Here is a 60,948-nt window from a genome sequence, read left to right on the forward strand (position 1 = left end):
TTCTTGGATGCGAACTGGTTACTCCACCGGACAGAAACAGATAGACAGGTACAAGCTGCTCTTGGATTGAGCTAGCCACTTGACCAAACGGAAACATATTGACAGGTACAAGCTGCTCTTGGATTGAGCTGGGCACTCGACCGATAACATAAGCAAATTGATAGGTACAAGCTGTTCTTGGACTTGAACTAGCCACTTGACCAAACAGAAACATATTCACTGGGGATTGGTTTTTATTTGACCAAATATAGATTGAGATTGACTTGACGTCGATTTGATTTGAAAGGTAGAAATTGAGACTGATGTTGACATTGGAAATGCGATATGCATGGATGATATAACAGTTTCATTAAACGCATGGGTACGCAATATGCATGATTATGCATGTATGAATGCTTGTAATGCATGACTGTTGGCAGTTTGTAGGCACGACTTTACGGGGAAGACAAGACATTAGAGTATTGGGCACGTAGTGGCTCGTGCTACATTACACATTCTTGGAAATCCTCTTTGGAGATGACGTCGTTGGGAGACGTTTCGGAACCATGGCTGAGGGCAGGTAGCTATGCATCTTGCTGGGGATAGAATCTTGGAAGACCCGACTGGGGAAAACGCCGTTGTGCTGGGCATTTCAGCGCTGGGTATGTTGTAGACATTGCATCTGTGGTCAATGCTTTTGCATGTTATATTCTCATTTTCATTCGTTCATTTTTTGCATCCCATTTTTGCCTGGATCGCCCTTTCGGGTTTTCGATCCACCGGGGCAATAAATTCTTTTCAATGCCCCATTTTTGCCTGAACTGCCCTTTCGGGTTGTCAATCCAGCGGGGTGCTCATTTTTGCCTAAGCCGCCCTTTCGGGTTTTCAACTTAGCGAGCTCATTTATTTTCATGCATTTTTATTCTGTTTTTTCATTCTTGCCATTGACCACAGACTATCCCGGAGGAGAACCTGCTTGTAACATATATTGAAATAGACATCAACATACTCTCGCTCATGCATGTTTCATTTGAATGTACCCTGTTGCTCAGGTTTGCTTTTCAAAATAGACAAAAAGTTTTCAATTTTCAAAATGTTTGTTTCAAGCATTGTCATTATCAAAATAGAAAGAAAATGTTTTGTATATAGCTTTGAAAGTGGAAGAAGAAAAAAAAATAGAGTTTTCAAACAAAAGCAAAGGCTCAAATTGATGTATAAGAGTGGTGGTCAGCCAAAGGCATGACTCCACGGATTCACAAAGCTTGGAAAATGGTAATTTTATTGGTTGGTGGTACATTGAACACAGTAATCATTACATTTCCTGGAAACTTTGAATTCGCAAGTGTAGGAGCTTTTGATGAAGATGGTCATTAACAGCTGCAGATGCCCCAAGGGGACGGTGGTTAGCCAGATATAGTTACTTGCCTTTTGCTTCAATCTCATTTTTGCATGAACCGCCCTTCCGGGTTTTCGATTCATCGAGACGCTCATTTTTGCCTGAGTTGCGAACAATCTCAGCGAGCTTTTTCATATTTGTTTTTTGTCCCTTATTTTTGCCTGGACCGCCCTTTCGGGTTTTCGATCCACCGGGAAGCGCATTTTTGCCTAGGCCGCCCTTTCGGGTTTTCGACCTACCACGCTGTTCTTTTCACATTTCTAGGCAAAGTATTTCTTGACTATATCGGCATTCACTGGATTTGGAAGTTCCACACCATCCATGTGTGTAAGGATTAAAGCACCACCGGAGAAGGCCTTCTTGACAACATAAGGACCTTCATAGTTAGGCGTCCACTTGCCCCTTGGGTCGGGTTGCTGGCTTATCCTCCTTTTCAATACAAGTTCCCCTACCTTGAATTCTCGAGGATGGACTTTCTTGTCAAAGGCAGTCTTCATTCTTGCTTGATATGACTGTCCACGAGCCATGGCATCCATACGTTTTTCCTCAATCAAATTCAACTGATCATACCGGCTTTGGCACCATTCAGCCTCTGATAACTTTGCTTCCATGATCACACGGAGAGACGGGATCTCCACTTCCAAAGGAAGAACTGCTTCCATACCATATACAAGAGAGAAAGGGGTTGCCCCGGTTGAACTGCGCACAGTAGTGCGGTAGCCATGCAGAGCATAGGGTAACATCTCATGCCAGTCCTTGTAAGTGGTTACCATCTTCTGGACAATCCTCTTGATATTCTTGTTGGCGGCCTCAACTGCACCATTCATCTGAGGTCTATAGGGAGAAGAGTTATGATGCTCAATTTTGAATTCTTCACAAAGAGCTTGCACCACATTGTTGTTCAGGTTGGTACCATTGTCAGTAATAATCTTGCTGGGAACACCATATCGACAGATGATGTTGTTCTTGATGAACTTAGCTACCACTTGCTTGGTCACATTGGTATAAGATGCTGCTTCAACCCACTTGGTGAAGTAGTCAATTGCCACTAAGATGAAACGATGACCATTTGAAGCCTTCGGTTCAATTCTTCCAATCATGTCAATGCCCCACATTGAGAACGGCCATGGGGATGACATAACATTGAGAGCATGCGGAGGCACATGAATCTTATCAGCATAGATTTGACATTTGTGGCATTTCCTGGCGTATTGGTAGCAATCATGCTCCATGGCCATCCAGTAGTAACCTGCCCGTAGCAACTTTCTTGACATAGTATGCCCTGTAGCATGGGTCCCGAAGGTACCGTCATGTACATCATGCATTAACTGCTCCGCCTCATGTTCATCAACACATCTTAACAATACCATGTCATAGTTCCTCTTGTACAGAATATCTCCATCTAACAGGAATCTACCGGCCAATCTTCTCAAGGTCTTCTTGTCTTGTTTGGGAGCACCCGGCGGATACTCACGGCTCAGCAAGAACTGTTTGATGTCGTAGTACCAGGGTCTATAGTCAACCACATTTTCGCCAGCCTGATCGATCACATCCCCAATAGCAAACACATGGGAAGGTCTTTCAAGGCGTTGCACTCTGATTATCGGCACATCATTCCAATGGTTTACTCGAAACATGGAGGATAGAGTAGCAAGAGCATCAGCCATTTGGTTCTCATCACGAGGAATATGGTGCAGCTCAACCTTTGTAAAATATGTCAGCAAACGTCTCGCATAATCACGATAAGGAATCAAATTAGCATGGTGGGTCTCCCATTCACCCTTTATCTGATTGATGACGAGCGCAGAATCTCCATAGATGTCGAGGTGTTTGATTCTCATGTCAATTGCTTCCTCGATCCCAAAGATACATGCTTCATACTCAGCCATATTGTTGGTACATTCGAACAAAATTCGGGCGGTAAAAGGAATGTGATGCCCCTGCGGGGATACAATGACTGCCCCAATTCCCTTACCATAAGCATTGACAGCACCATCAAAGACTAAACCCCACTTGCTATTGGGATCTGGACCTTCATTAACCAACGGTTCTTCGCAGTCTTTGGATTTCAAATACATGATCTCTTCATCAGGGAAGTCGAATTCCATTGGTTGGTAATCGTCAAGAGGTTGGTAAGCAAGATGATCGGCAAGAATGCTACCTTTGATTGCCTTTTGAGTTTTGAACACAATATCATATTCAGACAAAAGCATCTGCCAGCGTGCAATCTTTCCAGTAACGGCAGCTTTCTCAAAGATATACTTGATCGGATCCATTCTGGATATCAACCAAGTCGTATGATTCACCAAATAATGACGCAGGCGTTTGGCAGCCCAAGCTAGAGCACAACAAGTCTTTTCAAGCATTGTATACCGAGTTTCACAATCGGTGAACTTCTTGCTTAGATAGTAGATAGCATGCTCTTTCTTTCCGGTTTCATCTTGTTGACCAAGTACACATCCCATGGATTCATCAAATACTGCCAAATACATGATCAACGGCCTTCCTTCCACGGGTGGGACAAGGATAGGTGGTTCCAGCAGGTAATTCTTGATGCTATCAAAAGCTTCCTGGCATTCATCATTCCATACAACAGGCTGATTCTTTCTGAGTAGCTTGAAGATTGGCCCGCAAGTTGCGGTCATGTGAGATATGAATCGAGAGATGTAATTCAAACGTCCGAGGAAGCCTCTGACTTGCTTCTCCGTCTGTGGAGCCGGCATTTCTCGGATGGCCCGGACTTTATCAGGATCGACTTCAATGCCCTTTTGGCTGACAATGAAGCCTAATAACTTCCCGGATCTGACACCAAATGTACATTTGTTGGGATTCAAACGCAGCTTATATTTTCTCAACCTTTCAAACATCTTTGTTAAATATTCAACATGCTGCTCCTCATCTGCTGACTTCACAATCATGTCATCCACATATACCTCAACTTCCTTGTGAATCATGTCATGAAACAGAGTGGTCATTCCCCTTTGATAGGTAGCACCAGCATTGATTAGGCCGAATGGCATCACCTTGTAGCAGAAAGTACCCCATGGAGTGATAAAAGATGTCTTTTCTCTATCTTCAGGAGACATCTTGATCTGATTGTAACCGGAGAAACCGTCAATGAAGGAGAACACCTTAGACTGAGCAGTATTATCAACAAGCACATCAATATGAGGTAATGGAAAGTTGTCTTTTGGACTGGCTTTGTTCAAGTCCCTGAAGTCAACACACATCCGGACTTTACCATCCTTCTTTGGCACAGGCACAATATTGGCAACCCATTCAGGGTACTCAACTGTCATGAGGAAACCCGCATCAATTTGCTTTTGAACCTCGCTCTTAATCTTGAGAGCCATATCAGGACGAGTCCTTCTCAATTTCTGTCTGACGGGAGGACATTCGGGCTTGGTAGGGATCCGATGCTCCACGATCATAGGGTCTAGACCTGGCATATCTTCATAGGACCATGCAAAAATATCCGGATATTCCCGGAGGAGTTGGATGACCTTCTGTTTAACCCCTTCCTCTAGAGTAGCACCAATCTTGATTTCTTGCTTGTTTTCCTCGGTACCTATGTTGATAAGCTCAATCTCTTCCTGGTGAGGCTGAATGGCTTTCTCTTCTTGCTCAAGTAACCGAGTAATCTCATATGGTATATCATCACCTTCCTCATCCTCGGCTTCATACACAGGGAAATCAAAATTTGGAGGAACCGTAGGATTACTGTGTTCAACGGGTTTATTATGGTTCAACCTGCATATAATGATTGGATGGTTTTAGAAAGAGTTTTTTTTTTTCATGCAGATTTTTGAAATTAATAAGAAAATACAGACGTTTTGGTTTTTTCTGGCATTACCATTGTTTCCAAGGGAAAAAGCACTAAAAAAGTAGTCGTGGAAGAAACGACAAAATTTTATTAATCAACGGCAATGCCGAAACAAACATGCCCTTACAGAAAATATCACTCTCGCTTTGGGCAGAGCGAGAGGATTGTTATTTTGAAAACAAAGCATTTAAGCAACAAGACACATTACTCAGAAACATGCATGATTGAAGGAATGTCAATGGCATCCCAATTTGTCGTAATGCCTCCTGGTGTAACAAATGCAGGCCTGAGACCAGATCCAGTGGCTTCTTCAGAGATAGCATTGACAAACCCTGCACTGTGGAAGACTCCCGAGGAAACCCTTGATGACGGGGAGAACCCGAGACCTTCTTTACGCTTGTTCTCACAGAGCTGTATCACCTTGCCCCAGCCGGCAGTCTGACCTTCTTGGATGGCTCTCTGAGCATCCTTCAAAGAAGCCATAGCAGCCCCAGCTTCCTTAGACTCTGCACCTTCAATGGTCAAACCTTGGAAAGCAGTCCCTTCAGCAGACCCTGCTTCAATACAAGAAAAAGAAGACAATTGGCTGACTAAGTATGCTTCTTCACCATGGATTGTAACGAGTTTTCCATTCTTCACAAATTTCAACTTCTGATGTAAGGTGGAAGTAACCGCACCTGCATCGTGTATCCACGGTCTTCCCAGCAGGCAACTGTAGGATGCATTAATGTCCATCACTTGGAAAGTAACCAAGAAATTCTCAGGGCCAATGGTTATCGGCAAGTCTATCTCCCCCAGCACATTCTTTCGAGATCCGTCAAAAGCTTTAACCAAGAAAGTACTTCTCCTCAACGGGGTCCCACGGTAGCTCAACTGATCTAGAGTTGTCTTGGGCATTACATTGAGAGAGGAACCGGTATCCACCAACACATTTGATATCATGTCTGATTTACAATTCACCGAGATGTGTAAAGCCAGATTGTGACTCTTTCCCACTTCCGGCAACTCTTCTTCACTAAACCAGAGGTTGTTGTAAGCAGTAATATTTCCCACTATGCCACCGAAACGATCTACCGTAACTTCGTGGTCAACATAAGCTTGCTCCAGCACTTTCAACAAGGTATTCCTGTGAGCCTCGGAGCTCAAGAGTAATGACAAGACAGATATCTTCGAAGGAGTCTGCAGCAATTGATCAACGATCTTGTAGTCGCTCCTCTTTATTATCCTCAGAATCTCATCTAAATTTGAATCCTCTATAGATTTGCCAGGCTGGTTCACATCTGTAGCAATGGGTGAGACAACGGTTGGAGTTGCTTCTTCAACTGGTGGAATGGTCGGGGTAGCTACCTTCTTCTGAAATAACGGCGGACGAACTTTCCCGCTTCTTAGCGCTGCAGAAGTCCCTTCGGCAATATTGCTTACTGTGGCAAAGGAGGCTAGAGGCACCTCTACTCCATTTTCTATCATAGTAGCATTGTATTTGTATGGAACAGCCTTATCCGAAACATAAGGAATTGGTCCTGGCAACCTTATCACCAAAGGCTCAGCATTCTTCTTCAAAGGTACACTCTTGACAGGCGGATCGTGAAAAACTGGCACAATCACGCAAACATCACTGACAGTCAGAAGATTATCATTCATCAAGCTTTGAATGTCGTCTTGAACAGCATGGCAACCCAAAGGATCACGGAGACATCCCAGACACTTGGCATGATCATGATTGAACAGAGAAGCTTTGCACAGCTTGATGTGTAGAGGTACCAGAGGAGTTGCGACGTTGCGGACATCAAGTCTCGGAGCTTCTTCACACACTTCGATCATATTCACAGCGGCATGATTTGGAAGAGGATTGTCGAGGACGTGTGGGACATTATTCTCAAAAGTCAGCTTCCCTTGATCAATGAGCTTCTTCACGATATACTTCAAAGCATAACACCCCTCGACATCATGACCTAAGGCACCTTGATGAAAGTCACATTTGAGATCAGACCTGAACCTTGGAGGCAACGGATCAGGTGGGGGCTTACCCTGTCTAGTTGTACAATGCCCTCTCTGGAGTAGAGTTGGAAGAAGCTCTGCATACAACATTGGTATAGGAGGAAAAGTAGGTCTAGCTTGCTGATTTTGTTGTTGTTGTTGAACCGGCAACTGTTGTTTCATCTGTTGGGCAATTGCATTGACGGGCACTTGAGGCTGGCCCGGGGGCAAAGGGTACTGATGATAAAACGGTGGGAAGAACGGATGCTGAGAATATGGCATATATGGGTATGACGGAGGCATTTGAGCTGCATTGATAGGAGCAACAGTAGCCATTGATTGACCGGCTCCAGCTGACACCATCCCCACTTCCGTTTCTTTCTTCTTGTGGTGTCCATTACCATATCTCTTCGACGCATTTACAGAGGATTCAGCTTTCTCAAACACAATGATTCCATCCCTGACGGCTTCCTCAAGACGGGTTCCCATGGCGACCATCTCCGAAAAGTTGTTCGGGGCAGCGATGATCATCCTCTCAACATAATCTTTCTTCAACGTCTTTAAGAACGTCTGGGTCATTTCTTCCTCATCTAAAGCAGGAGTGATACGGGCAGCTGCCCCTCTCCACCTTTGCGCATATTCACGGAAACTTTCCTCCTTCTTCTGAGATAGGGACCTGAGAAACTCCCTATTTGGCCTCAGTCGAGTGTTAAACCCATAATGGCTCTTGAAAGCGGTGGCTAACTCATCAAAGGTATGGATGTCATTCTTACTCAAACTAGTATACCACTCTGCGGCGTCCTCCATCAGACTATCCTGAAAACAGTGGATCATAAGGGAATCATTGTCTTTGTAATTGCCCATCTTCCGGACGTATTTGATGATGTGATTTTGAGGACAAGTTAGCCCGTTGTACCGGTCGAAGTCCGGAATCTTGAACTTTTTAGGGACATCCACTTTTGACACTAAGCAAAGGTCTTGAGTTTTGACAGAGTCTGCATTCCCTCGATTGGCCTGGATCTCGTGACGGAGTTCTTTAGCAAGTTCCTCCATCATCTCTTCCATAGTCTTGGTTACGGGGATGCTTCTGTGCTGTGTGTTGATGTTAATACCTTGAGGCAGAGTGTGTACCAGAGGCTCAGTGACAGCTGCTGTTGTTTGTGGCAAAGTAGCAATGATGGAGGCGGCATTTGTTGCAGGGATCAGAACATTGTTAGCAGTGCCCGAGGTGCTTGCTGTAGCAACGGGAGTGAAGAACGGTGGAAGCCCATACGGAAACCCCACTGGCATAGTAAAGCGGTTGTCTGCAGAAGTGGTAGGGAGCACGCTTGTAGTTACTGGTGCAGCTGTGGTTGTAGGGATAGCTGTAGCTGATTGCTCTTGAGCAGCTAGTAGAGCAGTCATGACGTCATTAGCTTTAGCCAATTCCTCCTTTAGAGAGGCTAACTCGGTGCGAAGCTGAGCGTTCTCTTCTTCCATAGCCCTTTTCTTTCTTCTGTATTCTCTGGTTCGATCAATTCTATCTGGTTCGTAAACTCTCTGAGCACGAGCCACTTTTCACACTGCGGCAGAGGAACCAGGAGATAGTAAGCACTTGGAAGCCTTTGTGACCAATGCATGATGCATATGATGCATGATATGCAAATGCGAATGCAAAAGACTTATTTTTTCATCGAAGGATTTTAAAACAAATTAGAAATCTTGCAAATAATCAAAACTACATAGTATCTTTAACAGGAAGACTTTGAAATTTCAACAAGATAAACACATGAAGCTCTCAAGCATAGGAAGTAGTCGGAGGATCATCGGACTCGGAATCTGAATCACAGTATCTGTCAAAGAAATCTCGTCGTCCTCGAGCTCTCTTGGAATCCCTCATAAGCAGCTCGTCTTTCTCTTCCAATTCCCTCCGGGCCTTAGCTAGCTCTTTCTTCAACATTAGATTCTCGTGAGTCTTCTGCTCATCTCTACCATCCAAAGTCATGATTAGATTCTCGGCTTGATTGTACCGAGCTTTCCACACTTGCTTCTCACGACTCTCCATGGCTAGATGCTCCTGATACATATCCTGAGTCGCGGGAAGTAGAGGCAGAGGCATAGACGGAGTGGATGAAGACACGTATCTCATAGCTGGATAAGGCATACCAATCTCCTCAGCTCGATCTATCACCCACTGAGTATAAGCCTCATGAGCGACACCGGATCTCGCACCTAGATGCTTCACACTCTTCCTTCGAACCTTGGACCAAGCATCCATGAAAGCTTTCCTTTGTCCGGTAGGAGCATTCGCATAGAAGAAGAACTCTGGAGATGTAGCAAGATTGATGGGCTTCGACTTCATAGGAAAACCAAACTGTCTCATAGCAAGCTCGGGATTGTAGTTGATTCCTCCACGAGTACCAAGAAGAGGTACATTGAGAAAGTCTCCACAACCCATAATGATTTCCTTCACTTGAGCGGCAGGAGTGAGCCAGACGACCTCATTAGGAGTGAGGGCCATAATCCGCTGAGAGTAGGACCAGTTCTCCGAGTTGTCATGGAAGGAACTCGGAAGGTGCGAAATAAACCACCTATACAAAAGAGATGTGCAGCAAAGAATATACCCACGGCCCTTGAGAGTCCTGTCATGAATGGCGTGGTAGGTATCCGCTAGCAAAGTAGGAACCGGGTTCTTGGAATGAAAGATCTCGATAGCATTCATGTCCACGAAGTCGTCGAGGTTCGGGAAGAGAATGAGCCCGTAGATAAGCAAAGCAAGAATAGCCTCGAGTGTATCCTGACGAGTAGTACCGAGATTAGCCTGATCAAGAAGATACTTCGAAGTGAACCCCCGGATGTGAGACTTGGTAATAAGATGGTTGGAGACGTCGGAAGTCTTGAGGTAGAGATCCTTTGCAATAACCAGAGGAGTAAGAGAAGTCCCAGGACCGGTGAAAGGCGTCTTCTCGGCTATAGGTAAACCCACTAGATTGGAGTAAGCCTCGAGAGTAGGAACCAACTGGAAGTCCGGGAAAGTGAAGCAACGGAAGCTCGGATCATAAAACTGCACTAGAGTGTGCACTAGCTTCTCGTCCACATCGGTTCGGAGTAAAGTAAGCAATCCCCCATATCGGAGTCGGAACCCTGTTTGACTCTTGACCTTGAGTGCCAACTCTCTCAAACTAACCAAATCCACTTCCTTGAACTTGTAGCACTTAGTCTTCTTCATACCTGTGATTGTTTACAAAAATTCTCATTTGTTTAAACCCTTCGATGAATGCATGAAAAATGTTTATGCATGAATGCATGTATGCATGATTGTTTTGTTTAGTTACAAAGAACAGGGTGGGTTGAGATTCAAAGTAACAGATGGACACGGCGTCCGGTGAACTAAGGCTTTGGATAGTAGTAACCAAGGTTCTAACACAGTTCCCAAACTGCAACCTCTCTCACATATATCATGGTAGTACAGGACGACACCCGTTCCATGATTATTTGTGAGAAGGTCTAGTTTGAGTGTAGTATCGCGTGACGACTAAAGTTTGAGACAACACTCAATTTAGCCACCGCACTACGTCCTAAAAAGGCTAGGATGGGTTTGGTAACTACGGTTCATAGCTTCGTCGAACAATTGAAAGTGAAGTGCCTAAGCATGACAACACACGCCGACAATATCACCTTCAAAATGCCTCAGCTATGTGAGATTGATCGCATAATCCAATACACGAGGCAACCCCCGGATCGAATTGTCGATTATATCTCTACCTAAACATAAGTTCACTCAGCCCGGGTATAGGACTTTTGATATTCTCACCCCACACGTCAAATGAAAGTAAACAAGTATTCACATATGTAAGCAATAAAACAAAGCGTAAATAAACTAAGGAAAACTAGGCGCGACCCGCTAAAAAGATTCCCCAGTGAAGTCGCCATTTCTGTTATCATGGTTTTTGGGTGCCAAGCCATTAATTGGACTTGAACCTTTTGACCGTTGATATTCTCTATTTTTCTTGGGAAGGGCAAAATTGAGAAAAACCCTTAGATTCTAAGTTCGGGGGTCGGTTTTACTACGGGAAGGTGTTAGGCACCCGGAGTAACTATAGTCCTCTATAGGAGCCGTTTTCCTAAATCTATATTCACGCTTATTTCTACTTACTTTTAAAAATGGGAGGTTTATTTAGTTAAGAATGGGGGAGAGAAGTTGTAAGACTTGATTTTTACTTCGGCTTGGATGAGTTTTGACTCATTGCCTACGTACCCTTTTAAGGGATCAAAACCGCTCGTAGTTCTTGCTAAAAAAAAACTTGTTTTTGTTTTAATTGTTTGATTTTAGGTTTTGAAAATGGTTTTGAAGAAGGAGATTGGGAGGCTTCATGAGCGTTAGATTTAGCAAAAAAAAGTGAGGTTTGGTTAGTGATTAGAAAGAAAGTCTAAATGGTTAAGATGAATTGAATTTTCCTTAAGAAAAAAAGAAAGGGAAAAAATGAAGTGTTGACTTCATATTTATTATGAAAATTCTTGAAGTGAAGTTCAATTGTTTTTTTTGAAAAAAGATGGATTTTCTCTAAGTGTTTAAAACCTAAACGCTTATTTAACCATACAATCCTATGCATACATCTAAGGTGAGTGTGTGCGTGTCGGTGCGTCATAGTGTCCATAGTCCATATTACAACATTTCCTAAATACATTCTATGGCCTCTTTGCCAAGCTACAAACCAATGGTAAAATATTACATCACCAAATGAATTACAATTTGTAAAAGAGAAAACTAAACTAAAGAAGACAATAGTGAGGATAATGAAGTGCTATGAAGTGATCAACATGAAAGGAAATGTTAGTAGAAAATGGTAAAAGAAGAATACGGCATAAAGTGATAGAAGAAAGTATGGCATAAGACGATAGAGTGACGATGAAAATAAGCCGGAAACATGTGATGAATAATGCGTATGATGCAAGAATAAAACCTAACACACCAAAACAGTGACATACGCATAGCAAACAGTAGCAGAATTCATATGAAATAGTATGCAAATCAAACATGACGAATACAAACATTATGCATACGAGGTAACGGGTAAAAATGCGAGAAAAGTGACTCAAAATAGTAAAAACCCTTGACAAAACAACACTAAAATTTTTATCAACTTTTCCAAGTAAAATACCACTGAAAATTATCAAGAAAAATAGTAAAATGACGTAGTAAATTTCTTGGAATTTATTGATAAAAATTAACATGAACAGAGGTGCAAACAGCAGGCAAGTATGGTGCAAGTAGCAAAAAAGCAAAAAAAAACGTGAAAGAAAACTAAACCCAAACTCAAGCCCAATCCTCAAAAGATCCGGATGCACAGGGGACGTACGATTGATCCAGGGTTCTGAAACCCTAGATCAAACGGCCAGGAACAAAGGGACTGGACCGGTCTTGGACCGGTCCGGTTCACTAGCTTATAAAAACAAGAGAGCACCGGTTTTTTTTTCATTTTACAAATCCTTTCTCTCTCTTCATACAAGAACCTCCTCTCTTCTCTCATCAGTCTTCCTCACCGGAGTTGATGAAGCCACGGCGGAAACCTAGGTGGTTCGCCGGAAGCTTCATCTTCTCCGGTGAACCAGCGCCCAGAATCCAACCAAACTTGCATCAAATCCTTCGCCTCCTTCTTCTAAACATGAATCCATAATCCGTTTTCGCATTTGAATCGTGAATCAACGCAGATCTGATGTTTTCTTTTACGGTTTCAGAAAGTTGAGTTTTCGTTTTTTGATAAAATTCCATGGATTTGGCACAGATCTTCGTTGATTCACTTGGATTGATATTTTCCGAAAGAGATGAAGTGAACAAAGGCTTTCAACGATGTGGATCTAGAACTTTGACGCGACGTGAAACTGTTTTGAGGTTTTTTTTTATCCTTTTCGAATTGAAACGTTTTGATTCGTACAGATTCACATCACGTTGGTCTCGCCACTGTTCTTGATGAGGAAAAACTGAGAGGACACGTTCTTGTTTACGATGTAGATCTTATTGATTTCAGTTTCGGTTTCAAAGGTGTTTTTGGTTTTCGAATTTTCTTAAACCAAAACGTTTTTTTTTATCACTAAGTTCTACATCGTTTTCCAGTGATTGAACTTCTTTATGATCTTTATGAGAAAAACGAAGTGTTTGAAGTTATACCTGAGGTTTTAATGGAGATTCTGGTTAATCCTCTTCAGAAAACCGTGATCTGCTTGCTGCGTTTTTGATGATTTTGTTATTGAGCTACTGAAAATAAATCAGTATTTTTGCACGTGAATCTTCATCTTCTTCACCGGTTTAAACCTAGCTTCTTCCCTCTTCTTTCTCTTCACTGTTTCCTCGTGATCAGTGCTTGAGTTCGTCGCGTTTCAGTGATGAACTCGCACTTTGAATTGCGAGGAAATTGATTCTGTGATGATGATTCCGTATCGAATCTCTGAGAACCAACGCGTAATCAAAGAAACTTTGTTGAATTCTGTTGAATTTGGTGATTTTGTGTTGATTTGGTGGAAATCAATGGTGGATTGAGGCGGTTAGGGTTTCTGCCATTGCTGAATCTTTGAAGCTTTTTGTTGATTCTGTTTTGATCTAACAGAAAAGAGAGAGAAAGTTGAATTCTGTTTTGGTGAGTTGGCGTGTGATTGTGGCTCTGCGTGGCACTGTGCACCTTTTATAGCATGACATGTGTGCCTCTGAACAAATGAGAAAGTGACACCTGGACCTGAAAAAAAGAGTGACACGGCCTTGTACAAAAAATGGACTTTTCTGCAAAAAACAACACTTAAGGACTAAACTGTAATTGACCAAAAAAGGACTGAAATGTAAAAAAAGAAAATTCTGGACTAAAAATGCAACTTTGGGACCTCAATTGAGGGACCAAAATGCAATTAAAAATGAAATTGAATAAAAAACGTAATTTGACCAAACGTAAAGCGAAACAAAAATAAAATTGACAAAACGGACTAAAACGAACCAATGGCCTAAATGAGGTACTTCAAAGTAACCTCCCCATGCCAAAATTTCATGTGAAATGACCAAAATGCCCCTAGGGCTAAAAACGACCTAAACTGAATCAAATTGACTTGACACTGACTCAGATGTAAGTTTGAAATGAATTTTAACAAAGTTTACTGATGAAATGTTTAAAAGTAATCTGAAAAGACTCAGAGACAGTCACAAGGATGAAAATGGGTCCCACTGCAGGAAATGACCAAAATACCCTTCTGTACGACTTTTTTGCAAATTTTGAAATAAACTGTAGAAAAAGCAATGTAATGATTCAGAGACACTTTTGAATGACTTACAAGACAAGTAAAGACATTTCGAAAGGTTTTATGCAAGAAAAACATAGGTAAAATTGTGATTGAAAATACTGCGAGGCAGAGACAATTTGAACTGTGCAGTTGAAATTTGATAATCGACAAAGTTTGAAATGAAATTGGGCCCAGTATTTTTAGGTCCAAAAACAGGGTATAACAATAGGTATTTGCCCCCCCTGCAATATAGGTCATTTTCGGTTTTTCCCCCTGTAAAATTTTCTTTTTTATTCACCCCCTGTAAAATATATTTTTTTATTTACCCTCTAATAGGCCAAACAAAAACGAAAATTTCTTGAAAAAAAAAATTAGTTTTTTTTTGCCTATTAGGGGGTAATTAAAAATATATATTACAGGGGGGTGAATAAAAAAATACAGGGGGAAAATCGAAAATGACCTATATTACAGAGGGGTAAAGACCTATTAACCCTTTATTCTTTTATTAGTATTATGTATTGATCTTATATATTTCACAAAATACATATTAATACTTATTTGCTCAACCATAAAAATATTGCTCCTTCGCCTCTTTGCTCCCGTTATGGTCTTGAAGATGAGACTTTCCTTCACTGTGTTCGTGATTGTAATTTTTCTAGTATTATTTGGCTTCCATGATGTGAACTTCTTTGCGAATCTAGATGTGGTTGACTGGCTGAAGGAAGGGTCTATGGGCCCTCACTCTTTTCTATTCGCCGTTACGGTTTGGTGGTCTTGGCGTCACCGTAATCTTATGTGTTTAAGTAATGAGAATTGGCCTCTTTTTCGTCTCTCCTACAACATTCATAGCATGGTGGATTCCTTCATATCTTGTTTTGCTTCTAATCCCATAATAACGTCAGATGAGATTCTCATAAAGTGGAACAATGGTAACCATTCGGCTGTCATCCTTAACGTTGATGGTAGTTGCCTGGGCACCCCTTTGAGAGCAGGTTTTGGTGGTGTCATTTGAAATGATGCTGGATTTTATTTATCAGGTTTTTCAGGATATATTCTTGAATCATCAGACATCTTATATGTTGAGCTTTATGTTATCTATCAGGGCCTAATTTTGGCAAGAAGCGTAAATATTGAGGATCTTGTTTGCTACAACGACTCTTTGCACTATATCAACCTCCTTAAGGGTCCTAATTTGAGTTTTCATGTCTATGCGGTTTTGATTCAAGATGTGAAAGATTTGATGGAGCATAATAATGTCATTGTTTACCACACTCTTAGGGAAGGAAATCAATGTTTGGATTTCATGGCTAAGCTTAGACTTTACCATTCCACCCCTCCGGATGACCTCTTGAATCTCATTAGGATCGACGCGACTGAGACTTTCTTTTCTAGAGAGTAGTCTTTTTTTGCTTTCTGTTTTTCCTTTTGTTTTTTCTTATAAGAATAATATCAAGTGATTTCTTCGGGTCTAGTCACCACCAACGTTTTAGTGAGGAGAAATTCGAGAAGAGATGAAGAAAAGTTGAAGGATCAGCTACAAGTACATGCATGATGCATACTATGAGTAGTGTGTCGTGCAAGTGAGGAGATTTAGAAGGCCAAGGGAAACCAAAATCATCTTAGAGCGAGGAGTCGTCATACAATGATCTTTTATTCATGTATTTCTTTACATATGCATTGTTTACGTTTAGTTATCATGAATAGCTAGTTTGCTAGATCAAGTCATGCAAATGACCTTTACTTAAACTATGAAATTTGTTGAGTACTTTTGAATGCAGTTGAGTTACTTAGTTTTATTCATTTAATGTTTGTTATTAATGCTTTTTATACGTTTATGAATGTTCATAAACTAATATAGTTCTAAAATGAATTAAACCCTAACTTTTAGGATGTAACCTAATGTTAACCAATGTGTAATAATTTGTCTTATGGGGGCTGTTTGATTCTTCTTAAATTCGTCCTGTCTTCACTGCCTGTCTACGCCCTATCCTTTTTCAAAGCTCCCGCAGGTATAATCTCTTCCATCGAATCTATTCTTCTTAATTTTTTTTGGGGTGGGGGTGAGGATAATAGGAAAATTGCTTGGGTTGACTGAAATACTGTTTGTATGAGTAAGGAGGCTGGTGGTTTGGGGGTAAGGAGATTGAAAAAGTTTAACATTGCTCTTCTGGCTAAATGGTGTTGGAGGTGTGTAGTGGATAGAGACGGGTTGTGGTTTCGAGTTCTATTGTCCCGTTATGGTGAGGAGAGAGGGCGGCTTAGAGAGGGTGGTAGGCTAGGGTCGGCATGGTGGAAGGAAATCGTTAAAATTCGAGAGGGGATAGGTGTTGAAGGTGACAGTTGGTTTGAAGCTAATATTTTTAAACGTCTTGGTAACGGCCTTAACACTTACTTTTGGTCGGATTGTTGGGTGGGGAATGAGTCATTGATGGAGAGATTTAGAAGACTTTTTGATTTATCAGTTCACCAGGATTTGACGGTGGGGGCTATGCACGCCTTAGGTTGGGGAGAGATTGGGGAGGCTTGGAGGTGGAGACGTCGTTTGTTTGCCTGGGAGGAGGAATTAGCGGTGGAGCTTAGGAATTTGTTGACTAACATTACTTTGCAGGAATCTGTGACAGATGTGTGGCTTTGGCGACCGGACACCGTAGTTGGTTTCACGGTTCGTGGAGCGTATCAAATGCTTATGCGGCAGGAGATACAGGATGCTGATGTCGCGTCGATTGTACCATGGCACAAGAATGTCCCTTTAAAAGTCTCTATTTGCGCTTGGCGTCTCATTCGCAATAGATGGCCGACAAAGGATAACTTGGTGCGTCGAGGTGTTATTTCTCATGAAAATCAACTGTGCATGTCAGGTTGTGGTCAACAAGAATCAATAGATCACTTAATAATACATTGTAATGTCTTTGGCAATCTCTGGAATCTTGTAAAGTCCTGGATTGGTGTTTATTCAGTGGATCCTCATCAGGTTTTGGATCATTTCCACCAATTTATTTTTTCTTTAGGTGGTTATGCTCCTCGTCGATCGTTTCTACATTTGATTTGGTTATGTTGCATTTGGGTTATATGGAATGAAAGGAACCAAAGATTATTTGCGGACAAAGCCAATACGATGGTGCAGCTTTTAGAAAAGGTTAAGTTGTATTCTCTTCGTTGGTTGAAAGCTAAAAATGTGTGCTTTCCTTTTGGTTATCATTTATGGTGGCAAAATCCCCTTGCTTGTTTAGGGATAGGCTGAGGTTTTTTTTCTCGCTTCTCTTTTTTAGTTACAAACAGGTTGTAATTTTGTTGTGACTTGGTTTTGCTTCTTATTGCACGCCTTGTGCTTGAGAGCAAGACTTTTTGTTTTTAATATATATCTCATTTTGGCTTGTTCAAAAAAAATAACTTTAGACATATTATATTACCACCTTTGTGATTAAGGTTTTAACATTAAAGCTTTGATTGTGAGTGTGGAGGGGAAGTGAGAGGAAGACTTGGGAAAAAAAAGAATGAGCAAGTGGAATAAATAGAGGAAAATGGTATGGAAAGGTTTTGGGGGATTAACTTTTCTTAGTAAACCTTCCTCATTTGGGGAAACTAAACAATTGTATTGGAGGAGGGCTTTGGGGGGTTTATATGAATTATTCAAAATTAATCTATGTTGTTATATTATTTTTAAAATTTAAAATATAGTAATCATATTCTTTAATTTATCATTCTATAAAAAATTAATCTTTTAAATTTTTTGAAAGATTTTTTCATTTTCCCTCGTATTTTCCACCATTCAAAGTCTTCATTTCCCCTCCAAACTCGCAAACGAAGCCTAAGTTAAATCTTCAATAGTTATAGACTCACCTAAGCTATAAGTTATAAGTTTAAATACTAACTGAAAATAACAAATAAGCTAGTGAGATAAGTTATAAACTTATGATAAGGGTAGTGTTAACTTGTGCCATTAGAGCATATGTTAAGAAACCCAAAAGAAGACATATTCCCTAAAATTTTGCCCATTCAATTTATTAAAAAATTAAAAATTAAATGTAATACAAACATTTCAATAAAATGTTTCTATAATTGATTCATAAACTTGTGCCTTTGCCTTAAGGGCACAAGTTAGCATTTTCCATAAAGTTGTGAGTCTTGTTAATAAGTTCCCCCGGGCACTGGTTAAGGAAGCCAAAAGAGGAAATTTTAACTCAAAAATGACACTTTTTAAGCTTTTAATGCATTGACAACAAATACTGTTATATTTGATTTTTTAACCATTGTCCCGGAGACACCAATTAACATTTTCCTAAAGTTATTGATAGTTGATTAGTGGATTTCATTTAAGAATTTTGTGTGAGATTTGTGTTGGAGTGATTGAATACTTATTAGGTACTACTATTAAAAAATAATAAATAAGTAATGTATACACTTGAGACCCATTTAAGAACCAAAGAATGGATGTCTCCATTGTGTAATTTGCTCTTATAACTTACAAAGAGATCCTTAATCATTTTTTAATGGGTCCTGTTAACTTGTTCCTTAAGGGCACAAGTTCAGGAGCTATAAAAGGAAATAAATAATAAATTTTGTATTGAAAGTATAAATGTTTCAACTTTTGTAATGTTGAATACACAATTTCCAAGAAAATAATTCTATCTTTAACTTCTTAACTTATACTCCATCCGTTCTAAAATATAAGCAAAAAAATCTCATATTCTTTATCTCAAAATATAAGAAAAAAATACCAACTTTTATGCTATTATTATGTTTTTTCAAACAAATCATTTTTTTCAATGTAAAATTAAATGCAAATTGCATTCAATTTGTCCTCCTTTTCATTTTCTCCATAATTTTTAACCAATGAGAATTATTTTTACATCTTTGCATAAAACTTACTTCAAGGAGAACAAAAAAAATAATACCTCAAATCACTAAGGGCGCGTTTGTTTTTGGGAAACACAAATTATTTCCAGGAATAACATATCCGGGAATGAAAATATGAAAATTTGATTCTCGGGTATTTGTTAAAAAAAGTATTTGGCAAATAACTTGACATTCCTAAAAAAATTGGAAGTTACATTTTTTTTTAAATATATGCATAATATCATGGGAATGCACATTCCCATCTTTTACATGAGAATAATGGAAGTTATGGGAAGTTACTTCATTCCCAGAACCTTTGTACCCATGAATATTTTTTTTTCTCAACCTCATAACAAACATGAGTATAAATCATTCCCTAGCCATGTTTTGTTTTTCCTCGTTGTAATAATTGAACCGCGTTTGAAGTTTGAACCAACTCTCACACTCACACTCACACGTGTAAAACTAAAAGGGAGTCGTGCTTTGTAAGATTCTCAACTTTCACTGTTCTCTTTCTGAACTGAAGTAGTAATGCAGCGTCATGTCTTTTCACTTCACTTTACTTCACTCACTTCTTATTATTTCTTTTTTATTTATATCCATTTTTCATCTTCTTCTATTTTCACTCTTCTCATTTCAATTTTCATACTCTGTTTTTGCCGTGAAAGTTTGTTATGGCGACGGAGCAACCACCGGTGACACTTCCGGCATCCGTAGAAAATCTAATAAACCAAATATGCGTGAAACAATCACAACCACCACTCGATCCTTCAACGATACGACTCCTCGCAACGATGGCAGAAAATCAAGCTCTTCAAATTCTCAATGTTATTTCCAATACACCAATTCGAACCACTTTTAATGCTTTCACTCTCTTCATGATTAATAAACATTCTTCTCAATCACAATCACCGTCACAGTCACAGTCATTTCCATTACCGTCACAGTTTCAAACGTCTCCGTTAGCATTTCCTTTGTTGGAGGATTCTGGTGTTTTAACGGCGTTGGGAGAGTTAGAGTTTCGAAAATCGTTTTTGATGTTAAGTTATGCTGGAGGGTAACTACTTTTAAACTCTTCTTTTTTATTTTATTTATTTTTTATTTTTTTCTCTGGTCAAACACTCAGTGTTAAGACTCTGGTAAAAAAGAACTGTTTTTTGAGCTTATAGCTTATGAAAAAGTACCTTTTTGATATGGGTCATTTTACCTCAGCTTATAGTTTATTTTTACGAGCTTTGCTTATAGCGGATGCCTTAGGCTCAGTTTGGTAAAAAATAATCGATGACTGATAAGTTAGCTTATATTAAATGAACTTATAGTTGATGACTTGTAAGCTAGTTTATAGTTTAAGTAGTGTATTAATATGAAATGACATAAAAAGATGTGCATTTAGTTGATTTCAATCAAGATTGTAGGGGTAAAATTGAGATAAAAAGTTACAAGTTATTAAACTTTAAGCTATAAATTACTTGAATTAACTTGTCATAAACTGCTATAAATTCATAAAAATAAGCTATAAGTTCGTGAGAAAATGGTTGACTATCATTGCCACATGGGTCTTTTATGGTCAAATAAGACATAAGCTATATGCTAAAAAATAGGCCTTACTGAAGACTCGCACTCTTGAATAAGTATTAAGTACAAATTTTCAATATTTCATAAAGGTCTTGTCTTTACTATGTTAAATTTTACCCATATTAGTCCTTTTGTGAGTCATATACTCTTTCCCTCGGACCAATTTCACATTTATTAAAAAAAGTTAGTAGTGAAGTTAATATGTCTATTTTGTACGTGAATATTAAGGTTATGTTTCGAAAAATAATACTAAACCATTTTTTTAAAGGGTGTTTATAATTTAGAATTAAGAATGGAGGGAGTAGAAACCTTTTTTTATGATGTTTTAATTAATAGAAACCTAATTGATAATAAATGGTTTAATATTGTAAACTTGTTTCAGGAGTGGACTTTGAGAGTTGATATTTTGACGTAATATTTTTTAACGTCTAATTTGACAAATTTTTTGGATTGTTAACGAAGGAATATAATAAAAAACAAGTCTTTCGTACATTAATCATCAACTGAACACAATTAAACATGATATCGAACCTTATTAACCATGATTTTGAAGTGTTTTATTTATTTGAACAAATTGTGGTTGAGCAAATATCATGTATATTTGAGCACATGCAAATTACGTACGTGTATATTTGAACACTTGAAAATCATGGTTCATTGTGTTTAGTAGTTAATTAATGAGCCGTGACAATTGTTGGTATCCATTAACCAGCTACTGAATATAATTAACGACATATTTGAACTAGGTTAACCATGTAATTTTTTGTCAAAATTCGATGTCAAATAGCATAACTCTTAAAACTGTTTTTTGTTTAAATGTGTGGTTTTGGTTTTTTCCGTGTGTTACAGAGAGAGTATTGAAAAGGTTGTGACGGCTGAATATGTTAGAAGCTTGAAGGATTTGCCGATGCGAGATTTTGAGAGTAAAATTTGGGAAGCTTTTGGGAAACACTGGTGCATTGACTATAGAGATCGCCGATCGGTAAAACACTATCTTATGATCACTGATTCATTTGTTGTTGCTGTTGTTACGTGAACACTCCAATACCTGGAGTTTTGTTGGATACATACCAACTCCCAATCATTTAATCTCATGTCATTTTCTTGTATTTAACTAATTTGAAATGAATTTGATTTTTGAATGAAAATTCTTTAAAGAATTTTCCTTGTTTTTATGTGATGATGATGATATAAGTTATAAATTTGTATTATTTCGAACCTGAATGTTAAACAGTTATGGTAGTTTTAGATTTTGGCTTAGTAATGCTAGAAGTTCCAAATAGTATAGTTAGTTGTTCAGGTTTAACTTGTTAAAGTATTGAATACAAGGCAGTGTTGTCAAGTAGCGGCAATAAAAACACTATTGCACCGTAGTACTGTGGAGTTTGAACTAACTGCTTTTTCCGTGGTCTGGAAATAACAACATTGATATGAGGTCCCTCTAGCAAACTCAACTTATTGTTTATCATTGGATAATATTCTTGTGGATCAAACTACTTTGAAAATAGGAGAGCCGTGATACCGTGGGACTCTACAATCTACATATTGTTTAATATTGAATAAAATTTGAATGGATTGAACTGCTTCGATAATGGGTCTCACCAAATAAAACATCATAATTACATTATTTAATGGGACTCAGGTGAATTTCAACCCATATCAATGTTTTAAGGAACATGTATTAGAGGTTATGTTGCAAGTATTGAACTACTGGATATCACCTGATGTTGAAACTAAAACCTGGTTTTAACCGTCGGAGACATTCTCGGTAGAAAATGCTACATACCAACCTGTAGCTGTTTCCTGTGCACTTTTGGCTATCTCTTGTTGTTAACTATTTTGCAACGTTTGTTTCTTTCTGCAGTCTCTTGAATGGGATTTTGGCAGTACACTTAGATACGAGTGCCATGTTTCTCCAAATGGGAGCTTAAGGTTCAAGGTTTGCATGTCTTTCTCCTCCTTTGGGTTTGTGTCCTGTGAAATTTGTCTTTGTGATTGTAACTCTTTCACTATTCAATGACTTTGATGCTATGAATGTTTCAATTTTTGTAGAATTAATTATATTTGATAGATTATTAAGTAATAATAATATTAATTAATGCATTAAAATTAATGTCCTGAATCAATAAACTTCGTGCAGATTTGTATATGGTTGATATTTTAATTGCTTACTCAACTGTATATTCCTGCAGAAAATGTGGTTTATTTTATTGCCTCTTTGATTGAATTACTTAGGGCCCTTTTTGGCAATCCACACGAACACACCTGCAGAAGTCACTAGGTGATGACAATGTTCTAGTTGTTAAATTCATGGATCTGAATGAAAGTAAGGAAAATACAATTGTGCAAGATGCTCATGAGCTCTATGGGAGGTTCGGAAAAGAAGGGATCCATGTTGGTCTTCGTTTGTATCGCTTTTTTGGTAATCCTGTTACTTGTTAGTTTTAATTTATTTATTTAGACTATTTTAGGGTTTCTATGATATTGAATCCAGGTAATTTTTTATTCGACTACGATGTAATTAGTTTGGGAAATTTTCATTTTCATTTAGTGCATGCAACATATGATCTAGGCTGCATGTTTACAACCCTTCCCATTTGCTTTTGCATCTGTTTTCCTCCCACTTTATGTTATTCGTTATACTCTCTGCCTATTTCTCAGCAGTCTTAACTTGCACACTAATTTTTTTTTACCACATTTCTGAATTTTGTTTGCCCAATAATGTATGTTCTTTAATTATATGTCATCCTTATAATCATACATTGAGTTAATCTGTATGCAAGCTACAATTCTATTGGTTACCATTATAACCATCTCAACTTTGAAAATATTATTCTATCAGATGTAATTATAGGTTCTGTAGGATTGCTATGACTTTCTCCAATTAATTTTTATGACCAAGTGAATATTGCCTGCCTTCCGTTCTTTCTACCTTGGGTTGCTTTTGACCCATTTCAGTCATTTGCTGTGAAAAGCATTCTTAAATCATCATAATGTCATTGACCCGTGTCTGTTGCTGTCTCTTTAGTTGTCTAAGAAACCATTGGTGACTTACGTATGTGTTTTAAAATTTTCTATCAATTGAACAGTTTCCAAAGATGGTGGCAAGGAAGCAAAGAAGGAGGACTCAACAGCTTCCTCGGTCAAATGTTATTTTGTTAGGACAGAATCATCTTGTTCTGCAGATGAAAGGGAATCGTACATCTTGTCAAATAAGACAATGTCTGATTGTAGATCTTTTTTTATGCATGCACACTTGTTACCCAGTATTGAAAAGTATATGGCTAGGTATGGTATTTGTGTTGATGCTATCTTTTAAAGATTCTTTATGTTTTTCTTCATCCACTTTCTCAAAATATATTTGGTCCCATGTACTAACCTCATAGTTAATCAGGTTCTCTCTAATTCTGTCAAAGACCTATACGCTTAATGTTGACTTTACAACTGTTGTTGTCCAAAAAATACCAGATGAATATTGTCGGGTATAGTCATTATTTAAGTCACCTTAATAGGTACTATAATTTATGGACATGCTTGCAGCAAAATATAGTTCTGTGATTTAATTTCTTTTTGCTGGTTTAGGATGGAAATGGCAAAGTTGTTTATCATAACGAGAAAGAATGTATTCTCACTGACGGAACTGGGTTCATTTCTGAAGATTTGGCGAAACTCTGCCCTCAAAATGTTTTCAAAGGAACGAACACGAAAAATACATATATTAAGGTCCTTTTTCTTTCAAATTTTTGTTTTTTTTGCTATATTTTGCTCAGCTAACTTTGTTTATCAGTTAATGGTAATTGTGTTAAAAATCTACTAAAAAAAAATTTGTATTATGAATTCACTATTACTTTTCTCATCATCGTCTCATTGTTTATTTAGCTTCAGTTCATCATAACCACTCACTGGCTTCCTTTACTTTTTTCTAATCAAGAGTTTTCTTGATTCTCATGTCGATACTACTCATTTGCAAGGATAAAGCATGAGTTACTCCTGTTAGTTTATTTGCTTTCTATTCATGCCATCTTCTTTTTCCTAATGATTTTGATGTGATTTACATAATATTGGTGGGAAGTTTTTGTTAACTTTGATAACCACACACTCCTACAATATTTTAGAGTTTTAAGTTGAGGGGATAGGCCAGAATTTTTTGGATGGCTACTCTTTATGTTCCTTCCTGATCATATGTGATTGCACATATTAATTTTTTTAGACAGTAGTATCTTTGTACATAGTTTTCTTATTTTTTTATTGTAAACTTTCTTTTTTCTTTTTTTCCTAGTCTCTCTTATTCTGCTCCTGCTTTTGTTATATTCTCTCCATAACTTAAATTTCAATCCTTTGCTCTGATATATTTCAATGATTTTATGATCTAATTCCTTTTTAATTGATTATGCGCTGTGTCTGGCTTCAGGAAATTTCCAATTTGGTTGATCAGGATACGAGTCAGGCTGTGGGAGTTACAGCACTCAGCACACATCAGCCAGTAGGTGCCTTGTATTTCTTTTGCCAGTTTCATATTTCAATGACATGTTTTATATGTATGCATTTGTAATATGCTTGGACATTAATAGAACATAACTTAATCCCTTTTTCCTCCTATTAAGCCACTGCTGATTCAGTGCCGTCTCTTTCACATGGGCAGTGCAATGAAGGGTACTCTTTTGGTTAACAGAAAGGTATTCTTTTTAATGATTCTGTTTGTCAAGGAATTTGATATACTAAAGTATATTTTATTTTTACAAGCACATAATGGAAGACCTAATCTATTTCTAAGTTTGTGTTGAGTTGTTTTGTAGCTTTCATGGTTAATGAGTGTTAAAAATAATTATTTGCGTTATGTCATTATTTTGTATTATTTGGTCTTTTAATATTTTTCATCCCAATTAATTCCACTAGCAAACACTGGTTTTTAGTGATAATTGAAACTTGGAAACATGTTATTGATAATTGTTACTTTAGATGGCAACATTTTAATATAATAATTAGCAATATAATTTTGGTAGTCATGGAGGGAAGTATGCGAGAGGTTTTGTTGAAAGTGTATAATCCATCAAATGCACATTGGTCTTGAAGCTGTACGGTAGAATTTTCTTTTATGTTTGGGAGCTACCTTGGTATCACAAAGAATGCCTACAGTTTTTATCCATTTGAAAAGTTATTAATTTGGAAAGTTTTTCGCTTTGTTAATCAGCTTCTTTTGCAGTCGTTTGTATTATTTTGTTTAGTTCATATTTAGCTATGCTGCTTTTGACTATGATATTGAATATTTGAATCTTGAAGCTTCCTCAAAATACAATACAAGTTCGTCCTTCAATGATTAAGGTGGAGACAGATAGCTTGACAAATATTCCAAGTTTAAATTCGTTGGAGGTGGTAACTACAAGGTATTTCACCTTTTCAATTTGACTGGGTTGATATCATTCACTCTTGCTGCTAGGGTGTTAGGTGGGCTTTTTGGGGGGATATATTGATCATACTTGTTGATATGACGGTCTATATATATGTCTATTATTGAATATTGAAAGGTGTAGGCATAACATTGTTTGTTTCATTTTATTTGCTTAACACATCATAATATCTTGTATATCAGCCTTCTATTTTATTTATCTCAAGAGCTTAGGTTGACAGGGTATCTGTCCTATCATATAATCTAACTGACACAACAAATTTGCATTCTAAAAATTCTATGCCATCACGAATATTTTGTGATGGATCACAGGAGCATTACATTGGGTAGACATGCATTTTCAGGTTTCACCTTGCAGGGACCAATTGCTTGTGCCCCTTGTCTGGTGTACAACCAACGTGGTTTACCCAGTCAAAGCAGGAATCTCTTAAGAATAAATTAGAACAGACGGCACTTTTTTTATCAACAACCACTAAAACCTTTTCATATTCGGCGGGGTTGGCTACATCGGTTTATTTTTGTAATCCGGAGGAAATTTTTTGGCCATTACAGTTAATTTAATTCTCATAGAACTATACATTATCATTGATTTTGATATGCTGATTCTAAGTTGCCTAACCAATTTTCTTAATGCTAGAAGTTGTTAGGAGCTAGACTAACCTTTTGTATTCATGAGTGCAGAATGTTTTTTTTCTTCTTGTAATGTTTGAAAAACAAACTGATCTGAAGCATCTATGTTTCAGCCAAAAACCAAATAGAGCTTACTTATCAAAATATTTGATCGCACTTCTAAGCTTTGGAGGAGTTCCAAATGAATTCTTCATGGATGTACTTAAGAGAAATTTAGAAGATGCAGAGCATATCTACACCAATAAACGTGCTGCCCTCAGAGGTAGTTTTCGTACATACTTCTAGTTATCAAATACTAACATGCACATTGGTCGTATTTAAGATAAGCTGTTGTTTATTGGGATTTTAATTTAATTATTCTACCGCCTAAAATTCGCCGAAATCTCTCTTAACATTGGTTTTCAATTGTTGATGCACTTGCAGCTTCTGTCAACCATGCTGAAATGGATGAATACAATGCTGCGGGAATGCTTTTATGTGGGATTCCTCTTGATGAGCCATTTATGCGGTATCATCTATCTATACTGGCTAAGACCGAAAAGAACAGGCTTAGAGCAGGCAAACTATATTTAGAAGACTGCTTTTACGTAATGGGGACTGTTGACCCCACAGAAAGCCATTGCTTGAAACCGAATCAAGTTTGCATTATTCAGTAAGCATAAATATCTCCATCACACTCTCTCCTCCACCTGTCCCCATCCCGTCATTCTCCCTCTCCTTTCGATGTGTGCCCCTTCCCCACTTACTACTGCTTGAGTAACACTTATGTTCCTCCTCTCACACTTTCATGCCTTTTGTTGACTGCTTTTTATTTTTATTTTTTTTATTTTTATGTTGTTTTTGGTAGTGAAAATGGCCAAATTACCGGGGATGTGCTGGTTTATCGCAATCCAGGTTTACATTTTGGAGACATTCACAAAATGCAGGCCACATATGTTGAGGAGTTAGAATCTTATGTTGGACATGGCAAATATGCAATTTTTTTCCCTTGTGTTGGACCTCGCTCCATAGCAGATGAGATTGCTGGAGGTGATTTTGATGGTGACATGTACTGGATTTCCAAAAATCCTCAGGTTTCAATTTAAATTTCAGTTTTACACCCTTGTGTTTTTACCGGATCTATTCATTTCGAAGGAATTGTGCATTTTGTGTTTGACTAGATCTTTTTATGCTTGTAAAAAATATTGCTTTATAGACTATTGGTTCTATTACCTGTTCATTCAAATAATGTTTTAAAATCTTGATGAAAGTATTTTTTTATTACCTAATAAAGATGCCTTGACCAAAAAAAAAAAAAAAGATGCTAATTTATCTCATTTATAGTAGAGAAGTCTGTTAGTTCTTCCCTAGTTATTAGTTTTACATCAGTTACAGCTCTATGTAAATCAGATTTTTACACAACAATAAAATGAGAATTACATCTCAATTCCTCTTTCCCTGATATTGATCGATGCTTCTCCTTGGTTTTTCAAGAAGAACGACAGATGTTAATTTCTACTGTTACTGATAATTCTGCCGATCACCAGTCTTCTATTATGCAGGTTCAGCAAACTACTTCTAATTCTGGCAATAATTATTCGAGTTTCGCTTCTGCTCACCATGGTGGTCGCGGCAGAGGCCGTGGAAGTCATTATGGAGGTCGTGGTTCTAATAATCGAACCTGCACTAATTGTGGTAGACGCAATCATACTATTGACACATGTTTTTCCTTACATGGCTATCCACCTGGTTATCAACATAAAAAAACTCTAAGTCAATAAATGTTGCTGCTACTGCTTCTAATGCCCCACAATGAGAAAGCCACGCCAATCCCACTCCAGCTACTATCAACACCATTCAAGAGCAGTATAATCAGATTTTACAGCTTCTACAACATTCAACATTACAAGCTTCATCAACACCCTCGAATCCTAGTCCAAATCAACCTTCTGTCAACTCTGTTATATCTAATCCTGCAGCTTTAAGTTCATCCTCTTCTCCCACTTTTGGTAAGATCTCTGACCACTGGGTTGTAGATTCTGGTGCCACTGACCATATCACACATTCCTTACATAACTTTGTCTCTTATCACACAATTTCTCCTGTGTTTATGTCCTTATCTAATGGCTAGAAAACCATTGCCACAATTTCAGGCACCGTGCAACTTTCTCCATCCCTTATTCTACATGATGTCTATTACATCCCTAATTTCCATGTTAATTTGATCTTTGTCACCCAGCTTTTAGACACCACAATTTATGATGTCTTCTTCACCATTAATGGTTGTTTCATTTTGCGGATTTCAACCCGGACAATGATTGGTGCAGCTGAGAGATTTGGAGGACTGTTTGTGTTGAAACCTTTATCAATTCAACTTCAAGATTATGGTTCTAGTTCTGGTCTTTCTTGTAACTTGTCTCTCAAGCACTCAGGGACACCGCACAAACCTCTTCCATTTGGCACACTAGACTAGGACATATATTGGATTCAATACATAAATGTATTTCATCACAATTTCCCTTTGTGAATTTTAAAGAATCTCAATCTCCTTGTGATATATGTCATTATGCAAAACAAAGAAAGTTATCTTTTTTCCATAGTCTCACTCGCACTTCTAATATTTTTGATCTATTAAATGCTGATATTTGGGGGCCATATGCCACTCCATCCATTTCTGGCCATAAATATTTCCTTACACTAGTTGATGATTTTAGTCGTTTTACATGGATCATTCTCATGAAAACCAAAAGTGAGGCTAGACAACATCTCACCAATTTTATTTCTTTCATTGAAACTCAATTCAACCGTAATCTCCAGTGTTTAAGAAGTGATAATGGGTCTGAATTCTTGATGTCTGACTTTTATCAAGCTAAAGGCATTATTCATCATCGATCTTGTGTTGAAATCCCTCAACAAAATGGCATTGTTGAGCGGAAACATCAACACATCCTTAATGTTGCCCGAGCCCTTTCCTTTCAATCAAAAATTCCTATTTCTTTTGGCATTTTTCTGTACAGCATGCAGTGCATATTATAAATCGCATTCCTTCTCCTCTCTTGCACAATTAAAGCCCATATGAATAACTCCATAAACAGCCACCTACACTTCTCCACCTACGGGTCTTTGCTTGCTTAGCTTTTGCTTCCACTATCCAACAAAACCGTTCTAAATTCCATCCTCGTGCTAGAAAATCTGTCTTTCTTGGATATAGAGAAGGAACCAAAGGATATCTTCTCTATGATATCCATTCCAATGCCTTTTTCTTGTCAAGAAATGTTATTTTCTATGAAAGTCAGTTTCCTTTTTCTTCCCCTCTCACATCTTCTACTTCATCTAGTCACCAAACTTCCTTTGATTCCTACGATCTCACCCCTCTTGCGAGTATGATTCCATCCTTCATCAACCAACTCAGGTTAATAATTTGCCTACACCATCTTCTACTGCTTCTGCTTCATCTGAGTCTACCCCTCTGACTTCTACTCCTCCTCCTCCTCCTATCACCGATGCATTGAGACGTTCTACAAGACCTAAAACTAAACCAAGTTATCTTGAAGATTATCACTGCAGTCTTCTAACCTCTTCTCTGCACCAATCAGATCAGATAATTCCGCTTACCCCATTTCTTCCTTTTTATCGTATGATAAATGTGATATCCCTTATAAAAACTATTGTCTTACTATATCTTCCACCACTGAGCCACAAACATACACCCAAGCTTGTAAATCTGAATGTTGGATAGAAGCTATGAATCTGAATTAACAGCTCTTGCTGCCACCGGGCAAAATTCCAATTGGGTGCAAGTGGGTTTATAAGGTAAAATTCAATGCTGATTGGACCATTGAGTGTCATAAAGCTCGTCTTGTCGCCAAGGGTTACACTCAAATGGAAGGTGTGGACTAGCTCTTCTCAGCTTGGCTTCTAGTAAAGGTTGGTTTCTTGAGCAACTTGACGTCAATAATGCTTTTCTCCACGGAGACCTTCATGAAGTGGTATACATGAAACTCCCGCCCGGCCTTATGGTTCCCAACTCTTCCCCAGAGACAACCAAAGTATGTAAGCTTCACAAATCTCTCTATGGCCTTAAACAAGCAAGCCGACAGTGGTATGCCAAACTTTCAGCCGCTCTTGTTTCCATTGGTTACCAACATTCCTCTGCTGACTACTCTTTATTTACAAAGACTTCTGGTACAAAAATAACAGCACTTCTAGTTTACGTGGATGATATTGTCCTCACGGGTGATGATCTCACTGAAATACAACATGTAAAATCTTTCTTGGATCAACAATTCAGTATTAAAGATCTTGGCAAACTTCGCTTCTTTCTTGGTCTTGAGATAGCTCGATCTCCGAGTGGTATCTTGCTCAATCAACGCAAATATACTTTGGATTTGCTCTCTTACAGTGGCCATCTTGCTGTGAAGCCTTGTTCTACTCCCTATGACTCTTCCATGAAACTACATGATTCAGATTCTCCCTTGTATCATGATGAATCTGCTTTCAGACGCTTAATTGGCCGCCTTTTGTATCTCACTACAACTCGCCCAGATATTGCATTTGTTGTCCAGCAACTTAGTCAATTTGTTTCTCGCCCCCAAGACATTCATTTCCAGGCTGCTACTCGTGTCTTGAAATATTTGAAGAGTTGCCCAGCAAAGGGACTTTTCTTCTCTGCCAATTCTCCTTTGAAGTTGTCTGGGTTTGCTGACTCGGATTGGGCATCTTGCCCTGCTACCCGTCGCTCTGTTTCTGGATACTGTGTCTTTATTGGTTCTTCTCTCATCTCTTGGAAGTCCAAGAAGCAATCTACGGTTTCCTGGTCAAGTTCTGAAGCCGAATATCGCGCTCTTGCTAGCCTTTCTTGTGAATTGCAGTGGCTGCAATATTTGTTTCATGATCTACATGTTACTTTTTCACAACCTGCCTCCGTCTACTGTGACAATAAATCTGCTATTTATCTCGCTGACAACCCCACCTTTCATGAGAGAACTGAACACATTGAGATTGATTGTCACGTGGTCCGTGAGAAAATCCAAAGTGGGCTTATATATCTCCTTCCTATTCCTTCTTCTGCTCAACTTGCTGATGTGCTGACCAAACCGCTGCTGTCGCCCGCTTTTGGCGCCTTAATCTCCAAGCTTGGCCTTTGTGACATACACAGTCCAGCTTGTGGGGGGATATTACCTAATAAAGATGCTAATTTATCTCATTTATAGTAGAGAAGTCTGTTAGTTCTCCCCTAGTTATTAGTTTTACATCAGTTACAGTACTTCAATAGTTTTATAACTTTGTATATAAATCAATAGCAGCTCTCTATGTAAATCAGATTTTTACACAACAATAAAATGAGAATTACATCTCAATTCCTCTTTCTCTGATATTCAATATTTTTAATGCACTGGTTTTTGCTCCTCGTGCTGCTGTAAACAATAATACTGTCAATTGCCATCTTAAAAGTAAAGTTCCATTCAAAAAGTATATATTTGTTTTTGATTAAAGTTTGTTTCAGAGAAAATGACAATGTGAATTGCAGTCGGGAAAAGGACATTGACAGTTTCTTTATTCTCCTATCTTCACGAAACTGTCGCTCAGTTTATTTTCCCCATTATGTGAACAGCAAGTTGATATTTTTGCCCATTTTGTTGTCTGATGTTTGCTTAGGAGTTCTTAAAGCTTAAATTAGCACTTAAAAATTATTTTATGCCAACCATTTATATTTTGAAATGTTTCAGCTGTTGCAATATTTCAAGAGCAGCAAGCCTTGGATAGAAAGTCCTCCGTGCAATTCTGCCAGGAGTTTTTGTGTTAAAAAGCCAAGTGAACTTTCAGCCGAGGAGCTTGAGGAAGCACTGTTTAGACTATATTTGGAAACTCGGTTCCAACCAAGGTTGGTGTTATGATGTTCACGTGACTATGAAGGTTATATAGAATAGTATCAAGTTCAAGTATTTCAATCTTGCTGTTCCTAAAAAATTAACTGTCATTAAGCTTTCCTGAAGTTGAAGTTTGTGCATGATGATAACAAGGCCTGTATATGTCTTCAATATTTCTTCTGCTTGTAGGCTGAAAACCTTGCAATATCACAGTGTTCATGTGGCTCAAATATAGTGTATATGGTATTATGTTTTCCATCCTGGTTTCCTGAAGTAATAGTTTGTGAGGACTTAGTTAAGCCTGTATATGTCGTATATACTTGATATTTCATTTCTTCTGCTTGTAGACTGAAAACCAACCTTATAATGCCCGTATGTATATGGGTCTTGACTATATAAGTAACACAACAAATACACTTTTTATAGTTATTGTAGCAATAATCAGTGTAGATATTTGGCCTTTGAAGTGCAATTTCATTGTAGTGTTTTTACTCTTTACTATACTACCAATGGGAAAAGAAATTGTCAGAGATGTCAAGTTGGTAGATACTAGTATGAGTGTTCTCAGTTTTAATTTTATGACTCTTACTAGAATTATTTTTCTCCTCTTTCCAGTAGCGCAATAGGTATGGCAGCTGATGGTTGGATGGCACTCATGGATCGCCTTTTGATATTACCAAATGACAGAAGTATAGAAAAGGAGCAAGTAAAGGAAAATATATATAAATTGATTGATTTATACTATGAGGCATTAGACGCTCCTAAGAAAGGTGGTGGAAAGGTTAGTTCTGTATCATTCTTCAGTTGCAATACAGTCTGCCTCTAGTTTTTGGGCTAATCGCCTTTTAACACACCCAATCATAATCAGCCAAATAACTCACTTCTTTTATTCATTTAACTGGTCACCGGTTCTTCAAGTTGTGTGATTTTGGTAATTAAAAAAACATTTTAAAAGGGTAAATGCAATGTTCTTAAAAACAAAGAACTGCAATCTTCTCCAATCTGAATTGCTTTCTTTTTTTCTGATCTGCCTCGACACTTTATAGTTGTTTTCATAGTTTTTGCAAGCTCTATCGTCTCTTTTGTGAAATCCACCATCTTTCTCGCTCTTTGATAGAGGCCGCCACCGTCGACCGACAACCGCGAGCGATCTATTCCGTTTTCAGATAGGGGTTTCATTTTTCATGACACATATTGAGTTGGGTTCAATTTTTTTATTCATTAGGCTCCTTTTTTTCTAGATCTGTTATCTTTGAAGATTGATTCTATTTTTAGTTTGGTTCTACCCTTTTGTATTAGCGGCAATCTTTATGCTTGAGTTTCCTTACATTCATTAGGGAAGAAAAATAGTAACATTTTCTATGTCAAAATCCCTTGAAAAATCTTTACAGAATCTGAACGGACATAGGATAAGTGAAGAACCTGCTGAAGCCTGATGGATAGTGTTGGTAAGAGGTTGGTGATGACAAGTGATAATTTTGTGCTTTTCCATCGGGTGAAAGCAACGAAACTGAAGAAAATTGTGAGAGGATAATGCAAAGAAGATGAAAAGCAAAAATATGATTAAATTATAAAAATTAATTAAAATAAATGGCAAAGATGAATCCGGTTAACAGGTAAAATGAAATCAAAAATTAGATGACATGGCTGATTATGATTGGGTGTGTTAAAAGAGTGTGTTAGTGGGTGTGACCCTAGCATTTCTCTAGTTTATTAGGTCACAATCTTGAGTTCCACTCTAACTTTCCTAACTTGAACCATCAACAACAGATGAAGATTCCAAGTAATTTGAATGTAGAAATGTTCCCTCACTATATGGAAAGGAACATATCATTCACTTCAACCTCTATCTTGGGTTCAATATACGACGAGGTTTGCAGATGGCAAACTACTGATATGTCTGGGATTGGTGAGTATTCCATTATTACACCTTCATCATCTATCAGCTTCAACTGTGTTTGACCTTTTTCTTTTCTATGTGCCATCAGTAATTAGCAAACTTCCCTGTTTTGATGTTGAAATACCCATGGACCGCATAGAATACTGGGGAAAACTGCATAAACAGTATAGGCTTGATATGAGTAGTGCCTTACGTGACACATCTAAGAAGTCCAATGAAGAGGCTGCTGAAGTCATTAAGATTTATAAGCAGGTAAGTATTTCAGTTTTTCTTTCCTTAGAAGTTACCATTTTCTGAGGTGCTGATTGGTGTATCTTCTTCAGAAATTTGATGCTGTTGCTAACTTTGAGGATCATTCAAAGAACATTTCTGAGATTTATAATGAGGCTTTGGCTGTGTATAACGTTACTTATGACCATGCCATCAAGTCAAATAATGATGTTGCTAAATGTGCTTTTGCATGGAAGGTTGCTGGCTCAGTTCTCATTAGGTTCTACGCCGAAAAACATCATCTGAAGACTTTGCCATGTAATCCATTTGTATTGCGTGAGATATTTGGTTCGTGAAAAACATTAACTCTGGTTGTCTGTATATATTATATGATAATGAGGGAGTGAATCGAAAGGCTCCTCTTGATCTTACTTGAAGTTGGGAAGGGGGGAAGGAGTCTAGATCAACGGACATTAGTGAACCATCACTGATGGATGTTGCACATGACACGATCTTCGACTCAAGGTCTGGCGCTAGTAGAAGTTGCTTATTCTCCTATCTAGAAGGAAAAAGGCAGGGCTTTTTTGTTGTTGTAGTAATAGTCTGAAGGTCTCATGATATCTATGCCGGTCATTAGAATCGGATTAAGGTGCCGTAGATTTTAATATGTAGACCATGTGTATCTGTAATGCATCTTGTTGGCTGTAAATATTCTAACATTAATGGTTAATATAACTACGTCGTTATTGTCAGAAAATATAGTTTAGTTATCATATCTACATAATGCTTCCTATCCGCGTCTGATTGGTAAGTGACTCCGACACCATAAACAAATGAAGAACATTGTACTTGGACAACTTAATTTAGGGTTTGATCTCTCTAATTGTTGTAGATGGAGGAAATTGTACTTGGAAATGCCTGAATCCGTTTAAGGCACTATGAAATGGATATATTTTCAACAGGGAAATATGGGTAGAAAAGAAAAGGAGACTAACTTCACTAGTTCTGTATAATCCAGATACGTTTTCATACGATTACAACATGACATGATATATGCTGGTACAACGTTTTCTCTTTTTTAAAATTTGAAGATATAGCACATCAAGGATATGTGTTGAAGTGTTATAAAGAATGAGGCATCACCATTCCTCAATTTACTATAATGACTACATTTTATAAAATAGATGTTTAGCCTAAAACATAATTTATTTTAACCCCTTATGTTAATTAAAATTTATTAAGAGAATTCAAAATAAGTCTATACTATATGCAATAATCTCTAGTTGAAAAACATAAAAAACTCCATGCAGTTATACATTCACTGTTCGATTTGGTTGATTTGTATGTAGACTATTTGAAAGCATACATAATTTGGTCAGCAAGATTATTTTTCAGGTATCATATTGATATGGTTAAACTTTTTGGTATGGTTTTGGTTAAACTCTCAGGTATATTGTGTTGACGTTTAATTTGTAATATTTGAATTTTGTAACTTTTTGATCTTAGCGTTTCTTGTGCTTTGATATTTCTATACATCATCTTCTGATTCGAGGGTGATTCATGTTAATGAAACATGGCATCTATGGAATGAGTGAGAGAAAAGTGAATGGCTCTTTGTATTGATGAAGAAAGGAAGTTACAAATAAGTTAAAAATATTCACAGATTACAAGTTATAAACATGGCATTATCCGTTCCTAATTATAAGACTCATTTGAGAATTTTTTTTATTCTTTTTTATAATACCATTTTGCTATTTCCAACTACATTAATTATTTCTCTACATACATATCCCTATTTATTATACATCTTTTTCTTCAATTAGCAACAAATAACATGTTGAAAACATAAATCAACTCTCTCTCTCTTAAATGATAAAATTGTAAAAACAATAGTAATTACGAACATATTTAATACAAATATCAACTATCTTAATTCCCGTTATTTTTTCAAAAGGGTCCTATAATTAGAGACGGAGATAATACTGGGATTAATGTACTCCTAATCAGGGGCGTCCCTGAGGGGGTGCAAACACTCAAATGAGCTGGGCCTCCCTCAAGGATGGGCCTCATTTTTTTATTTTTTTTTATATCCAGTATAATGGTGGTTTCTTTTTAGGTCCCTTTAATATCTCTTAGGCCCCCTAAGATTATTTCATTCCCTCACAAGGATGGGTCTCTTTTAGGATTATTAGAATTAGTTCCTCTTGATTTTGGTGTTAGGTGGGGGTTCCTCATGTATACGGTAGTCATTTTCACATTTGGGTGTACCGCATATATACGGCACCTTGTATTTATCTTTTAAAAAATATAAATAGAACATTACTCTTTTAAAAAAAATTATGTTTTGATTTTATTACTGGCCTCTTTTCATTTTCAGAGCCGAGCCTCCGAATTCTCAAGGATGGCCCTACTCCTAATCTATATCTCCAATAATGCACTCATTCATACACATTTATTAATTAGAGGAGTAGAATTAAAAAATGATTAATATTACATCGTAAACAAAAAACAATAATTCTGGTCCAAATTGATAAAATGAAATAAAAATGGAACATTCATGATAACAAAAGAAATATTTATCATCAATTTAAACACTTTCTTGTATCTTCTCGAGAATAGGGACCTTGTGGCATGGGCAGAAGAATTTGGATTCATAATGGTGGGACAGGTCTTATAATGGAAGAAAAATAAAAAATGATGAACGGCAGCCAAATTCTATCATGGACCAAAGGTTGACAAGTGCTTTATGGTGGATCAAGAATTTTCACCCCTAGATTGATCTAATCTACATGCAATTAAGATACACTATCTCCATCTTGTTAATTCATCTGATATCTGAAATATCCAAAACGACTTTAAACATTACTAACTGATCCTACAAACCAACACAAGTTTTTTTTTATTTTTTTATATATATAATCTACATGCTATTAAGATACACCATCTACAACTTATTATTTCAGTTGATGTCTGTAACATCCCAGACGACTTTAAACATTGCCGACTGACCCTACAAACCAACGTGTTTTTTCCTCACTCGCACGCTTACCGAAAAACTTCTCAGTAGGTCACCCATCCAAAGACTACTGCAAGTCAAACACACTTAACTGTGGAGTTCTTATGGAATGGACTATCAAAAAGAAGATGCATCTCTTGTTGATATAGGTAGCACCAGACAATTCTTATAATCCTTCCTTCAACCATGCGGTCACATACTTGCACGGCCTCGCGATCACTCTCATTCCAGTGTGATTCGTTTTGTGTAGAAACTGTTGGGAGCTGCTCATTATCGTGCCTTGTGCACCGACGACCACTACCTGTCCTCATCAACCTTGGGTGTTACAATGTCAGTATATAGTTTACACCATTGCATATCTAATGCATTCTTTTGTATGGATTATATGATTCAGAGATTTTGGTGGGAAAAAAAATAATTTTAATTCATTTTTGTGTATTTAATGAAGGAGAAGGGTGAAAGAGAAATTATACATAAAACAAGAGAGAGCGAAAACAACATATATGAGAGATAGATACAAAATTGCTATGAGTTTTCCGCTTTAAATGTAACAAATACATACTTGGAATTATATTTAAAAAAAATGTAATTTTTAATAGGGCCGACCCGTTTAGTTCACGGTCCATCTAAGATTGGACTCGAGTAGTATATTTTGAAGATTGCTTTTTAGGCCCCCCCAATATCTCTTTAGGCCCCCTAAAAATACAAAAATAACCTTTATAATACATCCGGTAGTTACATACCGGTAGTGCATTTTAAATTTTCACATTTTACACCTTCGGTATGTACATACCGGAGGCACATTTACAAATTTTCACGTTTATCGCATTCGGTAGTTATGTTCTGGTGGAACATTCATTTTGCGATTTCTCAATTACACCTCCGGTATATATATACCGTACTCCACCCACGTTGTTCCATACCTTGCGTTTTTTAAGAGTTATTTTCTAAGCTTCAATATTGTTCCATACCTTGCGTTTTTTGGCCAATTTTTGTTGTGTTTTCATCACAATTAATAGAACAAATGACGTCAATCTTTACTCAATTGCAATCATTTAGAAGGTAAACCTTGCTTCTTCCTCTCTCGTATTGTTTCTGCATAATTTTTTTAGAGTTCTGTCATATTCAATGAAAAGTTTGATCCTTTTATTTCTGTAAATTTTATGCACCCTACCAAAAGTTTGTGAATTTTCCAACATAGCAGAACATGTACATTTAAATAACATAATGCGATAAACGCGAAAATTTGTAAATGTGCCTCTGGTATGTACATACCGAAGGTGTAAAATGTGAAAATTTAAAATGCACTACCGGTATGTAACTACCGGATGTATTATAAAGGTTATTTTTGTATTTTTAGGGGGCCTAAAGAGATATTGGGGGGGCCTAAAAAGCAATATTCGTATATTTTAAGTCTATTTTTTCAACCGGGTTTTTGGGCCTGACCTGATATAGCCCGAAGTCCGTTAAAACCGGTCCTAAACGGATCAAATAAGCCATTTTGACATCTCTATATGATAGATATCCATTTACAGATATAAATTGACATTGCAAAAAGAAAAGAAAAAGAAATTCACTTTAGCTTAACAGTTAACACAATCGTTTAGGAAGTTAAGTCGAATTTGTTGAAGTGGGTAGTATTGACCAAGAACAGTGCATCTCAAGTACAAGTTGAGCATGTCTTTAACCTTTGTGGTCAAAGTCTCTAAGTTATCGAAAGTAAAGTCAATTTGCTAGCCAGCCATAATGGAATGGATGCTCAGAGTCACATGAGATCATGCATGCCTGCAACTTGCTAATCATATTTTATGTTTTCTAGTTCCAAGAAGAAGTACTCTTTGGTTATATCTATAAATACATTAAGTTTTAATTTTTGTTAAATTTAAATTTGTTTAATTATTTTTAAAATTTTATATTTTTGGATGACTTTTTTTCAAGCTTGTTTAAAACCTTGTTCAAAGTTCTTTCACAAAATAAAAACTAAATTTCTTTATCGAAAAATGAATTTTAAAACTTTTAAAAGTTCATAATAAAAGTAATGAAAATATGGATTTAGAATAAAAAGCAAAATTTGATATATTTATAGAGATTATAATCTTATTTAAACCTATTCTTTAAAATAAAATTTATTCAACTAAAATTTATAAATATTCATAAAATTTTAATAATGTAATGCTCACCGTAACTTCAATGGAAATTAATTTTTTTTTATTTATGTAAATACTTTTTAATATCAATTGTTTTTATCGAATAGTCTTATGAATAGAAATTCACGTTCACTTTTGAATATCAATTGTTGAAATATGTTTTTTTTTTTTCAAATATAGTTTTCAACCACACGAGATATAAATATTGGGAAACTTCCGTTTTCCACCGTTATCCTCTTGTTCGAGTCATGATTAACACTAAATATGGACACCTCTCCTAACCAAACTTCTATATTCCATTTATTTTGTATGAGACCACATGTTAAGTCAATATATATTGTGCACCACACAATGTAAGAGTATTATTGAGTGAAAACATGGATTTTCATATATGGTTTTCTTTTAGAATCAACAAGTACTAAACTGAATATCTAACCCTCTCTCCCCCCTAAAAAATTATTTTGCTATTTAAACAAAAGCTATATAATACAACAAACACATGGTGCTGTTATTCCTAAAACATTATGCAATTAAAAAGGCTTAAAGAAATTAACAAAACTAAGAAACAAAATTCTCTAGGCTCCTCAACTCCAAACACTGACTAGTTCTACTTATGATTGTTGTTTCTTGTAAATTTTCAAATCAGCATGAGTATCATTGTAGCGCTGGCTGAGGTAGTCGCGGCATAAGATAGGAGGATATCTGCAACAACATAAAGATAAACTCGTCTTAGTAATGTAACTTCACGCATTTTATGTATATGATATACAAAACCACAATTGCGGCTGCAACGTTAAGGTTACAAAGATTTTTCCAAATCACAATGCGGTTAAGACTACATTCACGTTGATCACATTTATAGCAATTTCAGAAATCACTATGTAATTGCAACCATGATATGACCGCAATCACAAATTTAAAATATACCGTCTTAACCGAAAAAACAATGTTTTGATAGCAATGAATGAAATCTGACTAAGGTATTAACTTCATGGCATATAATAGGGTGTTAAATTTTAGATGTCATTATTAACTCACTTGGGAGGGTTAGTGTCTGATTTGCAGGTTGGTAGGCACTCCACAAGACAATCATGGCTAGGCTCCAAAAAGTATGCAATCTGTAAAAGGAACCAACATTGAGATACGCCAACGATTAATAGGGATAATTTACTAAATTATAAAGCTATTTATTGTTTTTCTTAATCTGTGTGGAGAAACTTAAAACGACAATTAATGGGAAACAAAAATTAAGAATCAAAATCGAAAGAGGAAAATGTTGAACCAGAAAAAAGATCTGAGGCTCACCGAATATCTCTCTTGACCATTTCCTAGAACTCGGTGCAGTGTGGACCTAAAAATAAATGCAAATCAAATTGTTAAGTACACAAAATATAAAATTTAAATGGAAAAAGATACACATGTTGTATTTAGCTTTGTATTTATCTATCATATTTAAGTCTTGTGATTTGTTTCTGGAATGTCAATGATAGAAGAATACCACAGAGAAACTAAAGTCTCATAATAGCACATGAAAATACTAATATGATAAGTACACTCTCTACTTCAATTGTAGCTTACAATTTTAATTCTAGCAAATATTCAAATTCGATCAACCAGATGCATGTAAATTTCCATTAAATCATTAAGAGCCAAGTCTATCATCAAGGAATCTCTCACAACAATTAGTATAGTAGAAAACACTTAAAACAATTTAAGTAAACTAAATTCTATAACATAACTGATGGTATAACTACTTCAATAATTTCAATGTTTCCTTAATGACAAACAAGAACAAATATCATTATCATTATTAGGTGTACATTTAAGCGATGGTCTGGTTGTTTTAGTGCTTTATAACGAAAATGCGGCGATACCACCGACTGGTGTCTAAGCATCGCACAAACATTTTTTTTGAAGTTATTGATTTGTCTTATAAATTCCTCGAAGGAAATGAATATGCCTGCCTCAATCAAGCACAGAAAACCAAAAGGTGAGACAGGTTTCTTACTTGAAAACACCGTTGCTCCAACGCTCAAGCATGTCACCAAGATTCACTACGAATGCCCTGCAATAAAAGCAACCAGTTAAATAATGTAAGTAGCTTGGGAGAACAAGGTGAAAAAACTAAAAAACTTAATTTGTAGCAGCATACTTGATACAATGCAGCTTATGCAGATAATTATAGCTTATGCAGCAGCATACTTGATACAGAAAATTAAGTTTTTTGAAATATACTAGCTTATGTAGATAATTGTAATTTTGATGAATTGTTTGGTCCTATGGTGTACTTTGATGCTGTTGAACCGAAGGTATGACTTGTCATATGGTCCCGTAATATATAGAATTTTGTGAATGACAATTGAAAACTGAAAAGCCAAGCTATGACAATAACATAAACAAATCGAGAAAAAAATGTTCTTGAAGGAACAATGCCGTATCTTGAATTTTTAAAAGAAATGAGCGCACAAGTCAAAAGGTTCGGATGAATATGAATGAAGAATTTTCATTACTTCTAGCATGCAATACTGCAACACTTTTTTGTAACCTACAAAAGCTACAAATACAGAAGGACTAACCCTTTCAATGGTGCCACATCCTCCCATTTCTGAGGTTTAGCATCCCTATCCTTGCATATCTGCAATAAAAGACATTAATATGCTCAACTAACTAGCACGGACATTTCAGATTGAAGACGTGACCAGTGTTCGACACGTGTCAGTATTTGATACTGACACAACACTACCGACGTATGTAGTTACATCCAATGACTTCCATTCTCTCAAATTATTATTGGTGCTGACGTGTTAGTGTCAATGACGTGTTCAGTGTCTATGTCAGTGTCGGTGCTTGAGAGATTCCTAATGAATTACAGCAGATATTTATAATATTGAATGAAATATCATACAGATCCTTACCTGAAGACCAGAGACATGATCGGTTGCTAACAGCGTAATTAAACCATAGTCGGTATGAGCTCCAGCTCCAAATAATCCTTTCAAGGGATCCGATACTTGACCTTCAAACAAAAAGATGAACACGGCTATATAACTTATCTTCCTTTATAACTGTACAAAGTACAACAAAACACCAAGATCACTGATCCAATACCTCCATAGTGCAGCAAACGTAGAGTCGCAATTGACTCTCCCAGCATTTCCGGCTTATCGAAAAAATCAGCATCTAAATCAAGCGCAAGGGCTATTATCTTTCCAACTGCTTTCCCCACTTCTCTGGATTCCGCAAATAAAACAAATGGCGAAAATAAAAATTAGAGAACATGACAATTATGTGAAGTTCTTTTCCTTTAGACTGAAATATTAATCATAATACACTCTGCACAAGTTGATTTCAAATGAACAATCAAGGTGGTTAAAATAAATACAATATGCCGTTTTCAACCTAAAAGGGACTAGGAAGCAATATCCAAGGTTTAAATCGTTGTTGCAGCCACGTCACTATGCTTGATTGGTATAAGAAAAATTGGGATCAAATCAGGTTGATGTGGCTGCTATTGTGATTCCAATGCAGTTGCAGAAACATACAAACCATCGACGTCACGGCCACAAGTTTGGTCTTCAACCGTTTTAAAAACCCTAACAATTATATTGACAAGTGTGGTCGTCGACCGTTTTCAAACCCTAATAGTAATATGAAGCACAATGGTCACATGACAAGGACTCAAATGAAATCATTCTATGTTGAAACCAAGCACATGGTTTATGTAAGACAATCAGGTTTTCCTATAAAGATCAATAAGTTGGTAACACACTTCCAATTTGAAACACAAATGATTGAAACAGTAACAAAGTTGCATGTTCCATCCTATGAAGCACCGACACAAGACGTAGGTCACAACATTGACACGTAGACAGCCCCAATAATTTGCAAAAATGGAATAATAATATATCATCACACGTGTCATTGTCGTGTCTGACACCAACACATGTGGATACCAGAGACGCCTTTAATTTAAAGTGCTGTGCTACATACTGCATCTTATAATCTTATTACAGAAACATATCATCACTTGTACTTACAATGCTTCTCTGTGAAACTTTTCCATTGTCTCCCTCCATCCTGGAAGAATATCTACACACCAACAAAGTACAGAAAAAATTAATAAAATAATAAAACCAAATAAAATACTAATCTCATAAAAATCATATTTTTCCTCTAAAGGTAAGTTTTTTAACTCTTTACCTGGTGCAGGCCATTTATTAGGCCCATAAAAGGGTTTATTTGATTCTGGGTCATCTTCATCTACTTCAACTCCAATATAATACCCTTCTTTGTAATCCCCTACTTGAAAAACCAGTCAAAATAACAAAAAATTTGAGATTGTTTTTCCAAAAAAAAACAGTGAAATCTTAATCGGTAAAAGTTTAATTTCTATACACTGACAGTGTAAATTTAATTTACACATTAGTACAATGACGTGTTGCCGCATCAATGAATGAAAATAACAATTTTAAATTGAATCTATCTCTATAAACACATGCAATAAAATCAAAAGAGTGTTACCATGAAGTTGATTTTCAGGATCAAGTAACTCATCAAGAACAGGGGTATATCCTCTATGTTTTTCATTCCTCAAAATCTTCATCTTTTCCTTCAAAGGAAGGGTGAAAAATCGCTTACTTTGTTCAAAAACCTCATCCATGAATTCCTCACTAATTCCATGGTTTACAACATAGAAAAAACCAGAATCCAAACACGCCTTAAAAAACAAAAAAATTAAGGTTAATTATATAAAAAAAAAAAAAAAAAAAAACAGAGTAAATTGACCCATGTTGTTTTTTGAGAATGAAATATTGAAAAGGGTGATTGAAACAAACCTGTTTGAGTAAATTAACGGATTGGTTTATGTTTGAATTTGAAAGGTCGATAAGATTGAGGATAGAGAATTTTGTTGGGTCAGAAACAGGGGATTCTGTTTCTTTGCTCTGTTTTCCCATGTTTTGGAAATTGAAGAAGAATGAAGAAAAAAGAGGACCTTAAAAACCACTTTGAATTACAAACACAAACTAGTGAATGGCGTTGTGTTGTGTTTCTTTGCTTATATATATATATGTGTGTGTGTGCACCATTTGCACAAACACCCCACACCATTTGCCACCATTCATAATTGCATTTATTTTTTTAACATATAGTTTCTTGAATAAAAACTCAATTTGGTCTTTGGACAAATTTAGGTAGACAACAACCACTTTTTGATAATTTTTTGGATAATTCTCTCTTGTTTTTTGGTGTTAATCTTTCGATTTTTTTGGACCAATTTAGGTAGACAAGAACCACTTTTCTAGTCTCTCTTTTTAAATCATTCTCAAGTTAGTTCATTATTCTATTAATATTTTAAACTAACCATTGTCTCTGTCAAAAGTTTTTTAATTAGATTCATGTCTTTAATTTTGTGTCACATGACGATGAATCTAATTAAAAAACTTTTGATAAAGACATAGACTAATTTAATAGTTTTTTAAATTAATTATTTATTTAGTGTATAAATGTTAGGGACTAATTTGGACCGCAATATGAGATTTTGTTTTTTAATTAATCTTTAGTTGTTAGATTAGGCGGCGTCCCTTGGTTACGTATTTTTTAGTGTCATCTTCGTGGCAAATGCTCAGAAATTTATGGAGAATTTAGAGTATATTCAAGGTTCTTAGTCAAGTATTTAAGATTATTTTTTTGAGTCAATGAGTCAAGTACTTAAGGGTTTCTTGGAAATATGGTTCTTTTTCTTTTAGGTTGGAATAAGGTTCTTTATTTTTAAGGGTGAACCGCATTTTGATCCAAAAACTCGTTTGATGATAAAAATAAGATACATAGAGAATATGGTATAAGATTGGATAAGATAAAATGTGATGTGTGCTTGTACCAAAAAAAAAAAAGTGATGTGTGCATATAATCAATTATCATAATATATGTTTGATGCACATATGATAATAAACATGGTAATGTTATTTTGATACACATCATAGTAAGATAAGTACATAATCTTTTTGATACAAACATACATCGTGATATACATAATGTGATACCAAACCATTGACCATATATTTATTGAAATTAAACGACTTACTAATTGGGTCATACCAATTTGGATACAATTTATTATGATTTTATTTTTTATTTTCTTCTTAAATTGCACTATTAATTTTTATTAATTTTTTTAAAAAATCAATAGTGCAATTTGAGAAGAAAATAAAAAACAAAACTATAATGGTAAATGATACTTATCCACAATTTGTTTAAATAATGGTAAATGATTTCACTGTAAAAAAATTGGGAACTTGTTTATTCTCGACTTTTTTTAAGATTTATATTTTTTTGGCTTAAATATGAAGATAGTCCCTGCAAATATCTGATATTTTGGTTTCAATTCCTGTAAAAATATTTTTTTTAGTTTTAGTCCTTGCAAATATAAAAAATTTGGTTTTGGTTCTTGATATTTTGTTTTTGTCCTTGTAAAATTGATTCATATTGAATTTGGTCCTTGTAGTATGTAGAATATTTGATTTTAGTCCCTCAAAATGAGGACTAAAAAGAATATTATAGGGACCAATTTCAATATGAAATGATTTTACAAGGATTAAAACAAAATACCAAGGACCAAAACCAAATATTCTATATTTGCAGGGACTAAAACCAAAAAAAATATTTTTAGGGGGACTAAAACCGAAACGCCAGATATTTGCAGGGATCATTTCCATATTTAAACCTACTTTTTTTTTTTACACTCTACCTTTCTTTTGATTGAGATTTATATCCTCTTTTGATCGAGATTTATATCTTTTTATTAAGTATCGTTCAAAATCAAGCACTCTAATTTACTTATTCTTATTATATCCTCTTTGTTTAGATTTTATATATTTAGGTCTGGGATTCAAACCCCAACTAACCAAAAAAAAATATATACCATTTAGGATAAATGTGATTTCTAACAACTTCACTTAATTATCAATGTAAGAAAATATAGTGAATTATCAATGTGTTTTAATTTTTTTTATGAGTGTTCACAATAATGAATTATCAATGTAAGAAAATATAACACTTACGAGTTTCTAGTGAATTATCAAATATGGATTCTCCATTGTTGCTGCATGCATAACAGTTTTTAGCCGTTCAATTTAGTTTACTTTTCGCACTTTAGTTTAAGCCGATTCAAACGTAGACCTAATTTTAATTGAACGGTCAAGATCATCTACCACAAACAACTGTGTGATTCCAGATTCGAATAGACAGCCTCAAATCAAATTCATCTTAGATGTACTTGGGAGACAAGACAACATTATAATAAACACTTAGGATATTAACATTATTATGTTTCTCAATGTTCGCACATAGTTAATGTACATTAACTAAGTTTGAATTTGATGATTGGCAAGGTTGAAAAAAGCACCTCTCTTGTGCTTAAGCTGAGAATAGCTTCCTTGTTCCACAATCTTCCCTTCTAACACATAAGCAATTGAGTCAAGTTCTTTGATTGTGTTAAGTCTATGTGCCACAACAATGGTAGTTCTTCCTACCATAATCCTATCAAGTGCTTCTTGCACAACTTGTTCTGATTGCACATCCAAAGCACTTGTTGCTTCATCTAGTAGAAGTATGATTGGATTTCTAAGTATAGCCCTTGCAATTGCTATTCTTTGCTTTTGTCCTCCTGATAATTGAACCCCCCTTTCTCCACATTCAGTTTCATATCCATCTTTCAATGATCTGCATCACCAAAATTGAAAATGTGCACATTTTTAATTCAGCATTAATCATAATAATGTTTGTTAGCATCATTCTAGTTACTAATTTATCTTCTTGATAATACAATCTTATTCAATAAATTATAGCATGAAGTCATGAATAGATTAACTATTGATTTTAAAATTCAGTAATTACTAGTATTACTTAAAGTTTCTTATTATAGGTCAAATGTAATGTGATGCATGGAAACAATGCCTACATGTCTAGTTACTTTGAGTTGGTTCATATCAATGTTTTAAAAATCGGATCGAAAATCAAATCAGCGAGACTTTCAGGTCATGGTTCAATTGGTTAAATCGCGATCAAACCAACCAACGAACTAGGTATGACAATGTGTTTGTGAGAGAGAGAGAGAGAGAGAGAGAGAGAGAGAGAGAGAGAGAGAGAGAGAGAGAGAGAGAGAGAGAGAGAGAGAGAGAACACCCCAAATACAACAGGGTGTGACAATGTGCCGGCGCCCTCAACAACAAAGCGGCTAGGTTTTCTTTTTTCAGTAGTAAAACAATTCACCACTAAAACCCCGTTTCAATATATGTCCGCTTTTCACAAGCAAAAGTCATATACAACAATACAATATAAGTAGAGAGAAACTATCAGGTTCAAACGCAAGTGATCGTACGCAGTGTGTGAGTGTTGTAAACTCTAGGATACCGAGTTCGATTCTTGATAATAAAAAAAAAATGCATAAAGAGGAAACTTACGATATGAAGTCATGAGCATTTGCAGACCTAGCAGCCTCAACAACTTCATTTTCACTTGCATCTTGTTTTCCAAACAAAATATTGTCACGTATGCTACCAGAATATATCACAGGTTCTTGACTTACTAATGCAGTATGTTGTCTATACCAATGAATATCTAATTCTCTTAAATCCACATTATCAACTTTCACTGATCCTCTTTCAACATCATAGAATCTTTGTATTAATGCAATAACAGTTGATTTTCCACATCCACTTTTTCCAACTAGTCCAACACTTTTTCCAGGTCTTACCTCTAAGCAAAATTTGCGCAAAATCGGTGTTTTTGCTCTGCTTGGATATGAAAAATCAACATTCTTTAACTCTATTTTTCCACTTAGCTTTTCCAACTTGATTCCATTAGTTTCTTCTCCAGCCTAATCAAACAAACAACAAATTTATTAATTGGTTACTTCAACATCAAGGCATTAACAAGCTATTAGTTGATAAAAAAAACGTGATTTGGTGATTGATTTTCTAAATCGGTATCGTGATTTAAATGATTTTTTGTCCGATTTAAAGACTGATTTGCAAAAAATGGATAAAACTATGGTCGATAATGTTTAACATTTGTCATTTTTCGGCTCTGATACACAAAAACTATAGTAATGGTTGATAAGTTTTATACTATCAACAAAGTCACATATAATTGATTGTGATTTGTTGATAGTATAAAACTTTTTATACCGACGGTTTATCAAAATTAAACGAACTAGATACATACCTTAGGAATAAGAGATTGTCTATCAAGAATTTCAAAAACTGATGCAACTGCTGTTGAGCTTTTAGCAAGATCAGAAGTCATGCTACCAGCTTCAGCTATAACTTTTCCGGTACTCACCAAAACAAAAAAAGTTTTGAACACATCACCTGAAGAAATTTCTCTCTTTTCGACCAATTTACCTCCATACCAAAAATCCAAAGCCCAACACATAAAAGTTAAACACTGAGCAGATCCCATACCAATGCCAGCTAGCCAAGCTTTCTTCCTAGCTTCCATCCTCGGCGCCTCTTGCGCCTCGTCGAACAGTCTCAAAACTTTTGTGATGCTTCCAAAAGAAGTTACAATTCTGTGATTATAAACCGCCTCGACAGCAATCTGTGTGCTTTGATTCTGCGCCTTAACGAATTTAGTTGAAAGTGTAGAAAGCAAAACTTTTCGCGTATAGAAACAAAGTATTGTAAGCGGTTGAACTGCTATCATAACAAGTGCTAGCTTCCAAGCTACAACAAGACCTATGATCATCGCGATTGTGACGGCTGAAGCTGTTTGAACAAGTAAACAAACTCTATCAGCAACGAGCGATTTCACCATCGAAGCTTCGTTACTCAACCTTGAACATAATGCTCCACTAGAGTTTTTTTCCTCATCAAACCAAGCAGTTTCAAAGGTTAATATCTTTTCCAACATACACAGCCTTATCCTTTTCGTTAACTTTGCTCCCATATAAGCAAAATTGTAGTGTTGAAAGAGATTGAGAGTAATAGAAGCAACCGACAAAGCAGTGAAAATCAATGAATAGTTCATGATTCTGTGTTTCATTTCTTGATGACTTTTAGCGAAAAAAGCCGAAATCATGCCACCGATTGTTAACGCATATAAAGGTTGAATCGAACCATTTGCTATAGCTGAGAGTGTTCCAATTAGCCCTTGTTTCCATTCGGGAGAATTCAAGAAAAGAAGCCTTGAAAATGAAGGTGATGGATGAGAATGGGAATGAGATACTTGAGATATGATTATATCATTAGGTAATGGTGATTTTGGTAAGATTAAAGGGCTTGATCTTGCAGTGCTTGTTCTACCTGCACTACTTCTTGCTGCAGAAAGAAGAATGCTTTGTTCTTGATTTTGATTTTGATCTTGATCATCATTAATGCTTAATTGTGTTTGTAATTTTGCTAATTTTGCATAGTGTCCATTTGGTGTGTTGATGAGTTCATTGTGTGTGCCACTTTCTATGATGCAACCATTGCTCACAACTGCTATTAGGTCTGCATTTCTAATTGTTGATAGCTTGTGAGCAACAACCTGTTCAAGGACAATAGTGCCTTGTTAGGAATCAATTATGAGTTGTAAGTGAATTATGTTCATTCATTATGATATTGAAGGCCGGTTTTGACTTGTTTGAGTTTATCTACTTTTAGAAGCATTTGTGAGACTGTTTGATAGAGCTTATCGGAAAAACAGCTAATAATATATGTCCGTGTTTTCAGCCTATTTCCATAAGCTCTCCAAGATAACTTATGAAAACAGCTTATAACTTATATGAAATCAATTTGACTTTGTTTTATATTTTGTTATAGAAATAGTTTATACATAAAAGCCTATCATATAAATTCTTACATATAAGTGTCTCGAATAGAATTACATCTGGTGAATGAAACCTATGTGAAAACAACAAAAAATGAAGATAAAATAAAGTCAATTATTTTATGGAGATCTTATGGAAATAAGCTGAAAAAACTTATGGACTTGTCTTACGCAGTTTCCATAAGCTTTCACAAATAGTCTAACAAATACTTTTGTCAGTAGGTAAGTTTAAATAAGTCAATCCAAACATGTTCATAAACACTTATATGATAAGCGCTTAATTAAACTATTTATCCAACTATGACCTAAGTAATCAATAATTGAAAGCATGTATAATATACCTCTTAATGTATTGTATAGATTTGCTTATATATACTATTGGTAATTTATTAGTATTTTTTTCAATGTGGATTAAATGGATGATTAAACATACCAAAGTAGTCCTCCCCATTGAGGCTTGATCAAGGGCATTTTGGACCAATAATTCAGATTCAGAGTCAAGTGCACTAGTTGCTTCATCAAGCAGAAGAATTACTGGATTTTTTATGATAGCTCTTGCAATGGCTATTCTTTGCTTTTGTCCTCCTGAAAGAAGTGCACCTCTTTCTCCAATCTAGTATACAATCAATTAAATCATTAGATTCATATGCTATGAATGATAGATTTAAAATCTGAATCAACTTTTCTGAGACCTTCACTACATGACTAAATAAAATTCTAATTTAAATAGTATTATTATTATTAAAAGTAATAAATAAAAATATAATACAGTTTCTGTGACCAAAAATACATAAAAAGTGATTTTTACATATTCCAATATTTATAGTAGAATTTCAAGTTGAGATTTAGTGGGTTTTTCTTTAAATTTGACTTTAACATAATCATATTTTATTGAATTAACCTATATCCAAAATCAATTTATTCAAAATCAATTTTGTCACCATATAATCCAACATACACTACATGCATGTTTATATTGATCGCGAGTTAAATGAAATCACATTATTATCGTAACTTTGTTGAAGCTTCAAAATATACTTTTTATCAAAATCATAGCGACACATTTGATTCAGTCAAACTCACCATCAATCCAATCATACACAATAAGAGTTGAAAATGCTACATATCAAGTTTGGTTTCCGCTTTTGTGTGAGGGTTTGACTCTGATTTTGATGGTTATTTGTTTTGTTTTGATGGTACCCCTAGGTTGAGTGATGTCTTTATAGGTTTTTTTGATGTAAGAGGCATATATGTTTTCTTTTGGATATTCGGCCTATATACGACGCCATTTACTATGTTGTTTCTGTAATATCGGTCTCTATTTGTCTTATACAAAGACTAGGTTTTTAATAAACTTTGTCTTTTAAAAAAATAAACATCAGAGTTGAGACTAATTAAATAACTTACCTTAGTTTCATAACCTTCAGGAAGTTGCCTAATGAAATTATGAGCATTGGCAGCAGAAGAAGCAGCAACAATTTCATCCATAGTAGCATCATTTTTCCCAAACATAATATTTTCCTTAATAGATGTTCCAAACATAGCATGTTCTTGACTCACAAGTCCCATTTTCCCTCTAATCCATTTCAATTGTAAACTCTTTATATCAAAACCATCAACCTTAACAACACCTTCATTTGCATCATAAAATCTTTGTACTAATGCTATTGCTGTTGATTTTCCACTTCCACTTGCACCAACTAGTGCAACAGTTTTTCCAGCTTCAATTTTGAGATTAAAATCACTTAGTACAACACTTTCTTGACGTGAAGGGTATGTGAATTTCACATGTTCAAAATCTAATTTGCCACTTATGGTTTCTAATATAATTCCTTTTGTTGTATCTTCACTATCAATTTCTGGTGTTCTATCAATCATAGCAAATATTCTTGATGCAGCTACTGATACTTCTGTGAAGTACTTTAAATCTGGAAGTACCACTCCCAAGGATCTAAATAATTTAGCATCATTCAATTATTAGAATGGAAAAACATAACAAAGCACTAGAAAAAAAAGAGAGTATATTGTACCCAAAAAAAGGGAAAAAAATGTATATATGAAGGAAATGTGGAAGATTTATTGGTGTTGCATAACTTCTCTTGATTAAAAAGTAATATATGTGAAAAAAAGAAGGTAATATATCAACTTTACATATATCAATTAAATATTGATTTAATATTTATATATATTTTTTAAAAGAAGGCTAAGTGAAATATATTAAAGTAAAAGTAGCGCTTAACCTGCACAAGGAGTGTAAAGATAGACCTCGGGTAACGACAAACATAGTTAAAAACACAACAATAGAAAGCAACAAAACAACTTAACACTAGCTAAGACACAAAACAAGCTCCCTAACCAGGTGATACGACTCAATCGGTATGAAGAGGATTTAATAGTGATGTTATTGATATTTTCTTATTTATATCGATAAGATTTTACTTAAATGAACTCTATAATGTGTAAAAACTATGGCATCTTCGTATTTTTATAATGGATAAAATAATAATTTGAAAAGTTCAAAATTATTACCTTTAAAAAAAATTATATATTTCCCATAGTCTTGTTTGTAATTGATTTTTTCTTTTAATTTAAAAGTGGGTTAATGACATTAATTGATGAAAAAAACACAATTTTCAATTATATCTTTCTTGAGAAGTATAGAATACTATATTTATCAAAGAATTTAGAAAATGAATCAATATTTAATTTAAGGTTAAAATTTAAATAATAATATTAAATATTTTATTTTACAATAATAATATTAAATATAACAATTGAAGTTCACTTTTGCTTATATCTATCACTTTCGTTTATTTTTTCATCGCTTATATTTAAGATCGAAAGGAGTACTATTGATGAAATTATCTCCAAGTCATATACATAATACATGGTTTCCTCCTTAATACATGCATTATCATAGAGAGAGGGGGGGAGGGACATATATTTTTCTGCTTAATATATTTTTTACTCTCTTCTTTCTCTATTATTTTGAAGAATATTCTGTCTTTCTCTCTCTCTTTTTTGCTAATAATTTCAATGAGCACAAGGTTTTCCATATTCTTTATTTACTGTTTTTAAAGCATAATTTCTTTAAATTTCTAACATATAATAATGCCCATTGATATGTCAACTCGACTTCTTTGGAAGGTCTTTTTGGCAAAAGGCATGCCAACAGTATATCCTCAAATTGATCATTTTGATTTTTGAGTTAGTAAAATATATGCCACCATAATGAAAAAGAAAAAGATCAAAACTTTTTTGAAATGATTTGATTCCATTAATTCTTAACTAATTATTTTCCAATACCCTTTTCCCTAAAGAAAATAATGCCAATGGGTAACTATAAAGGAATGAAATAAAGCCAGGTAAAGTTGGCTGCTTTATGTTGAATATAACCTGTAATTTTGACTCAATTACATCATTATCATGAACTTTTGTGTCCTTATTTTAGTTTAATGGATTATAATCATGATTCAACACTTTGCTACTAAATTGCACGGGTCACTAAAATGTACTAAAAAGGATTTAACTACGTTAAAGTAATCAAACGTACTTTAATTAATAAAGTAAAACCAAAAATTATTTTCATAAAGAGAATGTTTGTTTCAAATTTACAAAATATAATCCTGAAAATAAGTAAGGATGAGAATTATATTCTCGGGTTTACTGAGACAAACACTCTTATAGTATTATTCATATCTTAGATTTCACTTTGCCTTAAACTTCACCCTATCTTGAGCAAGGCCGATCCAAGGCCGATCCAAGACTAAAAAAAAGATAAAATATAACTATAATTTTTTTGACAAACTAAAATATAACAATAATTATTACAAAATATTTTTTATGAATAAAGAAAAATAGTATTATTAGCTAGCATTAAAAACGACATCTAATTTTTTTGTCAATGTCATATTTATAAAATTTGATGTAGGCCTCAAATACATCAAATTTCAATGATGTGTGGTATCTACTTTGTCGCAATTTCAATGATTTATTTTTTAATCAATAACTTTGATTCTACACTTTATTTTTTTAATATGAATCTATTCCTCTAGAAAAGTCAAATTATACAGCTAAAATTATGCCTATTATTAGCAAATTGAAATTAAATAAGTATTTAGAAATCAATCTACCATTAAGTCTATGTTAACTTTATTTTCCAACTTTGAGGTGCAGTTTATTAAGCGTCAAACAAACATGGTTGTTCATACGATTGTTAGGGCGGTATGTTCTTGACCTAATCATCATGTTTTTTAGATGTGTCGTCCTTGTATTGATGCTATTTTAATTAATAATATCAGTAAAGTTTGCTTCGGTAAAAAAACAAGTATTTTGAAATCAAATTAAAATAACAAAATGAAAAGAGATAGAGATAGAAGAAAACATATATACTTACAATCCACTCATTATGAAGGAAATTCCAGCAGCATAGATTCTTCCACCACTTTCACCTTTATACATAACCAAATGACTTCCATACCAAGCAAGAAAAGCCCAAATTGCAAAAGATAAACCTGTGCTTCCAACAGCAAGACCTTTAGCTATACCTTGTTTGATTCCAAGCTTTGAAGTTCTATCTAATATATCTGAATATCTCTCCATTATTCTCTTTTCAGCAGTGAATGAATACACAGTTTTTATTGAACTTAGGGCTTGTTGTACAATTGCATTTGCTTTGCCATATTCTTTCATTGATGATTTTGATAAATAGATTAGGTATTTTCCATATATCATGCCAGGGATTATTAGTAGAAGAAGAGTTGGAAATGCTACTAATGCTAATCTCCATGAGAAGTATGTTGCAAAGGCTATCCCTGATATGAATGACGATGATTGCATCAAAAATAAAGGCACCTGTGTGAAATCAAAATTGAAAGGTTAAATTAATTAAAGAATAGATGATACTATATATATATATATATATATATATATATATATATATATATATATATATATATATATATATATATGTATATATATATGTATATGTATATGTATATGTACATAGAAAATGTTGAATATAGTTTCAATTAAAAACGCCGAGTTTATTAAATATTTTTTCTCTAACTTTCAATGTTATTTCAAAATATTTTCAATATATCTAAGAGCGCTTAAATGAGATGACAAAAGTCTCTTTTAGCTTAATCAAGATCCTGAGTTCAAATTCAGCCTTGCGCATGCAACAACGTTAAAACTCTAAGAGAAAGTTTGCGCGTGCAGAGATACTCGATTTACACACAAAAATATTTTCAATATTGTTAATCCGATTTTTTTTATAGAGGCTCAGCTTGACATGGTCAAACCACTAGCTTATGACGTATGAGTTTATATAAGTTCGGGTAAGTTATTTTCTTATAGTGCTTTTTCACAAGTTTCAACCTTTTTTTTTAAAAAAAAAAAAAAAATTACTACAACTGTTTGAGTTTATAGTATATAATTTTTTCTTTCATTATCTTAATTGAAAAATTTAAATATTAATTTAAAATATTATTATATCATTGTATATTCATCAAACACTTCAAATTCAATTAGTTATGTTATCCGATATATATAAATTCATCAACTCTTATCTAACTTGTGTATTATCCATTATGATTTTTACCAAAAAGAGTCAATATCAAAGATCATAAAAAACAACAAACTATGACTTAGAATCTTTTAACCTTAAGTGAAGAAAGATGAAAGAAAATAAAGTAGACCTTTTCACTTAAAACTTCTTGTATAAGAGAAGTATCTTTTGATATGCTATCAATGATTTCAGAAGTATTTGTTTCTTCTGAATCAAAAAACCCAACTTCTTGTCTAAGTACAGCTTCCATATAATTGTAACGAATTCTCAACACCTGCCTCTCACTTGTTTTGCTCCAACAATATCCTTCTGCAAAAATAAATTCAATAAATTTATTGAAATTGATCAGTCTCTAGATCTAACTATATTGTTTCTAGGTTCATCTAAATATGGTGAAATTTTTATTTTATTTATCAAGACCTAGAAATTTGAGAAATAAATATAGTCTATGATATGATTCTTGAGCTAGTCTTGCCATCTTGGCTATTATATTGTAAACTAACTTTTTTCTTTTTAAATTTTATGGGTTTAAAGTACCCTTTATACTCCTATATATAAAATAATAATATAGAAGTCTAATTTTGTAGGTTTATTCATTAGTAATTATGTTTTTTATGAGAAGGAAAAAAAAAAAAACCCTTTTAGGGTTTCATTCTTCAAATAACCTAACATGTCAAGCAAACATGTAAAAACTGTTAAGATAAACAGTACATGTCTCCTAGCTAGGTACACACACTATACTACAATTGGTAATGCCTTCCACTCTTATGATAAGAAAATTGGAATTAAAAAGATTACAAATATACTTGTTAAAATTTCACATCTTTGACCTGAAAAAGATAAAGCAAAAAATAAAACTTTGAATTTAGATTACCCATGAAAGCCACCAGCAAAGCCACCAATCCCAAGTACACAAAATATAAGCTGCACTGTAAATAATAAACCAAAAACATTAAAAAAAATGGAAAATTATCAAAGCGTCTCATTAGAGGAATAACTAGAAAGTGAACCAGGTTTTTTTCTTCTTTTGAAGAAGTGGAAAAAAAAGTGGTCAAGTATATGAAGATTGTTGTTCCCACATCAAAGGATGCTAGGAAACATCAGGAAAATATTAATATAACCTCATCATCAGTTAACTGTCGATGATTTTTAATCGGTGGCAGTTAACTGCTGATGAAATTCGGGGTTAAAATTGTTATTTATTGGTGTTTCTTAGCATTGTTTGAAGTGTAGACAACGATCATTCAAGTATATAGCAACCTTACCTTTTCAACCTCAGACATGGAAGTCTCACTATTATCATCATTACTACCACCTAAGCTGTTCATGATACGGCTAGCAAAGAGAAGCAAAACATTTGTTGACATTCCATCTCCTATTGCTCCCAAAGCACCAATCAACATTAGAACTACATCAATCCAATCACCATATCTCAAAATTATGCCTATTGAACCTCCCTCTTTTACTTTCATCACCTCACCCTCTTTCTTAGAACCCATAGCTTCACTCTATGTGTGAGAGCTAACTTCTTATTATAAGATTATTTATTGCAAAGAAGAGAGGGATAGGTTTATAATACATATTAGTTGTTACACACTACTTATATATAAGTGTAAAGTGTGTGAACACTATATATGTATTGTTAAGACTCAAAAAGTGTGGTATATTCCATGTGAAACACACAATGAATCATAATCATAGGCTTTATGTGATATCATGGGGTTGTTAAAGATGTTTTTGTGATTGGCTTTCATTTGTTTGTTTTTTTTTTCTTTTCCAATTTTGGAGAAGATTGTGATGGAGAGGTCCAATTTGCCATGATAATACTCGTTCCCCTTTATTTCTTTTTATTAGTTTAATTGCATTTTATTTAATTAATTAATACTATAATTTGATGTCACTTTGTTGGCCATTGTCGGGTTATGTTTACACCCTTTTCTATATAAATATTTGTCCCTGCCCGTGAAGGGACTTAATATTTAATATACACTATAGGGCATGTGGGGATCGAATTGTGGGTCATTTTTTTGTAGATTCATTATTTACTTTATCAAAATATACAAAGTCTAGCTAGCTAGGGTATCTCTAATATATATAGACCATGTTGAAGTCCTAATTCATACTATTGATTAAACAACTCGAGGACAAAATGATGTATTCCCTCTAATTCATAATATTGATCTATTTGAAAATACATTAAAAAATCTCAAAATTGTACTTTTTACTATTCTTCTTAGCTTATGGCAAATTAAATGACCTAATATGGTGATCTTTACGGGGGGAAAGGGAGTTTTAGTCAATTTCTCAGATATTGGCCCTTCATTGACTTGGTTATAGTGTTGAGTAAATAAATTAGTTATCGAAACCAAATAGTTAAAAAAAACACAAGAAAAAAGGAAGGGGTGAATTGGGCTTTTAAAATATTTTCTTTAAAAGTGTTTCCTTGAATTCAGTAAATCAAAATAAAAGAGCCTAGTGAAAGGAAAGATCAGATTTATATTGATTCATTGTGAATCTGATATCTAAAATCTGATCCTTTCAAATTATATGATTTTTTGATAAACAATCTCACGGACCAAAATCCCTATAATATCCTCATGTCAACCTAATTTACTTTATTCTTCTCAAAACTCTTGACTTAGTACGGTCAAGCCTTTTGAGGATTTATGTCATTGTTGGGCCGATTACAATTTTTATACAATATTTTTGAAAAATGCAAGTTTACTCTCAAAAAGAGTGGGTTTAAAAGGGATTACTTATTGAAAATAACATTTAGATTAAATGATCTTGATTCTTAAATATGTTCAATGACTCTCATAATCTTCTATGTTTATAAGCTATTATTAACCTCGATTTCCAAAGAATATAGGACTTTGTTAAGAGTCCCACATCGGACAGGACATGGCCTGACAATGTGTTTATAAGTGGGGGCAATCCTCACCTTACAAGCCGGTTTTGTGGGGTTGTGTTAGGCCCAACCACCATTTCTAAGATGGTATCAGAGCCTCTCCAAGATCCATTGGGCCACCTGTTATCAGGTTTCCGCTATCGGGCCACCCACCATTTATGTCCACGAACCAAGCCCAATAGTGCTGGTCGTGAGGGGGTGTGTTAAGAGTCCCACATCGGACAGGACATGGCCTGACAATGTGTTTATAAGTGGGGGCAATCATCACCTTACAAGTCGGTTTTGTGGGGTTGTGTTAGGCCCAACCACCATTTCTAAGAGACTTGTACCGAAATAGTAGCCAAGGGTTAAAGGGTCTATCGATCCTCGAATGTGGCATGGTTCGACCCCTACCTAACGTACCAAAAAATATCTACATCAACAAAAAGATATATTATTGTGTTCATATTCGACAGTGCAACAGAAGATGTATACTATTTCTCAGAAGCAGGGAGGAAGATATCTTGAAGCAGCATATTCCACTTTTCCTGCTATCTAACTGCCAGATCATCTTCCTTAATTTTACAGATCAAATTCCACAATGATAAATTAATAATAATACTAATGATTCCAACATTTTTATAGTTATATTATATGTTCTAGGCCTCTATTGTTTCTTCTTTGTGACATTATAAAGAGCAAAAAAACGTGCTTGTAGAATGGTAGGAAAGGATCAATCCATCACTAAAATCTTGGAAGTATTTTATTCACGTTTGCTTTGTGACATAGAAAACACTATTACCGCACATTAAGCATTAAATCTCTGAATATGTCTCTCTATAATTAGAATTCTTACATATAATATGAGAGTGGTGTTATTCTTTTTTAACAAAACTAGTTACAAACCCGTGCGTTGCACGGGTTTAATAACGTATTTTATAAAAAAAAATATTTTAAAAGAAAAATGAGCAAATTAATGAATATTGCACAAACATTATAAATCTTTATCAAAATATTTATGAAAACTTTATCAAGTCTTTAATACACATTAATATTTGTGATGATTGATAAAAGAATTAAAAAGAGTAAAGGGTATAGAAATAAATTTATTAAAGAATTAACAATTTGTTTAAACTTATTTTTGTTACAATTTAGACCAAAAAAAAATATTGGATTTCATTGAGTTTCTCTATAATTTTTTTATCAGGCTTGAAGTTATGACTCTGAGTTTGAAAACCGCAAAATTCACAAAAATTATTGAAGAAACACTATAAACAAATAAACGGCATCGTCAAAAATGAAATCATATTTGGCTATAGTGATCAAGCAAACAAAAAAAAAAAGAAGCATATTAAATACCTATAATCAATGGATTCTAATTGCATAGAGGCGACACTTATACTTTCTCTATGTTTGTTCATCAATGAGAGTGATTATTTTGCGCTTTCCTTTCAGAATTGTTCTTGACACCTAGTTTGGGAAATGCTAAACAGGGAAATAACTGTAATATTAATCTAATGCATATTAACATGGATAAGATGTATGCGAATATAGTTATATATAACTTATGAAATGAAGGTAACATAACTGATTTTAAGCTAAAGAAAATGTACCATGACTTCTAATTTATCTTTCTATTATCTTCCTATAAAGTCTAGAGAAATGCATGCATGTGCATTATATGTACCCCGTTGAC

General features: G+C 35.2%; 3 protein-coding genes across 5 annotated transcripts; 1 reads left to right on the forward strand and 2 right to left on the reverse strand.

The window, feature by feature from the left end:
• The first annotated feature begins 19,831 nt into the window (after positions 1–19,831).
• LOC25496960 (probable RNA-dependent RNA polymerase 5) lies at positions 19,832–35,562 on the forward strand. Of its 2 annotated transcripts, none has more exons than XM_039835036.1 (18): positions 19,832–20,310; positions 21,678–21,810; positions 22,693–22,767; positions 23,064–23,250; positions 23,918–24,116; positions 24,223–24,310; positions 24,411–24,551; positions 25,264–25,311; positions 25,433–25,504; positions 26,109–26,212; positions 26,979–27,127; positions 27,289–27,517; positions 27,713–27,938; positions 32,574–32,728; positions 33,330–33,495; positions 34,485–34,623; positions 34,703–34,866; positions 34,938–35,562. In XM_039835036.1, exons 1-18 carry the CDS (start codon positions 19,928–19,930, stop codon positions 35,178–35,180), a joined length of 2,901 nt encoding a protein of 966 aa, XP_039690970.1. In that variant the 5' UTR covers positions 19,832–19,927; the 3' UTR covers positions 35,181–35,562. The 2 variants fall into 2 exon arrangements, with proteins under 2 accessions (XP_039690970.1, XP_013453163.1); XM_013597709.3 differs by having other exon boundaries at positions 19,833–20,310; positions 25,240–25,311.
• Positions 35,563–40,309: 4,747 nt separating this feature from the next.
• LOC25496961 (2-oxoglutarate-Fe(II) type oxidoreductase hxnY) lies at positions 40,310–45,079 on the reverse strand. Of its 2 annotated transcripts, none has more exons than XM_013597711.3 (11): positions 44,823–45,079; positions 44,509–44,704; positions 44,188–44,289; positions 44,025–44,076; positions 43,096–43,217; positions 42,903–43,003; positions 42,564–42,622; positions 41,996–42,052; positions 41,293–41,338; positions 41,026–41,105; positions 40,310–40,689 (listed from the first exon to the last, which is right to left on the reverse strand). In XM_013597711.3, exons 1-11 carry the CDS (start codon positions 44,940–44,942, stop codon positions 40,599–40,601), a joined length of 1,026 nt encoding a protein of 341 aa, XP_013453165.1. In that variant the 5' UTR covers positions 44,943–45,079; the 3' UTR covers positions 40,310–40,598. The 2 variants fall into 2 exon arrangements, with proteins under 2 accessions (XP_013453165.1, XP_013453164.1); XM_013597710.3 differs by having other exon boundaries at positions 44,188–44,286; positions 44,823–45,078.
• A 2,140-nt stretch (positions 45,080–47,219) lies between these two features.
• Positions 47,220–58,006, reverse strand: LOC25496962 (putative ABC transporter B family member 8). The gene is made up of 9 exons (XM_013597712.3): positions 57,631–58,006; positions 57,240–57,294; positions 56,496–56,674; positions 55,193–55,650; positions 52,204–52,747; positions 51,230–51,409; positions 49,210–50,514; positions 48,447–48,862; positions 47,220–47,706 (listed from the first exon to the last, which is right to left on the reverse strand). Exons 1-9 carry the CDS (start codon positions 57,862–57,864, stop codon positions 47,349–47,351), a joined length of 3,729 nt encoding a protein of 1,242 aa, XP_013453166.1. The 5' UTR covers positions 57,865–58,006; the 3' UTR covers positions 47,220–47,348.
• Between the last annotated feature and the right edge of the window lie 2,942 nt (positions 58,007–60,948).

This window comes from Medicago truncatula, chromosome 6 (assembly GCF_003473485.1).
Source record: "Medicago truncatula cultivar Jemalong A17 chromosome 6, MtrunA17r5.0-ANR, whole genome shotgun sequence".
Lineage (NCBI taxonomy): Eukaryota > Viridiplantae > Streptophyta > Magnoliopsida > Fabales > Fabaceae > Medicago > Medicago truncatula.

Bases quoted from the DNA above. Each gene is read 5' to 3' on its own strand.
- LOC25496960 (XM_013597709.3), top strand. From the start codon at position 19,928: ATGGCGACGGAGCAACCACCGGTGACACTTCCGGCATCCGTAGAAAAT. The intron at 25,312-25,432 runs GTAGGTGCCTTG...CCTCCTATTAAG, and splicing joins CACTCAGCACACATCAGCCA to CCACTGCTGATTCAGTGCCG. The intron at 26,213-26,978 runs GTATTTCACCTT...TCTATGTTTCAG, and splicing joins TTGGAGGTGGTAACTACAAG to CCAAAAACCAAATAGAGCTT.
- LOC25496961 (XM_013597711.3), bottom strand. From the start codon at position 44,942: ATGGGAAAACAGAGCAAAGAAACAGAATCCCCTGTTTCTGACCCAACA. The intron at 42,623-42,902 runs GTAAGGATCTGT...CTTTTATTGCAG, and splicing joins ATCATGTCTCTGGTCTTCAG to ATATGCAAGGATAGGGATGC. The intron at 40,690-41,025 runs GTGAGTTAATAA...ATGTTGTTGCAG, and splicing joins TCAGACACTAACCCTCCCAA to ATATCCTCCTATCTTATGCC.
- LOC25496962 (XM_013597712.3), bottom strand. From the start codon at position 57,864: ATGGGTTCTAAGAAAGAGGGTGAGGTGATGAAAGTAAAAGAGGGAGGT. The intron at 55,651-56,495 runs GTCTACTTTATT...GATTTCACACAG, and splicing joins AAGAAGTTTTAAGTGAAAAG to GTGCCTTTATTTTTGATGCA. The intron at 48,863-49,209 runs GTATGTATCTAG...TTGTTTGATTAG, and splicing joins GACAATCTCTTATTCCTAAG to GCTGGAGAAGAAACTAATGG.